Source organism: Brassica napus, chromosome C9 (assembly GCF_020379485.1).
Source record: "Brassica napus cultivar Da-Ae chromosome C9, Da-Ae, whole genome shotgun sequence".
Taxonomy (NCBI): Eukaryota; Viridiplantae; Streptophyta; class Magnoliopsida; order Brassicales; family Brassicaceae; genus Brassica; species Brassica napus.
The window spans coordinates 46996637-47068725 of record NC_063452.1 but is presented as its reverse complement, the minus strand read 5'-3'; the positions used below and the strand labels follow the sequence as shown (position 1 = coordinate 47068725).

Here is a 72089-nt window from a genome sequence, read left to right as displayed (position 1 = left end):
GAGAGAAGAGTAACTAAAATTACCCATGGTGCCAGAAGCATCATCACCTCCATAGAATGTGGCTCGAGCATTGACCCAACCGCTACTATAACCATCCACACTCTTGCACATCACTATGATCATAAGACTCATCAATGATATTATCACTTTTCCAAAAATCTCCATATCTTTGCCTTTTTCTGCTCAAGAAAACTGATAAATAATACACAGCAATAAGGTATAAATATGTTTCGTGTGTCTGCGCCCAGGTGGAGGAGAAGATAAGAGAAGGTTATAGCGTACAATGGCTTGGAGAAAAAAAGGGATCCACAGAAACAATTGTAGTGATGTTGGTTTTTTTTTTTTGAACAATAGGGTAGGTTGTGAGTTCTTAGGAGATGGGATAGTTATATATAGACATTTCTGCGAATAAAAGTGATAATATTAAATGTACATTTACTTTTGATTTTGTACTTGTAATATAACACTTGCAATTAATTATTATCATCAAACTATTTAAACCATATTGTAGCTTTTTATGGATCTAATAAACCCATTTTAACGACGGTGGGATATATAGATTATGATCCAAGTGGACTAAAGTAAAACTATTTGCAGCACAAGCAGAACTAAAATATTGAATTATTAAGTTATATAATAACATCTCCAATGTAATTCCATCTTTTTCTTTAAAATAGAATAAAATGGAATATAGAATAAAAATGCTATATAAGAACATCTCCAATGTAATTCCATCTTTTCTTTTTCTAGTAGATGTAATCTTTCCATTATTATGTATTAGTAGTTTTCCTAATCATATTATATTTAGGTTTTGGATACTTTCCATTTATGTTCATCTTGTAATCTTTATATAAAAGAACCCTCTTGATCATTAATAAGAATACATAAATATTCAGTCTCTAAACACTCTATTTACAACACGTTATTAGCACGATAGACTCCAAAACCCTGAGACAAAACCTAACCTAAAATCGTGTTACAAAAAAAAAAAAAAAAAAACCTAACCTAAAATCCGTCACACATAAACCCTAAATCAGGCGTAACTTAAAATCGATCTATCTCTCAAACCCCGAGGAACCAGACGACGAGCCACATATCAAATTGAAGCTCTTGACGAGACGAATCCATCAGCGCAAACCGTTTGTCAATCTGATCTCAGACGCGCCCACACTCTCAGAAACAATATGCGGCGCCGTCTTGATCTTTTGGAATCCTAATCCCGAAGAACCCTAAATTGTTCTTGCTTACGTTCCGGCTTGCAAACTCCGATCAAGCTCAACTCCGATCAAGCTCAGCTTCAGGCGTTCCCTGTCCGTGATCAACGTCCTCAGCCTCAGCTCAGCTTACGTCCAGCTCAGACCAAATCCCCGACCAGACGCAACCGTCCGCGAGAAGAAACAAGCTCGCGATAGCTCTCGGCAACGCGACCCAATAGGAGCCGTCCCGCGTCCGTTCGTCTCAGCTCGTCTCTGATCTTTGGTGGTCCGGTTCAGACCTGCAAAAAAAACAAAGGTACAGACTTAATCTGAGAACATGAATCGAACCTTGTTGTTTTGTAAAGATTGAAACCCTAAAAGATAATCTCTAAAACTAAAAGCCATAGGTTAAATAGAATAATCCCCTATGAGTAAATCGAAGCTCTATAAGTTCGATCTAAAACATAAAAACGAGATTGATCCATTGATCAATTAAAATCAGAACCTTAAAGGTTTTTGAATCTCAAATCAAATCCCCTTGATCAAAGATCAAAGTTTTTCGAAATCCCCTAAAACCCTAATTTTGGAAAATCGGTTTTAAATTTGATTTGAAACTTGAGTGTTTGATTGATCGCCTAAAGATATGATTAGGATTGTTTTAAAACTTGAATCTGAATCTTGTTTAAACTAAAATCCTAATCTCGAATTTTGAAATTCCTAATGGCCTTGAAACCCTTAATCTTGATTGATATTTCTAAAGGCCTTGAAACCTTAAATCTCTCATTACTTAAAGCTTGAAAGAATGATTTAAAGAATTTACATATTGAATGAGAGTTAGGTTGCTAGATTATTTAATTCTAAAACCTAATAAATATGCCACTAAGAAATAGGATTGAATGCATCTAGATCCCGTTTTGTATATGGCCGTGTGGCCTAATACATTACTCACACTTGCGGCCTTGTGCCCTTGATTGATTAAAAGCCGTGTGGCTTAGTGAATATCAAAGTGACCGTGTGGCCTAGTATCCGGATGGTTATAAACCGGATTGCATCATGATCCGATCCTTAAGATCGTTGTATCACATAATAATCTTGAAGCCTAAACATCACAATGCAAAGCCGTGTGGCTTAAGCATCATAAATAGACTTATGAAATCATGTGCACTGATTATCTAAATTGGTTGCAAGAATTCTAAATCATGAATTGATTGATGATTTCAGATGTCGAGATTTGAGCCTACGGATTATGCTACCCTAAATATCTCTGGAAGATATTATCCAGAATGGGAAATGAACACTTCAATTGCCCTGAAGTCTAGAGGACTCGGGAAATGTATCATTGAAGGAAATGATGAAATTGAAAGTGAAAAGCATAGAGCCATATCTATTATGCGCTATCATCTCACTGAAGAACTGAGAAATAAGTATGAAAATATTGAGGATCCTTATGATCTTTGGATAAAACTAAAATCCATATACTCAATGGAATTATGGCGAAAAGCCATGAATGATTGGAAGATTCTCAAGTTCCAGGATTTTGAATCCGTGGAAGAATATAATTCTGCTCTAATGAAAATCACCTATAGTCTTGAACTATGTGGTGAAGTGGTAACAGATGATGATTTATTATATAAAACATACTCCACATTCCATCCAAAGGATGTACAGTTATAACATAAGGCTAAGGGTTTTACAACCCATAATGACCTATTGTCATACCTATTTGCAATCAAGCAAAGAGAACAGAGACTTAAAAATACTATTAGTCGATTTGAGAAACTTCAGAAAAGATACATTGAGCAACGAGATAGTGAGATGAGACTTCCTGAAGCCAATAAGGCTAGAAATGATAAGGAAGAATCCAAGAAAGCCGCCTGGGAAAATATAGATTGTGAGGCCGGCTTATACATTGACTAAAGAAAGATCTCGACATGATAATTTTATTTTAAGTCTATGATTTTGTGATTTGCTTTTAAACCTACTTGATGTTTCATGATTTTTATATATATATAAAAGAATTGATTTTGAATTCATTATCTTGTCTGATCTTACTTGAACATATGAATGTTTTAAAGAGTTGCCTAAAGGGCATAAAACCAAGTAAAAAATCATGAATGGGTATAGTAAGCATAGTAAAGAAACTATGGCTAAGGCATTGCCTTAAAAGGCATTATACACACCCAAAAGAACATGTGACCCATTGAAGTTATAATGTATGGTTTCCAAGTAGAAACAATGGGTAAGGAAGGAAACAAGTTCCTTTAGATTTTAAGAAGAAAAACGCCTAAGACCTTGAAAGAAAGTGACTATACCTATGATCTCTACTGATTTAAAACTATGCTATAAGATCAGTATGATAAGAGGCAAGAGAAGTGGTGGCTATACTGATATATCCCACGAAATTTTACACTATATGGTATGATAGGATTAGCCATCCTAAAGTCTAAACTTGATGCAAAGATTGAAAAGGCACAGAGTTATCCCGTAAAAGATCTCACGTTGTGAAACATGTACACAAAGGGAAACTCATTAGGCTTAATTGTCCCAAGCACCACAACCTTATAGTATGGTCATGAGGGGGAGAGAGGATAAACCCATGATCAATACTACAAGTTCGTGTATGGTCTACGACCATGTTATATGGCTCGGTCATTACTCGGCCATAAAGGACCATTCCTCGGCCGTAAAGGCCATGATACAAACGGCCAAACCGAAGAGGCCATTACTCGGCCGAAGAGACCATGTTATGGTCGGCTGCAAAGACCATCACCTATACACGGCTTGGCCACGACTTGTATACGCATAGTGCAGGCTTGGCCGCACACAAGCCATTACCTATAAAAGGTTCGGCCATGTAAGCCATTATCTATAAGACTAAGATTTTAAAGTCTATAAGCTTGAAGACATTATGTTTTACATGTATAAAATGATAATATGATCATATGAATCAGGCCATATAAGTGAGCATAGATATTCCCATCTCAGATTGAATACGGGTCATAAAACCAGACATACACCATCTTAAGAGATTTTGAAAAAACCACCACATACATACATGTGCCAACTAAGATGGAACCTCAGAAGAGGATTGGGAATATATAAGAATAAGATCTTCTCCACGAAATAAAAAATGACCGAGAGCCAAAACATAGGTGATCAAATAGTGGCCAGGTACGGATTGCATAAAACAAATGAATCCGAATATTAAAGGAGAAAGATTATAAGTTGGATAAAGAATGTTAAAAGTACGAATGGTTTTAACCATCATTGTCTTGGCAAAGATCCTCGGACTAGAGATTATGATTTAAGACGTCCAAAGAAAGATTATATAAAGCTAGCTAATTGAGAAGCTAATCGAAATGCCAGACTCTGACCCGAGAAATGACTAACCAGCTTAGCACCAAATGAATTTCCTAGAAGAGGCATAATCAAGTTGCTATAGAGTCTATACAAGATAGACCAAGTGTTCCATAAGATAAAAGAATTTCGGATAGAAAAGAATGGTGCATAGAATACAGATCTAAGATTATAAGAGAAACCATACCAGACATTAAGAAAAGGCTGCGCAACTACACATCTAAGGTACCAAACCATGTAGTCTTGGGACGCCAAGCTACTAGGTAATAAAGGTCTTGGATAATAAGATCTCAAATCTATAGATCATGTCTGGAACATAATGGAACCACATGAAAGTGTCGACACACACACACATTTGTATAAAGATACATAAAGTTATAGCACTTGAACATAAAGAGATAAGCGAGGATCATGAACCCACGAATGAGTACTCATACAATCATAAAAGATCATAGAGATTAGAAAAGATAAAACGTGGAGGTTCAAATTATCTAAAAGAGAGATGGACGTATTGGCCATATACATATACAGAAACGCCATCTGATAAACCAGTGAAATAGATGGATCTTGTGAGATAAAGAAACTGTGAGAGAAGACACATGATCACGAGGTCTAAGAGTGTTCATGTCTTCCTACTTAACAGCATTAGATTATAGCTTGTTACACAAGGTACTCACAGAGATCAAAGGAACAGATTATAAGGAGATAAACTCCTATGTGGTGGATGCTGGTACAAATTTTCGAAATTGACAATGGTCTGGTCATAAGAATGAAATTAGATACAAATGATGTAGTAAGCAGCATATGGATCACTGGATAAGATGAAAGAACAGTTTCGTTCCTAAGCTGACTGGATAAGATGAAAGAACAGTTTCGTTCCTAAGCTGATTCATGGACTGAAACATAAAACAGCTGCATATAGTATGTAAAAGAAATTGATCACACATGATCATTGATCTTGGAGTTGTATAAAAGACAATCCAATACAGTCCATATATTTGAAATCCCTTGTGATTATACTAAACCTAAAAGAGGTTAGTAGGCATAGAATAAATCTATGTGGGTGTCCGAACAAAAAGCGTCCGGCCCCGGCCCTTCAAAACTAAAGATGTCCGACTTTATCCGTCTAAGGGCGCCCGACTCTTCAGCAAAGAACGTCTGGCTCTTCTACTAGACGCGTCCGGCTTTTAAGACTAAAAGACGTCTAGCCCTTCTTCTTGATCACGAGCTAGTAGAGACAAAAGATCAACCGGATACAAATGTATTGTAGTCCATAAGCTTGTAAGAGTCGAGATCTATGACCTAATAATATATATTTCAGTGTGTGATATAATCCACAACAACAGAGGTCATGAGACACCATCAAGAGATGGATAAAGGACTACAATGTCCGAGATAGTTATGGTACTGCTTAAGGCAAGAAAGATCGATGTCCACATGTGAGATACATGAGAGTGTTCGGCCGCATAGCCATAATAAGAGATTATAAACTCACAACAATGATCATTGATCTTGAACACTCATGAGACAAGTAGTGGACATGTATAGACGAGGTCTATGACCCAGATATGGATCGGCCAGATCGAGACATAGGTTCATGATAACCATGTCTAGTACATTGTCCATAAGTACTTATTTTGTCCGATCAAAGTAAAGAGTTAACAGTAGACGATCACGTCTAGACTATGGACACATGCAAACACGATTTGTAAAGACCCAATAGTGATCCCCGAGAACAATATGGTTCACATTATTTAGCACACATTATTTAGCACACATGCTTTACCGGGACACTCGATGTCAAGAGACATGAGAAACGACCTAAGAGGTCAAAGTGGTCTAGATACGGCTTAGTAATGAACTTGGCCGATTACTCCCTTCCTACATATACAGGAAAGATCACGCACCAAGATGCGTAGAATGTAGAACCTACGCTGAGGTTCACATCAGGGGGAGTAGTGCGTGTTGTACTCTTTTTCCTTCATCATGGTTTTGTCCCATTGGGTTTTCCTGATAAGGTTTTAATGAGCCAACATGAAGCGTACTACAGATCCTGTATGGTTATGGCATCCAAGGGGGAGTGTTATAAATCATGGAGTGGATTGCCATTAACCAGGCCCGGTCCAAGACCGGCCCAATACCTAGAAGATGGAGAGACGGCCGAAGCCCTAGAGAGAGGAGAAAGAGAGCCGACTTCAGGAGAGAGAGAATGGCGGCTACAAAGCTTAGAAAAAAAGAAAAACCCTTTCATTTTCCTAATAGATGTAATCTTTCCATTATTATGTATTAATAGTTTTTCTAATCCTAGTATGTTTAGGTTTTGGATACTTTCCATTTATCTTCATCTTGTAATCTTTATATAAAAGAACCCTCTTGATCATTAATAAGAATACAGAAATATTCAGTCTCTAAACACTCTATTTACAACAATATTCTATTTTACTCTATTTTTGAATAAAAAATATAGCAGAGTTAGAGATACCCTAAGTATTTTTAATATCATTTTATATGTTCACCATAATGTACTTTCTACATTTGCATACACAATTTAAAAATATAGTTTATATATTATTACATCGTTTCTAAAATAATCTTCTACTATTCACCTCTCTTTTTGCTAGAGTACAATTAATTAATATTATAAAACATAGTATCATCTGCATTTTTGCATTTCAAATAAGGTTCTGTATGAAACGATATTTCAGAATACTAAACGATACTTATATAGTTCAGTCCGCGCGAAAAGCGTATTTACAATTGCCATTTTATGAAATAATTCGTTCTTTATATGTTTGTATATTTTATTATTCAAAGTTGGACAAATGGTACCCTATCAAATGCTTTTAATTAATTGTAAGACACATTTTTGCAATAAAATAATTAATTCAGCATGTGTTCTGCTTGAGTAGTGCTTGGGATGTAATTTGGTGAAAGGGGTAAATTTTTTGTTTTTGTAAGAAGTGAATAAATTTTTTATTTTGTTTTCAAGCTCGAGTTTGGTAATGAGCAAGAAGCATCGAAAGTACCAACTTCCTCGTAACTTTATAGACAGAGACCTCGGATTGTGGGGCTAAGTTGACAATTTGACCTTATATTATATTTTTCCAATTCCAAAGTCCACAGGATGGATTCAACAAAAATAAAATATTCTTTTAACCAGAGATCTTCAGATGGATATCAAACCTATTATGTGGATTTCACAACAGTTAGGTAATATCTTTTTTACGCGGGAAGATAATTTTTTTAAGGGCATCTTTAACTTCGTTCTATTTTTTATTTCAGACTCAACTCTATATCTCACTCCATAGTGGAGTTTATTCCATAAATAAATTAATTTATTTTTAACATGTTCGTTACTCTATTATAGAGTAAGAAATAAAGTAGAATTAGAACAATTTTATTCCATATTCTTTTTTACTCTATTTTGAAAGAAAAAATGAAAATTTACATTGGTGGTGTTCTAAACTTTTTACACACAATAAAAAAGATTTTGTTTTGTTTTACTAGTAAAGTTTTATTATTTATATGTATATTTTTAAATTTTTATTTTATTTTGTAAGAAAATATATTAAACTCAAACGTTAGAAATATTTTTGATTGTGTATTTCTAACAATGCTATTAAGTTTAGTGTATCAAACAACTTCCCTTAATTATATTTTAAAACATGAAATTTTTAAAGAGTGAATTTGTTAGAAAACCAAAACAAAGTGTAACTTTAGGAAAATGCTCAATACAGTGAAACTAATGGATGCACAGTGTACATATCATACTACAAATTACATTTGTTGAACAGTGAATAATAATGTTTTAAGGTATATAGCTAATTATGGGATAATATTGAGGTATGGGATGCAAATACTCATTTTTAAATATAAAAGCATAATTTAAAACATTAATCATTTAAGTACAGAGAAAATGTATTTATGTAGTCACTAAAGGAAGATCGGTCAGTTGTCAAATGCAACTCAGTGAGGACCATCGTTTTTAGAGAATACTCCCCCCGTTTCAGATTACTTGTCGTTGTAGTATAAATTTTTTGTTTTAAAATAAGTATCGTTTTATAATTTCAATGCAAAATTTATTGATTTTATATTTTAATCTACTTTTCAATTGGTTGAAATATAGTTAGATGTACTAATAATGATGTTTTTATCTAGTAAATATACAAAATTAAAAAAAAATTTAATATGTGTGCCGAAATCTAAAACGACAAATAAAATGAAACATAGGGAGTATGTTTTTATCCAACCATTGGATTAATTTCAACAATTAAGTTGAATGTAAGAATGCAATACATTTTAAAAAAAACTGATATCTAATAGGGGTTTTTGCCAAAACTAACCCACAACTTGATTTTAATCCCAAACCTATACCCAAACTTGAATCAAATGCAAAACTAACCTAAAAGCCTAGTGAAATTACAGCTCAACCCCTTGTGACCAAACAAAAAAACAGAAGCCATTTTTACGAATATAGCCCCAGTAAATCGTCTGAGTCGTCTGAGATGTTGGAAGTCGTCTGGACGACTGAAGTGTAAGTCGTCTGGTACCAGTTTATTTTAAAAATAATTTATAAATCTTGTAAAAAAATATTTTGATGCGTGAAAAATAAAAATCAAGTAATTATAAACAGTTTTAAGTGATATAAATTAAGATATGATAAAATTGATTTGTTTTGAAGATAGATGAGTGGAAGTAGTGAATCATGAAATACTTTGGTTTAGGAGTTTGGCAAACATATGTTGTAGTATTGTATGTATTGTTAGGGTTAGATTTTGGAAAACTAAAATATTTTTTTCAAAAATTAGTTTTCACCTATATGCGTTTATTTCTGTGTATAGTAAACACTTTTCAAGTTTGATTTGGTTTTATGAAGTGTTTAATTAGATAAATAAGTTTAGGGGTTATGTTTAGGGTGTGGACGACTTATATTTCAGTCGTCTGTTGAATAATTTACCCGGACGACATATATTTCAGTCGTCCACATCGTACCGAACCTTTAATTTTACCAATGTACGTTTTAACCTAACCGAATCATTTTACTCGGATGACTTACATTTCAGTCTTCTGGTGAAAAAATTAAAACAGACGACTTACATGTAAGTCGTCCAAATATTCCCGCCTAAATTTTTTTTAAAAAATTATTTTCCCGCTTAAATAATTTAAACCAGACGACTTACTTGTAAGTCGTCTGGAAAGTCTTCTATTTTAGTTTCCCGCTAAAAATATTTAATTTCCCACTAAAAATATTAAACTCTTCTGGACGACTTACATGTAAGTCGTCTGTTTTAATTTCTTCAACAGACGACTGAAATGTAAGTCGTCTAGGAAGTCGTCTGAGTCAAAAATATTTAACCTAATTGGATTTTTTGTCTCCCTATATAAAGAAAAATGTACACATTCTCTCTCCTCCTCTCAAATGGCTGCAACAAAAATGTAATGTTCATCATTCTAAAACTCTCCAACCTCTCTCTAATCTCTTTGACTTGAAAACACCAAACTTTATATGAATTTTTCAGTTTTGTCTCATGTATTTCTTACTAATCTATCTCTTTTGCAGGTTTTTAATCAAATGGTACTCATCTTCCACTAATTTAAAGGTAGATCTATTAATTTTAGATATGTATTTTTCTGTGTTCTATAAATGTAGATTTATCTAATTTTCCACTCATTTTCTCTATTTTTAAGTCATTTGAACGTTTTTGGATATGCAGGTTTTTCAGATCTGGATTTGATATGCAGGTTTTTCAGATCTGGAAGACTTCTGGGATGACTTACTTGTTAGTCGTCTGGAAGTCGTCTGGAAGTCGTCTGAAAGTCATCTGGAAGTCGTCTGGAAGTCGTCTGGAAGTCGTCTGAAAGTCGTCTGGACTTCCTAAAAGTCGTCTGGACTTCCTGTAAAGTCGTCTGGAAGTCGTCTGAACTTCCTAAAAGTCTTCTGACAAAGTCGTCTGAACTTCCTGGAAGTCGTCTGGACTTCTTAGAAGTCGTCTGGTCTTGTATACTCAAGTGGAATCCAAGCTTGTCTTTGTAGAGGAATGATCTATAATAGTTTTGTTTGTGGTCTGTTTAGTGAATTGCATGTCTACTCTTTTAGTTGTGAATTTTTTGTAAAATCAGTAATAATGTTTTCCAAGATGTATTAAATGTGCTAACAATGTGTTTGCACATTACAAATCAATGAAATAATAGACTTCAGTAACCTTTTTCTTATCTTTGAATCTCTCATATGCAATAATAAACTCCAATGGCCTTTTCTCATCTTAATAAACAAGAATGTTGGTAGCTTCATATTGATACAACATTTTAAGAAGCATTTAACCCTTCTTCCAACTCATAACAATAGTCATCATTATTGTCTATAAAAATAATACTTAAGAGATGGAAACAAACAATAGTAACTAGTCAAAGCATATCATATTTTTTTATAAGTTTGCGTTGAAAAACTTAGTCAAATTTAGTAAAACTAAGGGAGAGAACATATTTTGTAAATATGAGTTTTACATATCTTGAAGTTACTTATCACTCTTAAAAATACAAGTTATTCAAAAACTAACGTAGAAGACTTAAAAACTAGCGGAGAAGACGCGGACGACTTCAATCTAAGTTGTCCAGACGACTAAACTATACGTCGTCTGGTCAACGCAGAGGTTATTTTTGCAATTGACTTTGAAATCTGTTATTTCGGACGACTGAAAAATAAGTCGTCTACTATTGTTTGGTTAAAAAAAAACTCCAAAAAGCTAGACGACTTACATTTCAGTCGTCATAGGTTAGTTTTGCATTTGACTGGATTATTTCAGAAGTTTGACTTTTCTGGACGACTTACATTTCAGTCGTCTAGTGAAAATTAAAATAATAATATTTTTTTTAAAGTAGACGACTTACAGTTAAGTCGTCATAGGTTAGTTTTGCAATTGAAAAAAAAAACTTCAAAATTTAATTATATACAGAAGACTTATAATTCAGTCGTCCACGAGACGACTGAAATGTAAGTCGTCCAGGATTTACGAGGTTTGACCAAAATCTCGGAAAAAAATCCTCGACGACTTACAAGTAAGTCGTCTGGTGGATGACTGAATTATAAGTCGTCTGTGTATAATTAAATCTTGAAGTTTTTTTTTTCAATTGCAAAACTAACCTATGACTACTTAATTGTAAGTCGTTTACTTTAAAAAAAATATTATTATTTTAATTTTCGACAGACGACTGAAATGTAAGTCGTCTGGGGAAGTCAAACTTCTGTAATTATCCAGTCAAATGCAAAACTAACCTATGACGACTGAAATGTAAGTCGTCTAGGTTCTTTAGAAATTTTTTTGAAACCAAACAATAGTAGACGACTTAACTTTCAGTCGTCTTAGGTTACAGATTTCAAAGTCAATTGCAAAAATAACCTTTGCGTTGACCAGACGACTTCCAGGTAAGTCGTCTACAGCCAGACGACTTCCAGTTAAGTCGTCTACAGCCAGACGACTTCCCAAGTAAGTCGTCTGACGAACAGATCTGGAAAAAAACTCTATGTCATACCTTAAATTGGTGAGATAAGTTCCTTAGCATACATAAGGCTTCTCCAAGCACACAGAATCACAAACGAAAGTCACCCACCCAGAATCGTTAGCTTCTATGACTCTATGAACCATAAAAAATTTAGAATCAAAATCTTGGGTTTTTTTAGCTCATTGTGGAGAGAAAGTGAGAGATATGTTGTGTTTAGTTCACAAGAATGGGAAAAGAAGAAGGGTAAGTCGATTTTGGGAGCATTAAGAGCTTCAAATTGGCTGTTCATGGTGGTTGTGGTATTGATGACAATGGCAATCTTGTAATTACTTGAAGATGATGAGGGTGAGAGAGTAAAGATATCATTTTCGAAAAAAAAAAGAAAAAAAAAATTGATGGCATTTTCGTAAATTATATGAACTTGTGGGGTGAATAGGGCAAAACCAATTTTCAAAAAAAATGAAGGTTAGTTTTGTGTTTGACTTTAAGTTGTAGGTCAATTTTGCAAAAAGCCCTATCTAATAACTCCGATATAGGGTCTCTACAGTTTTCTCAAACCCATGCCACCTATTGCATGCCGACATAAGAAAAAACAATTTAAGTAGAAGATCCATATTTATAGCGATGGACATTGGACTCTGAAATTAGGTCTATTTTTTCAGTAACATCAGTATGAAAGACTGGCATATCTTTCAAAACAATTTTCTTTGATCTTAAGAATGGAGAAATTGTTTGAGAGTGGAGAAATTGTTTGAAATTGAAATTTAACATTTGTAGGGATCGCTAATGACCTCTTACTGTTAGGGCTCGGCATTATAGCTATTAATTTTGGTTTAATTTATTATCCAAAATTTTGATTCGATCAGAAAATTCTGATATCCGTAATTTTTTGGAGCAAAACAAACATTAAAAACTAATATTAGTTAAAAACAGTGTTTTTAAAATCGGACTGACCCGATGGTTGGACCGGGTTCGACCATGAACTGGTTATATAGCCGGGTTGGTCTAGTAATTGGTTCGACCATGAACCGGCCACATAGCCGGATTATATTTCAAAGTTATTAAACCAATAAAAACCATTAAAACTATCAAAAATATATAAATCATCCATATAAATAATAAACTAATTTATATTTATAATATTTTATGTTCAAAATTGATTTATATTTTAACTATGCATCATGTTTACTAATATTACTTTTATATTTACATGCTAAAAAAATATTAAACCATATTATTGAACCAGGTTTGACCCGGTCGAACCATATTGAACCGTTGATGTTAAGAGTTTTCAAGGCTCCTAAGACAAATGTTGTAGTATAAATGATTGTGGAACCAGTTCTGAGGGATATCAAAGCACCGAAAATGCAAGTACTCACTTAATCTAAGTGCAACCAATGATTTAGATGAGTTTTAAACTACTACTAATACTAGAAAGCAATTACAGAATGATATTTTCTTGACTAAGAGAAAAGAGAACTCATGGGCATAGAGATTAGACCTTGGGTGATAAAGTTTCGAACTAAGGATGGCAAATGATCAATCAAACTATCGACCTTAAGCCTAGACACAATTTTAAGCAATCTCTATGTTTTGATAAATGCTCATTTGCTAACATATCTCGAACATCAAATGTCTTTGGTTGAATAATATGAAAGCAATCATTACTAGTAAGTCTATTAGCTATTTTAGCACCTTTAACAACAAATCTCTTTGGCAAAGTATACTAAAAGCCTAGGAGAGTTGTCTCAGGCATTTCATCAAACACCTTTTGGGTGGAAAATGCCTATCGATCAACTTTTGAGTGGCCAACTCGAAAGATGCATTATGAATACTCTACTAGCAAGGAACATGAATGATCTACACTAAAACATCCTAGAACTAACCTAATCACCCTTAATCTCTCTAACCCATGAATTCAAAAGGTGATTACTCACTACTCCTCATGATTCCTCTTAAACCCAATTTGGATTTCAGATTAATCATTTAGAGAAAATACAGATAATAGAATAGAAATCAACAGTAGAACATGTGATCAATGAATCAAAGAGATCCCCTTTCTAAAGGTTTTTGGTGGTTTTTCTTCAGAACAACAGATGATCTGCCTGATGGCTACCAAAGGTACTTAAAACATAGGTTTTGAAAAGTAAAAACGTGCATAATGAAATGACCAAAAAACCCTTGAGAAAACATGAATTCGGCCAAACAAATAGACGCGGAGCGACCTCGACATGTCGCTCCGACAAGTCGCTCTGGGCTTTGGGAGCGACCTCAGTGGGTCGATCTGAGAGGTCGCTCCGGCTCCATTGTGTTGTCGTCACGCGATAGAAACGCGAGCGACCTCGGGGTGTCACTCTGGCCAAGTCGCTCTGGGCTTCGGGAGCGACCTGGAGTGGTCGCTCTGATAGATCGCTCCGGATCAGTTTTCGGCTTCCACCGGGATGAAATGGCGAGCGACTTCTCGGGGTCGCTCCAGCGAGGTCGCTCTGAGAGGTAGTTTGGAGCGACCTCATGGCGTCGCTCCGTGATGTCGCTCCCCTGCTCTGCTCGTCCAATGATCACCCAGATCACCTCTTTTGAGCTCCAAATGCATCCAAATGTCTCCAAGAACTCCATGTGGTACTCCAATACCTAATAAAGACTCATGTATGCAAAATGCAACCTAAACATGGCTAAATCCTAGTCTATATGATCAAAATGCACATGAATAAATGGATAAAACAATGTAAATATACAAGATATCAACCGTGACCCAAAATATTTCCGGTTCAGCTTCCGGTCCGGTTTTAAAAACACTGGTTAAAAACTAAACAAATCACAAATACTAAAAAAAAATAGAGTCAAATATCTGTTCAGCTCTAACTTCTATATCTACAATTAAATATCAATTTTTAAACATATATTTTATGTCATTATTATTTTAACATATAATTTATTAATTTTATTAATAAAATTACTTATGAAATTATTAAAGTAAGAAAGGAATATAAAATCTCTATTAAAGCTATAATTTTTCTAAAGTTCATGTTTTATAAATAAAATAATTAATTTTAAGAGTTTTGAAAAATATAGTTGCACTAACCTTTATTTTTTATTTTATATTATCTAAAATATATTCTTGTAAGAAAATTTTTTATCGTTTTTTCTAGATTTACTTGTACGGAACAAAGTGGATGAAATGTCCGTAAATATATGTAATTTTTTTGGGTATCCAAAAATCGGATATCTATATTTTTTTGAAGTAAAACAAGTCAGAAAATAAAACATCTTTAAATATGAAAAAATCATAAATATTAAAAATTATGGTAGTATTCGATTACCATATTCGATGAGTACCCACTCCTAGTCAATGTGGAGATAAAGGATATGGTATCATTTTGACTGTTGTTATCCATCATGCAAATGGAAAAACTTATTAGTACTTAAAACATTATCATTCTTTATTTTTATGATATGTATCTTACATTCTACTTATTTCACTTGTTTACCAGTTTGCAAATGGAAAAACTTATTAGTACTTAAAACATTATCATTTTGCAAGATGCATCTTCGTTATCACATTTGCATCTAGTTAACTAATACTCTACTTATTTTACAAAAAAACAAGTTTTAGAACTTAATCATATTAAAATATATTAAATTTTGATTATTAATGCATTGTTTTTGTAATTAATTATTTCCAACAACTTTTAGTAAATTTAAATAAATATAATCATCCTTTAAAAGTTTACAACTTATTATTGAATAATGCATTCAAAATGTACAAACTATATTTTTGACTTTTTTAAAAATATGGATCTTTTTAAAGCAGAGAAAATATCAAAATTGTTCAATACAATCAACGTATATATATAAATATAAACATATAATATTCGAATAAATTTGCATGTTGCGAAAGTTGACCAAACCCTAAAGGAAGGTCTTTCTCTAGTAACGAGATTTTTTTGGACATATCAATAACAAGATTTGAGATATTGAGTAGCTGTTTCCATTTTCATACAAGTTATTAACTGAAAACCGGAGAAACAGAACATATGCTTTTTCAACACATTCAACTACTTTTTCCGAAGTAAACAGATAAATAAAGAATAATGCATCCCCTGTATACTAGTCATGGAGCATTTTTTGTAGCCACGTGAATGATTCTTAAAATCCTTAGAAAAATAAGTTGGTTCATATAAATATATATTATATTTTTTCAAACTAATTATCAAATTGATTAGTAGTGTACAAAAAAATATTCTCAATTTTTCTTTTAAAAAAACTACGGAATTACCTAATATGATTAACATATATATATATATGACAATTAATAATTATTAATAATAAATATCCAATAAAACAATTTATATCCTCTCTCTTTTTTGTTTCATTTTATATTATTAAAAAGGTAAACAATCACATTAAGCATATAACAAAAAAAATTAGATTTGTTCTTATATGCTATATTTTGAATTTTGTTAAAACGACTATAAATTATTAAAAATGGTAAAAGTCTCACTTGAAAATTTTGTGATCAATGGTTTAACTTTGTTTTGTTCAAGAAAGATACAAATGAACATAAATAGTATGAAAATAAGGTATCATTAATAGATATTCATATTATATATATATATATATATATATATATATATATATTAATATTATATACTATATAAAAATATAAAAATATGTTAATTTCAAAATTTGCATTGGAAAATTATTGAGATCTTAATATTTTAATTTTGAAATTTGTATTGAAAAAATGCACATTAAAAATTTTGTGATTAAAAATTTAAATTTTTGTTACAGAAAATATACAAAATGTTAATAAAATCATATGAGTAAAAAGTGTCAATAATAAATATTTATATTAAAATATACTCTATATATCGATGTCAATAGCACTAAAGTTTAATTATATATCATATGCAGTAAATAAACTGATTTTTTTTTTATTTTTTTTACAACAACAAAAAGTATTGGTTTTGATTTACGTGCTTACTCTAATGTATATACTTTTATGTATACAAATTATTTTTTAAATATGTGGTTTATAATATGTTATTTGATCCTGACAATGTATCTCAGAAATACATTTCTTCAAATCGAAGTGATTTTTAATATTGTAAGCACTATATATATTATTTCATTCATGTTAAATAATTTTGTTTTGATTTTTATTTCTAGAAAGCTTTTAATGAAATATCATGACAAGATTCTAGTCACATCATTTTCAGTTTGTTCGAAGAATGAGAGATTTGATAATTCATCTAATATTTAATACTTCTTAATATCCTATCTAGCTATTATAATTGTAAGAATAAAAGATTTAAACTATTTATTATAAGCTTTCTGGTTTATCATTTAATATATCAAACAGTTCTTAGTACATACATAGTTTACATATACTAGAAAGGTAAAATAAGTAATTTGTTTTGTTGTTTTAGAATTATATGATTTTTAGACCGAACTGGTGAATATATACTAGACATACATTTATATTTCGAGTCTGCATTTATATTCTATAACATCTTGATATATTAAATTTTAACACTAACCTCTGAATAGAGTTTCACGGTGATTTTCTTCAAAAAAATGATTCTTAGATATGTATCTGGAATGAATTTCATTTTTACATATGTCAATATTTTTAAATTGACACTTATGTAATCCACTGAATTCACAGAAGAAGTTAAAAAAAAAAACTCAGCTCATATTAGTGAAACATAAACGAAAGCAAAATTTTATAGAGGTAGAAAATGAAATTACTTATGGAGAGTCAATAATAAACAAATCGAGAGCAGAAAACTTAATCATGTTTGGTCATTTTACAATTGAGGTTGCATGTGCGCGGGTTATTATCTAGTTTGCATATTATTTAACAAATATTACCTCCGTTCGTAAAAAATATCACAATGACATACTTCACGCAGATTATAAAATATATTAGTTTGCCTTTATTTAATGTAAGATTAACTAAAATAATTATTTAAATAAAAATATAAAAAATATATTTGTTATTCAAAAGGATAAAATGTAGATTTAATGTATAAAATTTCATTAAAAATGTAAAATGACACTTTAAAAAAAAAACTCTTTTTATGAAATAAAAGAAACAATAAAGGGGAAATTGGGAAAATAAACCATAATGAAATGATTTTTGTCTTTTTATACCTTGACATTAATTGGTCAATTTTTGACTTAATTACCCTCATAATAACAAAATTATTATTAAAAATTATATAGAGTTCAGAAAAATATAAAAAAAATCAATACAATCATGAGAATATTCTGGATGTTTTGATATAAATAATTAAATTCCAAAAACAATTAGAATGTTTTGATCTAGATTTGTTAGAATGTGTATTATAACGTTTTTATAAGGATAAAATAGAGTTGCTAACTTATCTTCAACGTTTTATAAAAGTGTGTATTCGTATTGTAAAATTTTCTCTATGATCTATCTAAATATAAAATACATTTGCCCCAGTTCTAACTAGAACGCTTTGTAATTGTAACATACAATATATATTGTAAGCTTTTTTACTTCATTGTGGAAAAATATAGAAAATGATTACCTCTGTTCTATCATATACTCTATCATATATCGTAGAGAAAACAACTAATTCTTACGCTTATGCTATCTTCTAAACACGTGGGAATTTATATTCTAACCTTGCGAGTGTGTTCTATCTTGTTTACAATATGTATGTATCTATCTATCTATTTATATAAATAAATGAGATTTTTGTCTCTTTTTAAGGTTGTCTCTCTTTAAGGTGTCCACATCAGCAAGGACCGAAGGGCAAAAAGATGACACGTGTACTCCTGCTTTTTTAACACATTCTGCCATTAAAAATGTTTATATTGTTGTCCGTTTAAATTAGGTCAATAGCCCATTGCTTAAAAGCTAAAACGTTTTCGAGCTCTCCTCTATGGTCGAAACTCTCCTAGCTACCTCCGCCTTTCTGAAACCGTCGAAATTACTTCAATCATCCACTCCTCTGCGATTAAAGATTTGATGTGGTTGATGGTATTCATTCATAGCAATAAATTCATCCGTCCAGCTTCCAAGCGTTCCTCACCTATCTCATACGCTATATATGAATGATGAACTCTCCTAGGTGTACTTTGTAAGGTCGCTGGTCTAATACCAATATCTCGAGAAGGAGAATGATGATGTGGATATCAAAATTAGCAAAGGCTGTCTGCTTCATGACAGGTATGTAGACATAAACTTTATTTCGTTTCTGATACTAAATTTCTAAAGTTGTAACGCTTTGGATGCACATAACTCAAGGATTGACATGGAAAGGCGGGCACGATGAAGCTGCAGATGGCACGATGTACCTAAAGGACACACTTACTACTGAAGAACAGCAACAACTAACCACCTGTCTTTCCAAAGATAAAGTAAATAATCCTCCTCTTCATGAGATCATAATCTCTCTAAAGTTAATCTTTTAATTGGTCTTTGTATTGTATCTGGTTTCTGAATAGAGGAAAGAATTATAGTGGAAAACACTTACGGTTGGGGAGGTTGGGAAATAAGCCAGAAAATGCAACAAAATAAGTATCAATAAGGAAAAAAGAGTGCTCTGATTTTATGAAACCAGTCAGAAACTACTACTCTTGGTTGTGTTGAAGTTAGCTTCAGTACTCTTGGTTGTGTTGAAGTTAGCTTCTTAATACTGAGAGAAAACAATGTACACAATCTATAGATATATTATATTCGATTTATTATTCCAAAGAAAACCTTAGAAATCAATGGGATGACGTGATCATAGTCCAGATTTGCCCATGTTCTTTGCGTTACATCGGTTCTTCTTCCGGGCTCTTTTTCCTGTACCACGGCTCTTGCTGCCCTTTTTGGAAGGTATGTTTGCTTGCTTCGACCAAACCCATCTCATAGTCACTAAGATTTGATTTTAAGTGTAGGTTTGTTTGCTCATGATTGTTGTTCTCTGTTTCTTGAGACAAATGCAGGGGATTGCAGAAGGTGAAGCAATAGACATGTCTCAAGACGACAGATCAATCTACTTACCGGAAAGAAGAAGAGTGGAAGCTTCGTCAATGACGGTTACCTAAATGGCATTCTATAAGTCACACAAGCTCTAGGCGATTAGGACATCACGAGGGTCACGATCTACACTCATAGCATAGCCAGAGATCAAACATATACGTTAACAGAGGAAGACGAGTTTTTGATAATGAGATGTGACGGGATTTGGGACGTTTTGACAAGTCAAGAAGAAGTGACAGAGCTTGCTTTAGAGGCTTCAAGGCTAAATACATTTGATAACGTATCGGGGGTTTTTTTGTTTGTTTCTTGTCGGCTGATGAAATGGTGACGACGGCTCCTCCGGTGGAGAAGCAATGGTGTTGTAGTTTGACTGCAGAAGCCTTTTAGAGCTTGAGGGTCTTATAGGATGGTTGAATAAAAAGATGATGATGTTCCCTTTAGTGTTCTTGGTTAAGTTTTTTCTTGCTTTTGTATATAACTTTATAAGTTTCTACGTGCTCCATTTTTGTGCTCCCTGTAGTTCCCTCATGAAGTTCATGAGGATTCATTTTTGTATATAAATGAAATAGCGTTATTTTAACGAAATAATTTTGTTCTTTCAATATATATTGTTTAAAAATTGCTATAAGTTTATACAATGGATAGACCACCAAGCATCATCATTAACAAGGAAAAAAAGCAAGTCAATAATTTATTATCGTGTTTATGCAAAAAAGAACATAAACAAAATTTACGATTTCTTTCTTCCTAACATTCATAATGTATCTTTATGAAAAACTAGAATTCAATCACCCTAAAAACAGGTAAGATAATAAACGAAATAATATTAACAGATTTTAATGATTTAGTTCATTTTCAAATCAAAATAACATTAACATTCACATTTTTTTTTCTATAACAACTTTCATTATTTAACATATTCACAAAAAAAAATTCATTATTTGTTCCACTATATAATCAATAGTACATACTGAGATGAGACATGCAAGGAATTTCCAAAGCCCAACCGCTGGAGCTCTGTTGAAAGTAACCGACAGCGAAACTGAAGCTGCCACTGAAACCACCTTCTACATAAACCTAATTCACATTCTTCGCAAAAGACCCACTTTAAACAAGAAGTATGTACTGTGTTACAAAAAAAAAGTGTTACAAAAAAAAAAGAAGTATGTACTACAATGTAATGAAAACTGGTTAACGGTGACAAGTGTTGACAATGTAGAGGAACAATACATAGAAAGGATTATGCAATTTTTCCATTACAACCTAAAATAAGTTTGATGTTTTAATGTTATGTAGAAGGAAAATAGAAGAAAAGAAGAATCAACTATAGAATAAAGGTAATATGAGTTCAAACTTTACACCAAACCCACGGAACATGTTGGTTTCTTCTACACCTAAACCATCACTTCAATGCACATATAGGCAACATTTTCAAATTTAACGATCAAGCAACCAACATAAATTTTCATAGGTTCCACATATTTACTTAAGTGCTTTCAACAACTCCTTCATCACTTTTTTTTTTGTTGAGAAAATCTCATTCATCACTTACGAACTGAAAATATAGCAATACATCTCCACAAATACTATGTACAAAAAACACACCAAAATAAATATCATAAATCTTTTGTTCTCCAACTAGCATCAAAAGCTAAATAAACTTGCAAAATAAATTCTATATATCACGTTCATTACATCACACAGAACTCCCAAATAAATAAAACAGTTTAATGGAACAAGCTGGTGACAAATGAAGACCATGATATTTTACAAATCAAGTTGCACCAAATTTTACAAATATATAAATGTAAAGTAATTAATCTCGCCCGTAGGGCGGGCCAACCTCTAGTTCTATATATATTTGGTTATTTTATGTCTTTAAATCTGAGAAAATCTAGGAAATAATGTTAATTTATTTTATTCAAAATTATCTTTTTCTTGGCGTAAAGTTACATTGAATAACGTTCAGGCCGACTCATGGTTTTAAGGGTCTTTTCTAAAAGTTTTTAAGGGCCTTTGGGCAAAAAGGTTTTAGACCCTTAATAATTATATAAATACATTTAAGCATATTTTTTAAAAATATATATATTTTATAAAATATTAGTAAATTTAGATGTAAAAAAAATATATTGTAAAAATTATTTAAAGTATATATAAATTTTTTTTTATTTCTTCTTATAAACTTTTTTCCAATTTTTTTTGTTGAAAAATTGGACCCCTTATTTCATGTACCCGGGGCGGTTACACTGCTCTCCCGCATAGCTAATCCGGCCATGATGGCGTTGAATTCATCTTTGTTTATTCAACGATCTTCTTCATTTCTTCTTCTTCCCTATCAAATGGTTTATATTTATGTAACATGTGGTGTTTGGCGATGGGATGCGAATAACAAATAAATGTTCATTGTTGATTCGTCTTCGTTGATCTTCGTTTTTTCGTAAGAAATGCAAAGTAAACCAGGAAAACGACACAATTAGACTTTTAGGGTTATTTTATCTTTTTTTACTAAAAAGTTAATAAGAAAATATAAGGAATTCTCTCAAAATACCCTAAATAACAAAAAATAAAAAAGTAATTTTTTTATTTTATATTTTTGAACAATATGTATTGGAATTCGAAAAAATTTCTATATATTTTTTTCAAAAAAAAAATTTAATTTTTTTATTTTGAAATTCGAGTATTCTTGTGAAACTATTTTAATTTTTTTAATTATATATTATTTATGCTCATCCTAGAGAATGTTTCATAATATAATTACTATTTTAAAGTTAAGTAGTTATGTTAAATTATTTGTTTAATTAGAAGGTTAATTTCGTATTTAAGAAAATCAAAGGTATATTTTGACAAGCTTATAGACTCAAAGGTATATGGGGACAAATTATTTGACAAATTATTTCCCAAAATGGTCCAATTAACCAAAATTTTCCAATAATAAAAGTATATACAAAAAGTTCTAAAGAACACCGACCAAGATAATTTTGGTAGGTTTCGTCGTTTCTCGTTTGATTCTGTTTCTTGTACGAGGTATTTTACAAAATCGGATCTCTATCTCACGAATCTTTCATCCAATATGTATATTTACAAGAATCTTATTTACAATAATTAAATATGTACAAACATGAATATCCACTAAATATCATCCTCTAGAAATAATAGTTTAAAACTATGTAATGGACGTTAAGCTATTTAATTAATTAACGAAAGTTAGAATATATTTAAGTAAATTAAATCATAAACTTTGAATGGGTTTACAAAAATACCATTTTCATATTTTTGTCAGAAACTTTGGTCTCTAATATATGTGTACAACAAAAGTAAATAGTTCAGATTTTATAACGAAAATATTTGATTAAACGGATTAGTATTCTGTCCCAAAAAAAGGGGGATTAGTATTCGTCTTAAGAATAGAATGGTCGAGTCCGTAAAGAGATTAATTTGTCTTGTTCGTTATTACCATTCAAGTTTATAGGTTTTGATCGGTGAAACACTGAAACCGATTGAGATTAAATAACTGTTGTAGTCTATATTACGATATATACGATGTATGTTATATCGTATATTCTTCTTATACGTTACAGTATATTTTCCTATTATCTAGTTAGAGATAAGCATAGTTTCCTATTCATCAAAAGGAAAGGTTTATGTTAAACCGTCAATGTCTCTTGTATAAATACTCAGCTTGTAGAGCTTAATAAAATCAAGTCAGAGTGATATCCAATTTTACATGGTATCAGAGCTAAGATCTCTTTAAAAATTTCCACTCAAAATCTCTTTTGTTCTTGTTCAGAGTTTGAACAAGTCACTACAAGAAAACAGGGGGATTCTGATGGCCGAAATCGTCGGAAATTCGTCGGAATCGGTCTATTCCGACGAATTTCCGACGAACCCGTCCGTCGGTATCGTTTCGTCGGAAAAAAAAAATTCGTCAAAATTTCGTCAGAAATTCCGACGACTTTCTGACGAATACCGAGAAACGTCATTCTGACGAACTTCCGACGATATTACGATGCGGCTACACGAGACCAGAGTTCATCGGAAAACTACAATTCCGACGAACGTGGTTCCTCGGTTTATTCCGACGAACTTTGGGCGTCGGAATTTACCGACGGACATCGGTCGTCGGAATATACCGACGAACCACGTTCGTCGGTATATTCCGACGGAAATGAGTTTGTCGGTAAATTCCGACGGATATATGTCCGTCGGTATATTCCGACGACCGTTGTCCGTCGGTATATACCCTTTTTTTTTTACAAATTAATTTTGCATTTTTATATATTTTTTGATATTAATAAATTTAAAAAATTGGAAATTTAAAACTAATAATATTATAAAATTTAAATTCATAAAAACCGAAATAGGAAAAAAACATTCATAAAGTTTAAAATTCATACAAACCGAAATAGAAAAAAAAAACATTCCGAAAGTTTTATAAAGCCGAAATAAACTAAGATGAACTCGAAGACATCAAACGATCTAGCTTCTGCATAATCTCGGTGTTGAACTTCTTCTGGGATGCCAACTCAGCAAGGATAGTGGCATTCTCCGAACGGATAGTGGCATTCTCCGAAAGGATAGTGGTGTTCTGCTCCTCCAATGCCCCAATCCGTTCATCTTTGTCATGTAGCTCCTCGAGAATCATGGGATCGGCATACGGAGCTTGCGAAGAAGATGCCGGATACGAAGAAGCACGACGGGCCAACCCAACTAAACGGCCTCCTTTCCTTTTAGGAACCGCCTACAAAAATATTTAAAGTAAGTAAATATGGACAAGTAAGTAATCGACATTATAAAAAAAATATATTAATAAAAAAAATTACCTTTTCAACCATCTCATTTATTTGCAATAGAGACAGGTTGGTTGAAGCTCCCGTGGAGTCGCCGTCATCAGAGAGAGGCTGAGATTGAGAAACTATTTCAGCTTCCACCAAATCAACTACACCTCTGATCACGGGGTCCTGAATTTGACCCGTCGTCTTGTTAGTGTGAGCCACCTTAATGCGTTGGAGACGATCAACGGGATTACCGTCATTTGCTTCGATCTAAAAAAACCGCCATTATTAGCCAAAAAATATATAAAATATTTATTTAAAAAATATAAAGATAAATAATAATAAAAAACTTACAAGTTCATCCTCCTTAGTAGACATGGAGCAAGCGCCGAGGTTGTGCACATACATACCTTTCCCGCCACGATCGCTCTTCCGGTTCCTGGAGTTCCTAGAAGACGTCTCTGCAGTGTCTTCCCTCTCCCAATGAGCTATCAACTGCTCCCACACCCCCCCGTTGATGAACCGTGGCTTCTTGTTCTTCTGCCAAACTGTCTTCCACGCGTTTATCTGCTTTGTGTAAGAGTCCATGGCCTTTTCGTTGAATTTCTTACGGACTGTTTCCGTAAGATCGGAGTGCCAGTTGAACTCTTGCTACAAAACAAACACAATTTAATAAGTAAATATATGTAAAAAAATGTAAAAACTTAAAAAAAATGAAGGGTTACTATACCGCAAACTGACGAAACCACAACTCTCGTTCGTCGGAAGGGATCACACTCCACTTTGGATATCCAAAACGGAGCATGGAGTACATCATCTGGTTGATGCTCCGGCTAATGCCATTTTTCGACTTGGTGAACCTTTAAAAAAAATACAAGTTAGCAAGTTAATTAAAGCAAAAAATATAACGGTACAAATAAAAAAAATACTAACCAAGTGCTATGGCCTCGTCGTGGGTTGAGTTGGAGAAACGGGAGATGCTCTCGACCTGGTTGTTGAACCAATAGATGAACCGGCATGACCCCCGGATCCTGTTGAGCAGCAGCGTGAGGGGCAGCGTGAGGGGCAGAGGGAGCTGGAGCGGGAATATATGCGGGAACCGAGTCATGAGACGATACCGATGCACGGGAACCGCTCACCGAACTACGTCGAAGACGGGCTGCGGGGCGGGCTTCATCCTCGGCCCTAAAAAAAAAAAATTAACCCATCAAACATATTTTCATTTATATATTTACAAAAGGTTTTATAAACGTTTTAAAAAAAACTATTAAACTTTTTATATATATATATATATATGTATACAAAATTATAAAAAATTTATAAATATAGAAAAATGTTGTTAAAAATTTATAAATGAAGAAAAATGTTGTTAAATATTTATATTTTAAAAAAAAAATGTTGTTAAATATTTATTAGTGGAAACTTAAAAAAAAAAATAAAAAATTTTAAATTTTTTACTATACATGATTTACATATATATATATATATGTATACAAAATTATAAAAAATTTATAAATATAGAAAAATGTTGTTAAAATTTATAAATGAAGAAAAATGGTGTTAAATATTTATATTTTTTTCAAAAAACGTTTTTAAAAATCAAAAAACGTTTTTAAAAATCAAAAAACGTTTTTAAAAATCAAAAAACGTTTTTAAAAATAAAAAAAAACGTTTTAAAAAATCAAAAAACGTTTTTAAAAATCAAAAAATGTTCCAAAAAAAACTAAAACAACAATCCTAACTTATATATCCTAAACTATCCATTCAATCCTAAAATGTTCAATCAAACAACCTAAAATCCGAGATCAACTTCCAAAACCCTAAACAATTGAAAAAAAAAAGGTTTGGGATGATTCTTACATGATTTGGGGTTTGGGGAAGAGATAGGAGAGGATTCGCCGGTGAAGAGAGGCCGGAATCGCCGGAGAGTCGCCGAAATCGCCGAAATCGCCGGAGAGTTTTGAGAGAGAGAGAGGCCGCGGAGATAACGAAGAAGAAAGGAGAAGGGTTTTTATTTCCGTGGATTCCGACGGACACGGGTTCGTCGGTATTCCGTCGGTATATTTAAAATATACCAAATGCCGATTCGCGAAAATTTTCAAGCGGTTTGGTTCTCCCGGGCTAATTGAAATTCCGACGGAACGTGTCCGTCAGTATTTTCCGACGGACACATTCCGTCGGTATATTCCGACGGAATTCCGACGACTTAGTGTTTAGGGTGTTCTTTTCAAGTTTCTAAATGCAAAATCCAAACCTTTGATAATATATATAGTATTTGCATAAAGATTTAACAATAAAAATGTTTTATAACACGATTTTACACAACAATATTTTTTGTAGTGTAAGCTTATATAAATATGATTGTATAAGTACATAATGTTAAGATGAGATGTTATGAAAACAATGATATGCATACATAAATATTTTAATGAGTTGTTATATTTGAACGGTTGCGATCTAATACTATACTAAACACTTATTATGTGTTATTTTCATAGTTTTGGCATCTAAATTTATAGATTTTTATGATTGAAACTTTATAGAAAAACATGTCGTCGGTATTTCGTCGGAAAATACCGACGACATTCCGACGAACTCGACAAGTTCGTCGGAATGTCGTCGGTATTTTCCGACGAAATACCGACGACCTTTCCAATTTTCAATGAAACCCGTTGTCGTCGCTATGTCGTCGGTATATTGCGAGGGATTTCCGACGGACCATTAAAAAAAAAAAAAAAAAAAAAACTAATCAGAATCTTCTGAATCTTCATCAAACTCCCCAACCTCGGCTTCCGGCTCTGAATGTACGACAGCATCATGTCCAAACACAGTCAAATTCTCAACGAGTTGAACATTTTCCAAATCTTCAACTGCCTGGGCGTTGCTGGTAGACTCTGGTTGCAATGGTTCATCATCATCAGAAGTTCCATCCACTCGTCCTCTTGGGTTGATTTGCGTTACAGTAACCCATGGATCGTCTCTGTACGTCACCCGAGGGTAACTGATGTAGCACACCTATACATATCAATTATACAAAGTATTAGTTCAATATATAACATTAATTAATTATATTGGTAAAAAATTATGAATATATTGACATACCTGATCAGCTTGCGAACCAAGAATGAAGGGATCATAATATTGAAGTTTCCGCCGCGAATGAACTGATGTAACACCAAACGCATCAATCTTCACTCCTCTATCTGGGGTGGTGTCATACCAATCACAATAGAATACTACACAACGCAATCCAACCATTCCAGGAAATTGGATTTCCAATATTTCTTTTATGTTGCCGTAGTAGACATCGTCACCAGAAGAAGATGAAACACCAGCATCATATGTTGTCTTAGAATGACCTTTCCTTGTGAATGCATATCCTCGCGTACAAAATTTAGGATATGATTTGACCACATAGTTTGGTCCCTGCACAAATTCGCGTATCCAATCATCGAACACAAGACCTCTGGCCAAACCATCATTCACCTATAAAAAAAAACATATATGATTGCAAAATTAATTAGTTTATATATATTAAATTTAAACTAATCATTTGCATAGGGTAATAGGATATATGACTCACATAACTACGAAGCCACGCAGCAAATCCGTTATCTCTAAGTTGTCGAAGCTCATCTTCTGTTGCATGCCTGTGAGTCATACGCAACTCCGCCATATATACACTATATACAAAAATATTATCAATATGAAATAAATTTATTGAATATTAATCTAACAATAAATGAATAAATATTTTTACCTCTCATATTGTAGAACATCTTCACAGTTGGTGAGCAAATATGTTTGCAAATGAGCGTTCTCAGTGTCCGTAAGTCTCCGCTTCGTGAATTTTCCACTAAGTCGTCCTATTTCCTTGAACATGCTTGGGACAGTAACATGATATGTTGCTCTCTCCCCTCTATCATCATGCCGAGCAGGTCTTCGGTGTTTTGTTTGCACTTCTGGTGGAAAATAATTTTCAGCAAAGATTGCAGTTTCTTCATTGATCACCTGTGCCACTATAGATCCTTCCACCCTGCTTTGATTTTTGACCATCTTCTTCAGATGATGCATATAACGCTCAAAAATATACATCCATCTGTACTGCACAGGACCACCAAGTTCCAATTCTCTTGCGAGATGAATAGCAAGATGTTCCATTACATCAAAGAATGATGGAGGAAATATCTTCTCAAGGTTGCACATGCTGACTGGTGCGTTTGTCTTCAAATTATTAATACCCTCTTCAGTCAATACTCTGCTGCATAAGTCACGGAAAAAAACACTAATCCCTGCAATTGCTTCATGAACATTACGTGGCAATAATGCTGAAAAGGCAAACGGAAGGAGGCGCTGCATAATTACATGACAATCATGACTCTTCAAGCCAGTAAACTTTCCTTCGCTTCTATCAACGCAGTTCCCCAAATTTGATGCATATCCGTCAGGAAATTTCACTTTCTCTGTAATCCAATCAAAGAACTCTTCTTTTCTAGCACCATCTAGCCGATAAATGGGAAAAGGGGCCGTACCGTTCTCATCAACGTGAAGTTCAGAACGATCACAAATATCGACTAAATCCAACCTTGACTTCAAATTATCCTTCGTTTTACCTTGGATGTTAAGGACTGTGTTCATCAGATTATCGAAGAAGTTCTTCTCAATATGCATGACATCTAAATTATGCCGCAATAGATGACTCTCCCAATATGGTAGATCCCAGAAAATACTCTTTTTGTGCCAGTTATGTAGCTCTCCAACCGCATTGACTCGAATGTTTTCATGTCCACCTACATCTGGCGTCCTTTCTGCATCAAAATACCTAAACTGCTTCAACAAATCTTTCCCACTAACTTCCTCAGGTGGACCATCAAACACCTGCTTGTTCTTCGTAAACGAAGTCTTACTCCTGCGGTATGGATGATCAGGTGGTAGAAATCGTCTGTGACAGTCAAACCAACACGTTTTCCTTCCGTTCTTTAGTTGGAAAGCATCTGTGTCATCTTGACAATATGGACATGATAGCTTCCCATGTGTTGTCCATCCAGATAACATACCATATGCTGGAAAGTCACTTATTGTCCACATAAGTACTGCCCGCATCTGAAAGTTTTCTTTGCGCGAAACATCGTATGTCTCAAAACCATGCGCCCATAGTTGTTGCAACTCATATATTAGTGGTTGAAGAAACACATCTAGTGATCTTTTAGGATGATCTGGCCCGGGGACTAGAATTGAGAGAAACAAAAACTCTCGTCGCATGCACAAGCTCGGCCGTAAGTTGTACGGTGTCACAATAACTGGCCATAGAGAATACTGCCTTCCATGCTTTCCAAATGGGCTGAAACCATCAGTAGATAATCCAAGATAAACATTTCTTCTCTCTTCCGCAAATTCTGGATATGTTGACTGGAAATGTTTCCAAGCCTTTGCATCTGAAGGATGTCTAATCTCACCATTTGTGGAATGCTCTGCATGCCATCTCATTGCTTTTGCTGTGCGCTCACACTGATACAACCTCTTCAATCTTTCCGTCAAAGGCAAATACCACATTCTTTTGAATGGGATCGGAACTCTTCCCCTCGTCTCCTGATAACGAGGTTTCCCACAAAATTTGCATACATTCCGTGTCTCATCCGCTCTCCAGTAGATCATGCAGTTGTCAATACATACATCTATCACTTCATACGGTAGTTGAAGACCTGCAACAAGTTTCTGAACCTCGTAGTATGAACCCGGTGCAAGGTTATCCTCAGGTAGAATACCTTTGACAAAATCAGTAATCGCATCCATACATTCTTCAGCCAAATTATAGTCTGTCTTAATACCCATTAATCTAGTTGCAGATGATAAGACTGAATGACCATCTCTACAATTTTGATACAAAGGTTGTTTTCCTGCATCCAACATGTCAAAAAATCTCCTAGACTCGGGGTTTGGTTCTTCCCCTCTATAATGATCATGTACCATCTGCTCAGTACCTACACCATAATCTATATCCGTTCTAGATTCTTCTAACCTAATATCAGGCTGAGGTTCACTAACAGGCTGAGGTTCGCTAGTACTACCATATTCATAACCAGTTTCCCCATGAAGGTACCAAACTTTATAATTACGTGAAAACCCTTTCATATACAAATGAGTCCAAACATCAAATTCTTTTATAACCTTATTATTATTGCAAGAAGAGCAGGGACATCTTAACATACCACTTTTTGCATCCGGTTGCTGTTGAACAAGCCTCATGAATTCTCCAATCCCTTGAACGTATTCTTCCGTAAGCAAATTGGTGTTCGGATCCAAATGAGGTTTATCCATCCACGAACGATAATAAACTTCTGAAGACATGATTTTCACGGAATTGTTATGACTAAAGAGAATGAAGAGAGAATGAAGTGTGAATGAGTTGAATGAGGAGGGGTTGTATTTATAGGAAATTGCTTACGGACCTCCGACGACTTTCCGACGAAATTCCGACGGATATAAAGAAGTCCGTCGGAATTCCGTCGGAATTGTCCAATCCCAAACGGCTATACAACGGTCATATGTATTTGTCGGCAACGGTCACATGGTTCGTCGGAATTCCGTCGGAAAATACCGATGAAATTCCGACGACTTTGCTGTTAATCGGAATGTCGTCGGAATTCCATCGGAATATACCGTCGAACTTCCGACGACTACAACGGTTACATTTTTTATCGGAATGTCGTCGAAAAGTCGTCGGAAAATTCCGACGAACCGTATGTCGTCGGAATTCCGTCGGAAATGGCCGACGGAATTCCGACGACTTCATTTTTTTGGATTTGGTCGGAAATTTGTCAGTATTCCGTCGCAAATGTCCGACGACCTTGGTGTCCGTCGGAAGCTCCGTCGGAATTCGGAGTGTTTTCTTGTGGTGAGTTAGTTCTCGTCTGTGACGATGTCTGATGGAAGTTCCAAAGATACGCAAGAGAAGAATACGAGTGATGCTTCGTCCCTTCCTTCTCCGTATAGGCTGTATGGTTCCGAAAATCTCGGAGCCATGATTACTCCGGTCATGTTGAACGGAGACAACTATAACCAATGGGCCAACGAGATGCTTAATGCATTGCAAGCAAAGCGTAAAGTTGGTTTCATCAATGGTACTCTCAAGAAACCTAACAGTGATGATTCAGACTTCGATAATTGGATAGCAGTCAACTCCATGATTATCGGGTGGATCCGTGCTGCTATAGATCCAAAGGTGAAGTCGTCAGTGACGTTCGTAAACGAGGCAAGTGTGCTGTGGTCCGATTTGAAACAGAGATTCTCGGTTGGGAACAAAGTACGTATCCATCAACTTAAAGCGCAACAAGCAGCATGTCGACAAGAGGGTCAAGGTGTTCTTGAGTACTATGGAAAATTATGTTCCTTGTGGGAAGAACTTGATGTCTATCGACCTTTGCCGATGTGTACATGTGGAGCTGCCAAAGAAATCAGGAAGGAACGAGATGACGACAAGGTTCATCAGTTCATTATGGGCCTTGATGACTCTAGGTTTGGGAGTCTCTGCACGTCTCTCATTGGGTTGGACCCGTTGCCATCAATTGGAGAGGTTTACTCCAAAGTAGTTCAAGAAGAGCAGCGGCTAACCTCGTCACGTAACTGTGAGTTGCAACAAGACGCAGTGGGTTTTGTTGCACGCCATGCTGAAAACGGTTCACACAGTGATAATCAAAATCCAGATTCCTCAATTCTTCGCAACAGACTCTGCTCTCACTGCGGCCGTCGAGGACATGACAAAAAGGATTGTTGGCAGATAGTTGGTTTTCCGGAATGGTGGACTGAACGTGCTGATCGTACTGATCGAGGAGGCTCTGGCCGTGGAAGAGGACGTGGTGGTCGAAACTCCAACTCAGGAGGATGTGGTCGTGGACAAGTTACTGCGGCTCATGCCACTAGTTCAAATTTCTCTGCTTTTCCAGAGTTCACACAAGATCAGTGGAAGGTTCTCACTCAGTTGATCCAAGAGAAATCAGGGTCTGACAAGTTGTCTGGTAAGGAAAAATATGGCAATGTTATTCTAGATACTGGGGCTTCCCATCACATGACCGGGAACCTCTCTCTTTTGCAAAATATTGTCTCTATCCCACCGTGTTCGGTGGGTTTTGCAGATGGTAGTCGAACTTTTGCCATGAGTATGGGCGTTCTTCCTCTGTCTGGAAGGGTTTCACTGACTAATGTCTTATATGTGCCATCTTTAAACTGCACTTTGATCTCGGTTGCAAAGATTGTAAAACAAACGAACTGTTTCGCCACTTTTACTGATACTATTTGTGTTTTACAGGACCGTTTCTCGAGGACTCTGATTGGAACCGGTGAAGAGCGTGATGGGGTTTACTACTTAATGGATGTGGCTACAGCAAAGATACACACAGTCGACACATCTTCTGATCAGTCATTGTGGCATCAGCGTTTAGGGCATCCTAGTTTTTCTGTGCTTTCATCTTTACCTATGTCTTTATCTACCAATAAAAGCTCGCATTCTTGTGATGTTTGTTATAGAGCTAAGCAAACTCGTGAAGTTTTTCCAGAAAGTATTAATAAATCAGATGATTGTTTTTCTTTAATTCATGTCGATGTATGGGGACCATATCGCATTCCTTCGTCTTGTGGAGCTGTATACTTTCTCACAATTGTAGACGATTTTCTCAAGATCTGTTTGGACGTACTTAATGTTGGCAAAGTCAGAAGTTCGAACAATTCTTACAAATTTCATTGCCTATGCAGAAAAACAGTTCGGTAAAGTGGTAAAGATGGTAAGAAGTGATAATGGCACAGAGTTTATATGTCTCTCCGATTTTTTTCGTGCACACGGCATCATTCATCAGACCTCATGTGTCGGGACTCCTCAGCAGAATGGCCGTGTCGAACGTAAGCATCGTCACATTCTGAATGTGTCTCGTGCGCTACTGTTTCAAGCAAGATTACCGATCACGTTTTGGGGAGAAGCTGTCCTAACTGCCGCCTATCTGATTAACCGGACGCCTACGTCGCTTCACAAAGGACGTTCCCCTTATGAAGTTCTTCATGGTTGTAAACCACTCTACACACAGTTGCGTGTTTTTGGCTCGGCTTGTTATACACATCGAGTCACACGGCACAAAGACAAATTTGGTGAGCGAAGTCGTCTTTGTGTGTTTGTTGGATATCCCTTCGGGAAAAAGGGTTATAAAGTATATGATATGGAACGTGATGAGTTTGTCATCTCTTGAGATGTTCTGTTTCGAGAAGACGTGTTTCCATACGCTACGGCATCTGCACCAGCTCCTACAATCATACCGGCAGAGAATATTGATGAGGACTGGAATCTTAATGTTTCACCAGTTCCTATGGACACTTTAAACAGGGGGAGTTCTTCTGTTTTTCCTCCATCTGTTGATACAGCTGCTGTTCCACCTGTGCCAGCTGCTGTTCCACCGGTTCCTTCGATCAGTACTAGTGATGATACCTTACATCCTGACACAACCGTTGACGAGAGTAATGAGGTTCTTGAAGAATTTATCACAGAAGCAGCTGATTTGACCGATGGCGCCAGTGGTTCTGGTTATCAAGTAGTCAACGAAGCTCTTGGTCGAGGAAAACGACCACATGTTCCATCCGTTAATCTTAAAGATTACGTCACGTACAATGCCGCAGCAAGCGAATTAGATACCCATTACGCTCTCACTATCTCCGTTCCTCAGACCTCGTCTTCGGTCCAAGGTACTACACTCTACCCATTGACTAAGTTTGTGTCTGATTCTAAGTTTACTTCCCTGCAACAAGCCTTCTTAGCTGCCATTACAGCCGGTGTTGAACCTAAACACTTCAAAGAAGCTGTTGGGATTGACGTATGGGATGATTCCATGACTGATGAAATCGTTGCTCTCGAAGATCAACATACGTGGGATATATGTGATCTTCCACCTGACAAGGTTGCACTCGGAAGTCAATGGGTTTATAAGATCAAATATAATCCTGATGGTACGATCAGAAGGCATAAGTCTCGCGTTGTAGTTATGGGAAACAACCAAGTAGAAGGGGAAGACTTTAATGAAACTTTCGCCCCTGTTATCAAGATGACTTCAGTTCGTATGTTTCTTCGGTTGGTTGCAGAAAATCAATGGGAAGTTTTTCAAATGGATGTTAACAATGCTTTTCTTCATGGAGACCTTGAAGAAGAAGTCTACATGAAGCTCCCACCTGGATTTCGTCATACTCATCCAAATAAAGTTTGTCGCCTTCGGAAATCTTTGTATGGACTTAAGCAAGCTCCACGTTGCTGGTTTAAAAAGCTCTCTGACGCACTCCTCAAGTTTGGTTTTATTCAGTCTTACGATGACTACTCGTTGTTCTCATACAATCGTAAAGGCATCATGCTCTGTGTGTTGATATACGTTGACGACTTACTTATCAGTGGCAATGACAGTCGTATGGTGCAGAAGTATAAAGATTACTTGAGCAAATGTTTCTCTATGAAGGATATGGGAAAACTCAAATATTTTCTTGGTATTGAAGTAAGCCGTGGTCCAGAAGGAATATTTCTCTCTCAGCGTAAGTACACACTGGACATTATCGCAGAAACGGGAAATCTTGGTTGCAAGCCGGCTGCTACTCCTCTCGAACAGAATCACCAACTCAGCAAGGTGGACAGTCCAGTCTTGACTGATCCGCGCAAATACATGAGGCTTGTTGGTCGGTTGCTGTATCTTCTTCATACCAGGCCCGAGTTAAGTTACTCCGTGCACGTCTTGTCTCAGTTCATGCAGACTCCGAAGGAAGCTCATTGGGAAGCAGCTCAACGAATAGTGCGGTTTTTAAAGGGTTCTCCTGGACAAGGAATTATGTTAAGCTCCTCTCCAGACATGTCTTTAACCACTTATTGTGACTCTGACTGGTCTTCGTGTCCCACAACTCGTCGGTCTCTCAGTGCGTTTGTTGTTTTGCTTGGTGATTCTCCCGTTAGTTGGAAGACAAAGAAGCAAGACACTGTGTCCCATTCCTCAGCCGAAGCCGAGTATCGGGCTATGTCTGATGCGCTCAAAGAAGTAAAGTGGTTACGCAAAATGTTGTATGGATTCGATATCAAACAGGTTCCTACCCGCTTCTTCTGTGACAGTAAAGCAGCTATCCATATTGCTACAAATCCGGTCTTTCATGAGCGTACCAAGCATGTTGAAAATGATTGTCATGCAGTTCGCGATGCTGTTCGGGATGGTCTCATTGTTCTCCATCATATTCGTACCAAAGAGCAGGTCGCCGACATTCTAACCAAAGCACTGGAAAGGGTTCAGTTCAATACTCTATTGTCCAAGTTGGGCGTTTGTGACCTTCACCCTCCAACGTGAGGGGAAGTATTACGATATATACGATGTATGTTATATCGTATATTCTTCTTATACGTTACGGTATATTTTTCTATTCTCTAGTTAGAGATAAGAATAGTTTCCTATTCATCAAAAGGAAAGGTTTATGTTAAACCGTCAATGTCTCTTGTATGAATACTCAGCTTGTAGAGCTTAATAAAATCAAGTAAGTTTGATATCCAATTCAACAGTCTACATAACTTAATTATTGTCCACCCCCAAAATATTGTGGTCCACCAGTTTGCAAAGCAATTAAGCGGTTTTCCGAACATTACCAGTATGCAAAGCAATTCGGCGACTATTCCGAACTGAAAATGATACTAGTAAGTATTTTTTAGTAGTACTACAAAGCAAAATTAATTTTGAAACGAAAATACACATGAAAAAATCGACCACCTCAATTTCAGGATCTACGCTGGCGTTTATGTGACACAAATCGTCCAACTTAAGATTTGCACTCAGCACATATTACTAACCTAACCCTTCACTAACAATTGAATTGTTTCCCACGTTATTCTAATCAGATTAAATACAAACTAGTTTGTGGAATTTTAGAACTAGCAAACTTGTTAACAAGCAATATAACTACTTACTGAACGCACTACAATACCAATAAATATATTCCCTGTGTTTCTGAAAAAAATGTCACTTTAACCTTTTATTTTTGTTACATAAAAGGTGTCATTTTAGATTTTCAATTTAATTTATACTTATTTTCAGTTGAATATTAAATATAAAATGTATTGATCTAAAAAATAAATTGATTGAGCTCAAATACTATTGATTAAATAGATATAATTAATGACAATGTAAATGTATTTTTTGTTTGTTAGCAACGTAAATATACTCTGGTATATGACCTTCCAAACCAAACTGACAATATAAATGTATTTCAATTATTTTTTTGGTGTGAAAGTGTCTAAGTGACACTTTTTATGAAACATAAAGAGTAATTTTTGATTAAGAGATTTCAAATTAAAAATATAAACATTTATAAGATAAACTTTAAAAACCTTATAAAAAGTAAAGCTTGCATGAATACACTTAACGAATAAAAACATCTCATACTTTTTTTTTAAAAAACATCTCATACTTATAAAACTACTACTCTCTCCGTTCCACAAAAATAGACTTTTTAGTATTTTCACACATATTTAAACTACCATAATAAATGTATTGTTTTCTGTAATTTTCAATTTCAATAACTTTTAACAAATAGTAATTCAATAAAGTCAATTATTTTTTTTTATTAATATCTAAAATCGATATATGTGTTATTAATTACGTTGACTTAGATATCATATCATCCAACGGTCACAACCCGATTTTCAACAATCATATTTTTAACCAACAAAAATTAAGTTTCAAGTGACAGTTTAACTTCCAGATTAATATCATTTGGCTCGTTATTGGTGATAACAAATAGTATACATTAATCTTGTAATCAAACAAGTAATAAAAGAGGAATAAGAGCCTCAAATAGACCGTCCACGAGATTTCGCTTCTACAACTGCCTCCCCAGCCGTTGCAAACACTGAGCGAGAACGGTGAAGGGCGCACACACTATGAAAAATCACCCAATGAGAAGGTATGATATTGCCACATCACCATGACTGAAATAGAGTGGATTTTCGTATGGGTTCTTTGAAAATTATCAAATAGGCCCATCCCAACCCATGTAGAGAAAGGACAAAAAAATCTGTATTGTTTCACGCCTCAGTTTCTCCCCCGACTCTTCCACTTCATCTTCTTTGATGTCTGAATTTTCTTTTGTGTAACTTTCTTAATCAATGATGAACTTAAAACCTTTCTTTTGAATGTTTTTTTCCACCTCCCATTGATCCATCTCCTATATAAAGATCTACGTCTAAACCTAAATCACCCTAAATCAAAACCTACTCGAAGCTGCATCAATGGCCATGAACGAGGAGTAAGAGCTGACTGAACTACAATCGCATAGTTTGTTTGCCGAAACCAAAAAGGTAAATGGAACTTAGATTACTCATCTCATATTGGAATCTAATAATATGAAATTGTCCCTTTCATTTAGTTTTTCCCTTTTCAGTTTCATTGTGGAAAGAGGTAGAGATTGAAACAACATTTCGAGAGGTATGTCGTTCTCCTCTCATTTATTCTATGTTTTTGTTTACCACTCACACATCTTTCTAAATCTAAGAGCCACGTGACATAAACCATTCAAACCAATGAGCAGAGCCGCAGGAGAACCCCACTGCTGAAATTGCAAGAGCTAATGACAAGTCTGGAGAATTAACATAGATTTTTTATGTTGAATAATTTGACCCAAAGGAGCCGCATATACTGGTAATTTTTGAACATCACAAAATCCCTGCTGCTTCCTTTTTTATTTGCTTGGCTGATCTTCCTTCCTGGGAAAAATAAAGTTACTGTGTTTCTATATTGTTTTTTATGCTTTGCAAATAGTCAATAAGGAGAAAGAATTTTATACAACAGTTACTAATAAATTGCTTCGATTGAGTTTCATATGTGAAGCCATGGCTCATGGGCAGTGGATGTTTCATAACTAACAGACAAGGATTATATTCCTTGCTGGAACAATTTGTGTATAGTGAGGAAGCATACCAATAATGAGCAAGTAATGTGCTTTTCTACACCTTCGTTTTAGTACTTTTATGAAAGGTACTTTACTTTTACATTTCATAACAAAAACTAAGACAACTAAATCCATATATAACCAAAATAATCTGAAATAGAAAGATGGACATTGAAGTATTGAAGGAATCTTGAGTGTCTGACCTGGTTCCATGAGTTTGTTAGGGGATAAGGCTGCGGAAATTGCTTCCCGAGTCATTCTTTCTGCTAAAAAATGGAGCAAGAAGGCGAGTGATTGTCTTAAGGTTTTGGATTCAGATTCATGGTGGCTAAAGAGTCATTTCGTAGAATATGGAGTTGTTGTTGATTCAAAAGGCAATGTTGTTCACGAGGTAAATATTGGAAAGTTGTCAAATTTTCTTTGACGCTTACACTCTCCTGCTTTGCATGATTATCTCAGTGTTTGGTAATTGAAGTGTGACTTCTTATTAGATTTTAGTCGTGTCCATGTTGTCACCTTGGTCATACATAAGAGTATATGTAATTGAGCTCCAGTGTCACAATAGCAAAGTTTGTTTGTATTGTGTTTTGAGGACATGTGTTGATGTTGGAGCAATATTAGTGGAGCCAGGTCAGAAACTGAAGATTCGTTCAGTAAGTTTTACCTCCATCTTTGTATTACAGATGTCTTGATTATTTGATGTGTTTAAGAGTTTATCGGTGAGCTTTGGCTATAGCCTATAGATTCTGAATCTTCTTTTACATTCTGGCTGGATATGCGGTGCATGTTCCATGAGAGTTTAGACTTCATGTGTGTTTTGAATGGGTGTTTAGACCTTATGCAAGCTGAGAATGTTGAAAAACTTATTTCGGCCAAGTCTTCTTCTCCTGCGGATGCTGCTTTGGAAGGGATTCACGCATCCCTTTGCCCACCTTTTAAAGGATAACTTAAACTTACTCAAGATCCATCTGTATCTCCATCTCGGTATCAATAAATTCTTGCATGCCAGCCTGAGCCAGTGATGCCCACTTTGAAACTTCCTCAAGAAGAATCATCCGAGAATTTTAACACTCTATGGCTACGTAAAAGTTCAATTGGAAGGTCTCCATTCTTTTTGAAGATTGTATCTACATTTTATTCTATTTTACAAACAATAATTGTCGATCTTTTTCTTTTGTAAATATTCCGATATATGACATTCAAAACAGTCCTCCTTGATTATATTTTCTAATGTTATAATCGAAATGGCCACTGTCCAGGTATATTTAAAAAGGTGACTATACAAAACGGTTACTTCTATGTTACCAGATTTCTTCTATGTCAATCTAGGAAGAACTTGAGAAAACTGACATGCACTGGAGAGAAGTAGCAGCAGATTCGCGTTGCAACACTGACTGGCATTAATATGTGGACACTGACTTATCGAAAGAGCCCGAAGGGTAATCAATCCATCTGTAATCCTTTTTTAGTTTATGTGCACCTAAGTTCTTTTTAAAAATCGCATAATGAACTCCAAATAGGGGGTTTTGGCTAACAATGATTCAAACCATTTAATTTCTACTTCCTCTGTTTTTTATGACAAATAATTTTATTTTAATATAGAAGAATTAAATACATATTTACAACATATTTAATAGTCTGAAACAGTTTAAATTATTCTTATTTAATTTAAATGAATCTTAGAATTTTCCTGAAACCCTAAATAAATAAATAAAGAATATTTGAATTGTAAATAAGGCTCACTTATTATTTATAGTTTTCTCAATACAAAAAGTTAAATTTGATTAATGATTTATATTTTATAATCAGTCAAAGCATATATAACATATATATTCAAATACCAAATTATAATGATTTAATTTAAATTATGACATAAAGAAGAAAACCCGGGCATAGCCCGGAACAAGCCCTAGTCTTCTATATAATAATAGGAGAGTTTATCTCCCTCTAAAAGTGTCCACGTGGTTATCTAACAATACTAAAAGGAAGATATCAAGACTTCTAAGCGCGTCCACGTCACCAAAAAAAATCAGCCAATAATATTGCAACAATCATCCATGTCATCCGTCATCTTCGATTTATTTTGTTTTGGGCTTCGTTTGTTTTGGCCTGTTTGTTCTGTATCTTATAGCCCACTTCGTACTGCAACTGATTACATCGTAACTCTAACTTCGTTCTTCTTTTACCTTTCGACTTCCACATCTTCTATTACTCTTCTCTCCAAACCGTTTCAACGAGTAACTTCACATTTCTCTAATCAAACCTTTGATGTTGATTTAGAAACCACTTCCTGATTCCAACACACGAAGGAGGTGGTTCAGCCCTTCAGCTATCAACACGTGTTTACTGCTCTCCACCGTTGAGATTCTTGAAATCACGGCTACAACCTTCTCCTTCATGCTCAAACTACACGAATCGAGCAACCGAACCTGAACGAGAACAACACCTTGAACTATGGATATCATCACGTTCTTATCATCTTCCCGAAGCAAAGATTCAATCGCCGAGTTCTTCGACTTCGGTTCACCGATCTGTAATCGGATAACTAGATTCCTCGCCGCAGCTTCCTTCTTTGACGAAATCGAAACGATTTCGTTGAGAAGACTGCTTTTTCGATTTCGTTGAGAAGACTGCTTTTGATCAGAACATCAGCGTCCTTCACGTGGCGATCGAGTCGAGCCATGACCGAGTCGACGTCGCTCTGCGTATTGAGATTTCTCTCAGATAAACTCGGACCCTCGCACCTAGCCGCGACGGAGGAGGCGTTGTGGAGCGTCTCTCGAGCGGAGAGGAGGAGATCCAGAGCTAGCTGGTTGGAAGAAGAAGAGGCGGGAATATCAGAGAGGTGAGTGTTGAGATCGGCGAGTTTGACGCGGATCGAGGACCATTTGGATTTGAAGCTGAGAAGGTTTGGGATGCGGTCGAGGATAGAGGAGATGAGCTCCGTTAAGCTACAGTCACCATCGTTATCCAACGGCATTGGAGAGAGAGAGAGAGAGAGAGAGCTGAATTTGGCCTGACAGGTAAAAGTAAAACCAACATCATGCCTTTTATGTTTTTTCTCTTTACAGATTCTGAATTTTGTTTGTGTATGTTTCCATTTACAGTTTATGTTCTCTCTTCGGGTTTCATTTGCCATAATGGCGACTCATTGATTTCTCTTGCTAGAAACATCAAGGGAAAGCCCTTTTAGATTCTTATGTTCATATCATACTTACCTCTCTTTCTCAGATATCATCAGCAAAATATTAGAGACATTGGACTACTTGGACAACCTCAGCAAAAGGGAGCTTCTGACAGGACAAGGTGACACAACAACCTTTGAATCTGAGTTGAGGATCATGCAAACATTGATGGTGAAGAACAAGTATTGTCGGTTAATTCATATAAAAATGTTACTTTTGATTTCAGATGGACCAGACTTACCTTGGAAGTAGTTCTTAACGATGGACAACAAAAAACATATGTTATTGGAAAAGAAGGACTTCCAGATACGGTAAAGAATCATACAACGTTTTGTTTCTTTTCATTAGTAAGATATAAGTTTGTTTGATAATACAATTGTTTCTTATTAATTTCGAACCTGGTTGGTTGGTTACAAGCGATTAGTTTTGTATATATGTGTTTGGTTGAGGTTCCATTGTTTATTTTGATGGAGAGCTTTTGGCAAAGTTTGTATTTTTAATTCATGAATTTGTTTTTAGTTTATGATCTTATTTATGGTTGATACAGACTACGGGTTTCTTTCTTTTTGGTAAAACAGCTTCCCAGACTTGAGATCAATGTATTGTTTTACTATATCCATGTATGTATTTTGGAGATTTCCTTTAGATCATTCACTATGGTTTTAAACTGTGTTTACATGTTATTTTTTTGGATCAGAAAGAATTTGCTCAAAGGTTTGAGAGAGTAAGGTCTCTGGATCTACATCATACAGAACCATGGTAATTTAAGCATTTCACTTTTCTCTCATGCAGCTTAGTTGTAGTGACTGAAAGAAAAAAATATGACCATTTGGTATCCTTAATTTTGTGGAGTAGCACCACTTTCATTGTTTTATAACTTTACCTTTAGTTTCTGCTACTCAGGATGGAAACTGCTATCACATTATTTTGCAGGTTTCTAACTAGCAAGTTTCTTCTGGAATTTTGTGTATTTGGAACTACGGACATATGTGGGTGAATAATTTTATTTTGTTTATCTGTTTTCATATGCACATGGTAACCAAACGTGCAATTGAAAGATTATTTTCTTTATGTATTCTATGAGGTTCACAGACTTCTCATAGATTTGTAGGATGCTTTTTATGTTTTATGGACCTTAGTATAATTTGGATCTTGCTTGATAATCCTCAGGTGATTGCTAAGTCTTTTGAGGTGGCCGAATTACTAAGTATCTGATCTTTCTTTCTTCTGTTTTAGTAAAAATGTTTTAGTTTTATTACCTTTTTGCTGTATGTTTTATTTTTTCATTAATATCACATGCTAATAGAGTTTCAACATACAGAAGTAATGGCCACATTTTCAAATTTTGTAGGAATCTGATAAATAGTAAATTATTAACGATACAAGATTTTGTTTGTGTCACTGTGATACTTCTTTTGTCTGAACCAACGACATGAAAATGGCTTCAAGAACAAAAAAAACACCAGCCAAAAGGTGTTAATTGTCCAACCAATAAAAAACAGAAAATCAGTTAAGTTAATGGTAAAACAAGTGGATATTTGTTGCTACCGTTTAGGATATTTCTCAATCCCAACTACATACCACAAAAGAATCATTCCCAAAAACCTAAGATGAAGACGTGATTTAGTCATCGATGGTTCTAAAGTGTTACTCGGTGCAAGATGATTTAAGATATCTAATATTCTTAAGATTTATATGTTCATATAAATCTATCTCACTTCCTTTTTGTCCTCAGAAACCGTGCTCTAAGAACCCGTTCGAATATTTTTACATATCGGGTCAAATTATGGTATTTTTTATTTTAGTTTTGTTATTTTGGAATGGGTTCAGATATTTAGAATTAGACAAAAAAAATTAAATTCTTCATTCCTCAAATTTTTGTACTAAAATTTTTACCATTAACTTAACTGATTTGCTGTTTTTTATTGGTTGGACAATTAACAGATTTGGAGATAAAATTTTAAAATTGAAAAATGCTTGACATGCATTTCAAGTGAGAAATAAATCATTTTGTCCGTAATTATATTCATATTATCTTTTTTTTTGTCAACTTTTTTTTTGTCAACAATATTCATATTATCTAATTTCTGAACCATATACAACATAAATATAAATATTTTGAATAATATAAGAGAACTAAATTAGAAGGGTTAAGTATACATAATCTTCGAATATCTATTCGGGTTTGAATATTATCTATTCAGATACGGATATCCAGTCTCTCCTAACTTAATATCCATTTGGGTATTTTGCCACTTCAGTCGGATTTTCGGTTTGAATTTTTCGAATCAGATTCAGGTATGAATTCAGATATTAGATAAAATGTCCATGCCTAATCCGCGCGTAGCGCGGAAAAACGATCTAGTGTTTTTAAAATGTGTGGGCCCCACATTTTGGTTGGTTTAATCATTAGTTGTCTGTTTGATTTGATTATTTAGACGCTGTGATCTTGGTTCTCCATGATTATTTACTATGTTCGGTTATAAAGGAATGTTTGGTTATTAAACTAAACTCATCGTTTTGTATTTGAGTAGATTATGGCTTCATTCTTATCGTTCTCCGACTCTGAGCCAACTTTTCCCATGCCCCTAGATGTGATAGAGTAATTTTCTACCGGCTGCTCAAATCTCCTATACCCTCATTGCTTTAATGAAATATAGAAATCCGATTTTGCCCTTTTTATTTTCGAAATTATTATTTTCTAATAATAATTTTCAAAATTTTCAAAAGTTTGAATTTTTTAAAAATTCAAATTTCGGATATTACATTGTATCGTATAATTTTACTTAGTTGTACTTTGTTCTACGTTGGTAATACTGATGTTAGTTATACTGAATTATACTTGGTTATACCGAGTTATACTAAGTACTACTGAGGTGTAGTTTTTCCGAGTTCTACTAAGTTATACTGATTATACTGAGTACTACTGAGTTATAGTTTTACCGTGTTCTACTAAGTTATACTGAGTTATACTAGTTATACTTGTAATACTGTGTACTACTAGTGAGTTAGATATACCGAGTTATACTAGTTACTAGTATCTCTCCCGTGCTATGCACATGCATTATTATTTGTAAATATATATTTTTTAATAAATATGTAAAATTTCCTACAATATGTATTATTTTATTTTTTTAACTCTAAAGAAACTTTATTAATAGAAACATGGTTATTATTATAAGGGTTATTATTGATAAAGTTAAAGAAATAAATAGTCTATTGTTTATATTTTACAGCACTTCAATATAGACCCAACATATCAAGATAAAAGATTGATTTCACTTTTTCAAAACCAACAAAATATTAGTATTAGAGATAAAATTCAGGAAAACCATAGCTCTCGTAAAAAACAGTTAGATATAAACAATATTTTTGTAGAATATTGACGTTATCTCTTGTAGTTTTTTAGTTCTTCTCGATGTGTCATTGCAAGTTGTATATTTACGGGACTCTACAGAATTAGGTAACACTATATAAGAAAAAATAAAATCAAATGTGTATATTACTCCTAATTCCTAAAGTAAACAAAAATATTATCTCTATACAATTATAAAAACATGTATAAAATAAGGAAAATCAACCTGAGATTAGGCCTTGATCTAGAAAGTAGACATGAGATTCCTTTTTGTTTCCTCTACCACTTTGAGTTTCTTAAGCCCAGTTTGTTTTTGCTTCTAGTTATCACCACATTTTTCTTTTCTTCATCTTGTGGTGCTTCTCAAGTTTATTAGTGAGCTTGTTACTTTCCTCTCTGAAATCATCACCATCACAACAAATAAAAAATTTCAAGCATATCGAGAATTAATCTAGTCAATTTAAAAAACGGCAGTGACCTAATTTGTGTAGTTTACCTTTTTTTTATCATGATATCTGCATTAAAAATATGTAGCTTTTACCAATATCCAAAAGAGAAAAAGGAAAAAAAAATCATAAGTAGGTTATAAAAGAAAAAAGGTTCATGAAAAAAATCAACATGACATAAATTATGATTTAAGTATTGAAGAGTTTGAGCGTATGTAATTAGTTTCACTAACCTGAATTTTAACTTCATCTGCCAACTTCCCAAGATGTTCTTTTAAGAATATTGCTGCCACTGTTTTGATCAAAAAAAAAAGTATTGCTGCCACTGTTTGGCCGGAGACATGTCGACCAGGACATAGAATTGTAGTCCTGATGACAATGTTGATACAATAATTAGAAGTCATCGATCTGTCTTGTTAGAGATTGAAATTATAGAAAAAGTCAGTGGAGCAATTGCAGACTGAGAAGAACTGATAGCATCATGAGTCAAATCTTGTAAAGAGAAAGTCTTAACGGTTTCAAATTTTGAGATCATGAAGTAGTCGGAGAGATATTATTGATTTTTATTTTATCTTGATTTACATGTAAAAATAATAGAAATCAGTTATTTTAATAAATAACGGTTCTGTTACAAAAAGCATTTTGTGAATTTGTATATTTAATTCAAAATTTTAAATATATACCATGTGTCAGAATTTTATTGGCCATGTGATTTGTGCTTTACTATATAAAAGATGAGAAAAATAAGAAAATTGTTAGTTTATATTTAGACTCCATAAAAATAAGAGATGCAAAGAAAAATTCATAAAAGAAAAATTCATAAAAATTGCTTTACCAATAATCGTAAAAGGTTGGTTATTTGTCTTTTTTTCAAAATTCCATATTTTGTTTTGATAACGTGTTTTACTTTTTTGTATTTTTCAATTTTTTTTTTAAATAGATTTTCCACATGTCAGCTTTAGATTGGTGATGCGACTTGCGCTTTAATATATAAGGGATATTGAGTTTTACTAGTTATACTGAGTCATATTTGTAATACTGCGTAATACTAATGTGTTAAGTATACATCATATACAGTATTATACTAGTTATACTGAGTACTACTAAAATCAGATCCGAAGATGAAATAAATAAAAAACACGAAAAATGCCTTAAAGAAGGAGAACAAGAACATGGAGAACCCTAAATCATAAAAATCCCAGAATCTTCTTTAACAACCCTAAATCGGAAACATACATAACAAAAAAAATAGAATCCAATCACTTATGGAGCGCATAGGTTGTAAGCCATTGATGAACTCATACAAAACCCATAATCTTACAATAACACTATATATATAAAAAAATACAGATCTGGAGCGCATAGGTTGAGCCATCGCTGTTTTGAACAGACCATAGCACGAGAAGAAGAAGGATTGCCATTGATGTTGTTTCCATAACCTTCGACAGTTGTTTCATCACTTACAGCAGATCTGATTTGATTGTAGAGAAAAAGAGAAAGAAGAGATGAAGCACGAGAAAAGTCGCAGAGAAAAGAGAGAGAGAAAGAAGAAAATGAAAAAAAAAACTTGTCGGCGGTTAGGTCTATTAGATTAGGTTAGAGAACACATGGGTAAATAAATAAATTTCTTCATTTACGAATTAAAAATAAATAAATTTATAAAGAAAATTAGACTGGATCCTCTAGAGATTGTCTCTAAACATACATGGGTAATAGAGGTGATGCCTCCCGCCGACTCTTCAAGCTCGCCCTCTCCGCTAATCTTCGACTGCAAACACAATGATTTCTACTTTCAACTCTTAACCTCCCCTAATGTTCAATATACTCCTCTTAATTTCGCCAATAAATACTATACTCTCATTAAACCCAATAAAGATGGCGACCTCTCCCCTTTCCTTCATGTCCGACCTATAAATTGGAGAGGGTTGAGAGTGGGATGAATCTTCACAACTACTCACTGTTTATCTTCTTTATCAAGCGTAGAAAGATTTCTCGAAAATATCTTCTTTCGATGCTGTTGTTTGGAAATCAGCTTTCGACGCTTCTCCGTTTTCGGGACTCGAAGAACATAAAAAATCACAGTGAATTCATGGGACTCACTCTAATTCTCCTCGATGAGAAGGTATTGTATTCCCAATTGTTTTTTTATCTTCCGTGAAACTCGTATATATAGCGAGTTACATAGAGCTTTATCATGTTTTCGTAAATTATTCTAAGATACTGTATAGTTAATTGGTGATGAAAAACTTTCTCATGAATCTTTTTACAAACGTTTCATGTTCTCTGTCAATATCGACATATATAGTGAAGCAAGCTAATTATTCGACGGTTCTTCCCTTTGCAGCTAAAATCATCGCAAGTTCAATACTTTACAGCTTCAGTATCACAATTTGATGACAACATCCAATACACGATCATTTTTAATATTCAACAACCAAACAAAAAATGAGAGAATTTTTTATTTCCACGATCGTAGTAGTCGTAATGGTTTACTGAATACTCCCTCCATTTTATTTTAAGTGTTGTTTTGGGTTCGTGCATACAGATTAAGGAAACAATTGATTTTGCATATTTTCAATATAAAAACATTGTTATCTATACAACTAACCATATTTCAACTAACAGAAAAATATATTATTGAATAAAATTATTAAATTTTGCATTGAAAGTCGAAAAAACACTTATTTTGTAATGAAATTTTTTTTATACAACGACACTTAATATGAAACGGACGGAGTAATATTTACTGTTTTTTTGGTTCTATATCATTGTCTTGATAAAGAAGCTAGAAAAGTTGCTTATAGTCCCACACGCTTGTAACGTTTGTTGTTTATCATGAGCTATTGCAAAAAGTAATAACCTGAAAAACTCGTTACTTATACTTTGAAATATGGCATGAGTGTGCTCTTATATACGCTACTAGGTTCAGGGCCGGGCCTGAATAGAGGCAGGTAAAGCATCTGTTTTAGGGCCGGACTATAATTATTAATTTTAGGGGCCAAAAGATACATAAGGTGGTCTTTGGTCTAGCGGAAATGATTCATTATATTATCTAATGGGGGCCGGGTTCGAACCTCCTCTTTACACTTTTCAGTGTTTTTCATGTTTTTTTAAAAAAGTAAGGGGCCAAAAAAATATTTTGCTTCTGGGCCGGTAATTCTCAGGCCAACCCTGACTAAGTTATATATATATATATTTTTGGTCAAACAACTAGTGATTTCATTAGAAAATAGAACATTACACTCCAGTGGAGGAGGGATTGTCTGCTAGAGCAAGGACTGACTATGCCAAGAGTCAGCCTCAAAGTTTTCAAAGCGATGAACAAACACAAAAGAGATAGACTCAAAAACAGAACTGAAATGATAGATCATAGATGTCAAACTATTTACCGATAATAATAATAATGAGGATGCGATGAATATTGCAATCTTGAGAAATTAGTGAACATATATATCGTCATCAAGTAGATGTAGTAGTCCGTAATAGCAACACAACAGTCTAACATCTATCACACATTTATCTATAGATAATTGCATATCATGGATACTATACTGTATTTAACATGTCATAGTTTACGTATCTTAAATAACAGGGCTGACTATTTGAAATTTAATAGAATAAACAAAGGTAAGAGAAAACACGATGAAGAGTATCCTATATAATCTTGGTGAATCAACTCGTTTTGTACGATCAAATATTTTGCTGGATTTAAAATGTAATGCAATGCATTATTTTCTTGAGTGCGTTGAAGATTTGATAACCCTGTATGCTTTTGTTTGCTGGGAAGCTCATGATTTCTTGCCAATATGCAATAATAAGAATTACTAGATTCACCGCCTAGGGTGAACTTCTATGTTCACCAACCAATAGAATTTTATTATTTCAAATTCAATATCTTTTAGAAAAAAGACAAAATATTATCAAGTTATATTATTTAAAAAAAAAAAGTAAAAAAAAAGAAAAAAATAGTATTTACAGAAAAAGGAATTAAAAAAAATATTTTTAACGTCGTCAGCAAAACACTAAACCCTAAATCCTAATCCCTAAACCCTAAATCCTTAGGTAAACCCTAAACCCTAAACCCTTGGATAAATCTTAAATTCTAAATCAAAACACTAAACACTAAAACCTTAAACCCTAATTCCTAAACCATAAACCCTAAGCCATAAACCCTTGAGTGTTTTAGTGTTTAGTGTTTTTGATTTAGAGTTTATGATTTATCCAAGGGTTTAAAGTTTATCCAAGGGTTTAGGACTTAGGGTTTAGGGATTAGGATTTAGGGTTTAGTGTTTTGCTGGCGATGTTAAAAATATTTTTTTGTAATTACTTCTATTTTTTTATTTTTTATTTTTTACTTTTATTTAAAAAAGATAATATAACTTGACAATATTTTATTTCTTTTTTAAAAAAATATCGAGTATGAAATAACACAATCATATCGGTTGGTGAACCTAGAGGTTTACCCCTGGGGGTGAACCCAAGAATCTCTTATATATTAATTGAGGATCTTTTAAAAAGTTATAACCTGAATTTTCTAAAAATTAAAAAAAAGCCCATCCTATGTAACACTTGTGTATGCATTCTAAATCCTAGTTCAACGAATTCTAGAGCACCTTGTATAAACTATAGCATAAAAAATATACTCTCTAGTAAATTAATATTTCACATGCTATAGTTGATCGCATATATCAAATCTTTATTGTTTCACGGGCTTTCTTTAAATAAAACCTATGGAATTACCTAATGTGATTAATATATATATATATAGCAATTAATGATTTTAAACAATAAATATTTGATAACAATGTGTATACTTTTTATCGTTTTGTTTATTTCTTTATTATTAAAATAAATTACATAATTACATTGATCATATAATAAAAATCTAGATTTTTTTTATATGTTGTATTTTTAATTTTTCAAAACGAGTATAAATTATTAAAACTGTTAAAAGTCTCACATAAACTTTTATGATCAAAGTTTAATTTTTTTCTATATTAAGATACAATGATTATAAGACCATACGAAGAAATAATTTTATTTTAAAAGGTTTTTATGTTAATATATATACATATATATCATGTCGTTTAAATTAAACTATACATCGTATGAAAATGTATACTTATATTTTGATATTTGCATTGAACATATATTGAAAAGTTAATATTTTAATTTTGAAATCTTCATTGTTTTAAATGATTATAAATTATTGAAATTATCCCACATTAAAAACAAATTCGTTAGTGTAAATTTTTGTTACAAAAATATGCAAATAATCATAAAATCATATGAGTAGAAACTTCATTTAATAAATATCCATATTAAAAGTGTGCTATATATATATATGTTAATATCATTTAAATATAATTATATATCATATACAATAGATAAAATTGATTGTTTTGATTTATTTACCCTAAAATGATTGCGAATAAACTAGAGTGATAGTTTGATTTATATGCACACGCCAATTAATTACATAATAGTAATTGATTTCTTATTTATTTAATATATATACTTATTATTTTATTATTTCATAATATACAGAAAAACATAAAATAAATATAAAATATTTATTCTGCAAAAGGTGCAGATCTTAACGTAAGTATGTATCTATTTAATTATTTTAAATCATAAGCATTTTCTAAATCTCAGGTCAAAACAAACAAACGAAATGAGAATAAACTTCAAAAGCAATATTTATATCGAACAATAACCAAAATGAAAAAGATAAAAATATTGAAGATATATAGGATTGGCATGTGAACGTAAACTTCTCATAACCATAATTAATTTTTAAATTACTAAATCATGATATAATACCGAGTTGACATAGTTTCATTGTAATCAAATAGACCCGAGATTTTTCGACCTAAACGTTAGGTTCTTATGCGGTAAGTGATTTTTTACCTATTTTTTCTTAAATGGGATCAGCTCATCAGTAAATAAATTATGTAATTAACAAAAAGTTAAAAAATTGTTTAAAGACCAAAATATTAATTCAATCAAAAATATAAATATATTTTTTCGTATAATATTTTTTAAATAAATTTTACATAAATTTCTCCTAGTAAGTCTAATAATAAAGCCAATCTTTGATGTGCACCAAGCTGGGAACCCGCACCGAGCTCTAGACATGTGAGCACTTAGGCCATCATTATCCTTGGAACACTTTTTGGGTTTCTTAATTTTTTTTTTTTTTTTTTGCTGATTTAAAAAAAAAAAAAAATTAAAAAAGAAACCAATTGCGGGCCGCCACGTTTCAGCGGGGCCCGCAAACAGTTTAAGGAACACACCAAGATCGGTCACTAATCCATTACTCTTGTGACCGGTTTTTTGTTTTTTTGTGGGGTCCACATTATATTTTATTTGTTTTTTTGTTAAGGACTCTTGTTATACTCCCCCGATAATTGTGGTCTTATCGTTCCCCGGGCTCCGCATGTCTCTGCCCTTCTTAAGCATTTTTTTCGCCAAGAAAAAATGTTTATATATAATATTTCAATTTTTTTTTTTGAGTTAAATCTGAGGTCTGGACATTAAATGTGCTTAAGTTTGGGCAAACACACCCATTACCTTAAATGACCCGTAGATTTCGGATCAATAACTTTATTGCAGAACATGAATGATTTTTCTCTTATTTACTTATATATAACCAATGTTTTAGAACCCGACTGGACCACTCAACCACACGACTTACCGGTTACTGAGTCACTGGGTCGACCGCGGATGAACCGCAGGTTAATAAATAAATTAATTTTATTATATAATAATATATCAGTTATGTAAATAAAAGTATAGAAATTAAAGTTTAATATTTTCTAAATATTTTTTATAACATAAAATTATAATTTGGATATGTATATATTTTATGTTTAAAAACAATTAGAAAATACGTAACTTTAGTTTTTATATTTTCATTTTCATTTGACATACAAAATATCAAAAAATAGTTTAGACCATTTAAAATTTTCTCTAACGAAGTAAGAGTTATGATATATAAAAAAAATCAAGACATAAAATTTATAAATATTTAAATGTCTAATGTGAAAAATAAATTAAACTTCAAATACAAAATAAACCGAAAGTAAAAAATCATTGAAATAATTGTCAATAACAGAAATAAACTAACATCAAATCACATCAACTAATTTTGGTTCTCTCTACCATCGTTCATTTCATTTTCTTCAGGTGGCATAATGAAATCTTCATCAAAATCTAAAAGTCACAATTATAAAACTGAAAAGGGAAAACCTAACTTTTTTTTGTCATCACCTAACTTCTTAATTGAAAAATTAAAATATAAAACATAATCTAAAAAAATAATTAAAAACTAAAAAAAGAAGAAGTAAAATTTATTTATTGGTTCAACCGGTGGTTCAACCAGTATCGGATTCTGGGTTTTACTTGGTTTTTACGAAGTTTTGTTGGTTTCTAAGTATTGAGTTTTTCACAAAACTCAAACCAGATTTTTTTCTGGGTCACTGGATTTAGCGGTTCAACCACGGGTCCGAGTCGGATTTCAAAACACTGTATATAACCATTATAAGAAACTAAATAAGCATCTTAATTATTTTTTTAAAAAATTGATTACTGAAAAGTAAAGTCAGAGACGCAGATATGCGTGATGAATTAACTAGACTAAACAAAATAGAGTTTTAGTTTCAAATAGGGGTGTCCAATCCGGATATCGGTTCGGTTTCGGTTCAGTTTTTTTGGTTTTTCGGTATTTCGGTTAGTAAAATATAACTACCATTCTAAATTCATATTTACTTCGGTTCGGTTCGGTTTATATACCGTCGGTTTTCGGTTTATTCGGTTTTATACCAAAAAACAAAATTCTTTATTTTAGGATCATATTATATGAATTTAGAGTCTTGTTGTCAACACATTCATTTATTAAAAAAATATTATAAGTTTAAATAAAAGAACAAAAATAAAAAATGTTTCTATCATCTAATAAAATAATCAAATCTATAATTAAAATCAAAGCTCAAAATTTTGATAATAAAAATAAAAAACAAAAAATAAAACAGAAGCACGAAGCACAAAAAATAAGTTATTATATTCTTTCATATTTAACGTTCATCAAAGTCATGTTTCTTCTATTAAACACGAAACTCTATTCGTTTATAGATAAAAAAAAATTGTGAAGAATTTCCAATAATTGTTATCATCAAATTTATAATCTTTATTTCAATTTAGTCAATGCTAAATTAAAGCAAAAAGATCAAAAGAAGACTAAGAAAATAAGAAGCATGTTTGCGATGAATTGTTATTTAATTATATTTCAAGTGTTTTACAAATCAGGACTATTTTATTACTGTAAAAAATATGGTAATAGTTATTAGCAAAAAAATTAACTTATGATTTTCATACGTTGTTATAAAATATATACATATTTACATGTTTCTATTTTTTGATCGGTTTTATTCGGTTTATTCGGTTTTATCGGTTATATACCGAACCATATCCAAATCCTACGGTTTTTTAAAAATCATATCCATTCGGTTTGTATGGTATATACCAAATCCAAACCATATTATCTATTTCGGTTCGGTTCGGTTCGGTACGGTTCGGTTTTACCATATTGAACAGCCCTAGTTTCAAAAACTCATTAAACCTAATGGGCTTCACACTTTGGTTCTAATTTATCTATTTCGTTTGGTGTGTGGTAGGTTATTTTGCCAGTTGGACCTTAATGGTTTTGTTACTTTTGTATCATTTTATTTTTCATTAGAATTTTTTTTCTCAAAAGAAAATAGAGCTTCGTGCCAACGTGTGTTGGATACGGCAGTGTGTGCTGGTGATGGCGGTGCGTGTTACAGACTAGATTCATGTTTCCTGGCTCTTCTTTAGAGTGTTTGCTCAAGTCAACTGGTGTGTGGCCTTTGTCGTGTTCATGGTGCCCCATGTCTCTAGCTCTATCAAATAAGGTAAGAAGTGTATGAATCTAAGCTTGTTGGGTAGTGTGGATTTTGCTCTTTTGTTATGGTTGGACATTCAAGTAGCTCCTTCTTCTGCGGTGTGTTTCTGGAGGATTATCCGTTCTACGGTCCGCTCTTTTTATATAGAAATTCAGTTCAATGGATGTAAACGGTTACGGCAGATAGGACTGGAGGTGGCAACCTTCGGTTCGATTCTGCGTTAAACGGCATCGTCGATGGATGGTTCTCTCTCGTGCCATCAAAGGTCTTTTCTATCGGGTGTTTGGAGTTTGCTTGTGCTTAGATTCTTGGTCCGGGTCAAGTTAGGAGGAGTGATCTAGAGCTGTAGGAGTCGTGGATTCAAGGTTTGAGGGCGTTTTTCTCTCGGTTTTTGTTGGTTCAAGCCTGTTTCGTTGCTCAGCTGATTTTAGGCCTTGTTCCACTGTTTTCAGGTTTGGTTCGTTGTTGTATTTGGTTTGGTGTCTAGTCTAATTTTTTTTGCATTCCGGTCCTAGTTTATTAAATTCTGTAATAATTTTAAAATTTTGATATAAAATTTAACATTTTACCAAAAATAAAATAAAATAAAATAGTCGATATTATTTAACACAAGAAACTAAATTACAATTGTTTTTGTACGGGCAAAGCCTAAAACCAAACTAAAAATTCTCCAAAGGTTTGGCTGTTACTAACAACATCACAGCCGTTACTCTACGCCCGATAGTGCGATCTCTTTATCACAATGAACATGTGAGAAGCAAAAAGAGAAATTGAGAAAAATCCACATATTGCAGCGTTAGCTTCAAAAGGCATGCTTCTAGAAACTTCTTCCGCTTCGTTGAGTTTACCTGCAGGTCCTAGCAAATCAATCATTCATCTGTAATAATGAAACTAGTTGAATACTATGAACTGAGATAAACAAAGGTTTTCCAAGATCAACCAAACCGATATTGTAATATCCTGATTTTTGTTATACGATAAAAAGTTTAAGAAAATTGATTTAGCTATCTTTGTCATCAAAATATATTTATTTTTTTGGCCACACATTATTTTAGAACTCCCGAATTAATCATACTTGCTGGAATAGTGGAAGAATGATATATCGGGAAATGATTGGCAATATCATGCGAGTGAAGCCAAAACATGGAGAAAGGTCATACGGTGATTGTAGGACCAACACTACAAGAAAACACATGCATAACGACTAAACATTACGATTACAGAGTTGTCGTCGTTATTTTACGTTGACATTACGTCGACTTTATAATCGTCGTAAGGTAGACGTAAATTTATGACGAAATACTTTCGTCGTCAAGTGGATATACAATTACGTCCCACTAACGACGACAGGTACATGTCGTCGTAATGTTGCTGTTAAATTACGACTAAAAAAAATTAAAATGTTTGCATCTAATTAATGACTAAATTACGAGAAATTAAGAAGGTTGGTGAGCAAAACGTGATAAATGTTTGTATGTATAGTAGTTAATTGGTAGTAAACTTTATGTAGTTGTAAATGCGTTACAACATTCGCACCTACCACATTCAAAAATTTCTTATAAATATGTTATACTCTCTCATTCTAAAGAAGCACAAAAAAAAAACCAAAAACAGAGAAAAAAATGTCTCATGGTGGCCATATCTATGAGATCCGGAGTTAGATGTATGCACATAAAAAACTCTGCAGGAGTGGTGACAGACAAATTTTTCAACGGGGCAGATATATTCATGTAACAGGCCAGAAAAACATCTCTCACACAAGAAACAAGTAAAATATTATGTCTCTGTCGTAAGTGCAAGAATACCAAGTTTGCTCGTAGTGAAACGGTTTGGAAACATATAGTAAATAGAAGATTTACCCCACACTACTACATTTGGTTTCACCATGGAGAGGGTGATAGTATGAATGAAGCTAGTAGTAGTACTCATTTTGAAGATGGTGGTAATAGGGAAGAACCGAGTCATTTGCATCCTGGAAGTAGTCACCCTCATGAGGATCATGTTGTAGATCATGATAGGATGCATGATATGGTTACAGATGCATTCCGTGAAACAACCTCAGTAGTTGATGTAGAAGTAGAAAATGTAGATGAACCTAACTTGGAGGCAAAAAGGTTCTATGAAATGCTAGACGCAGCTAATCAGCCAATTTATGAAGGTTGTAGAGAAGGTCTTTCTAAATGATCATTGGCAGCTAGGATGATGAATATCAAAACAGATCATAACTTACATGAAGTTTGTATGGATGCATGGACTTAGTTGTTTAAAGAGTATTTGCCTGAAGATAATCAGTCTGCTGAATCTTATTATGAGATTCAGAAACTGGTTCATAGTCTTGGTTTACCTTCGGAGATGATAGATGTGTGTATAGACAACTGTATGATCTACTGGAAGAAATATGTGGATTTGTTGGAGTGTCGATTTTGCAAGAAGCCACGATTTAAGCCGCATGGACCAGGACGGAATAGAGTACCGTACTAGCGGATGTGGTACTTACCTATTGCCGTTAGGTTGAAGAGATTATATCAATCAAAAGACTTCAGCAGCGATGAGATAGCATGCAGAACATATTCAGAAGGAAGGCGAGATCAATCATCCCTCAGATGCAAAAGCTTGGAAACACTTGAATTCGGCACACAAGGATTTTGCAAGCAACCCCCACAATGTTTATCTGGGGCTGTGCATAGACGGCTTTAGTCCTTTTGGAATGTCTGGAAGACAATACTCGCTTTGGCCAGTCATCCTGACGCCTTACAATCTTCCACCAGAGATGTGTATGGAAAGATAATTCCTTTTCATGAGTATATTGATACCTGGGCCTAAGCATCCAAAGCGTTCCCTCGATGTTTTTCTACAGCCTTTGATAGAAGAATTGAAGGAATTATGGTCAACAGGGGTGCAGACATATGATTGCTTAACGAGAAGGAACTTTACAATGCGAGAAGTTCTTTTGTGGACCATCAGTGACTTTTCTACATATGGAATGTGATCAGGTTGGACGACGCATGGGAGGCTAGCTTTTATGTATTGTATGGGAAGCACATACGCATTTTAGCTAAGAATGGTAGGAAAACATCTTGGTTTGATTGTCATCGGAGATTTCTTCCCATTAACCATCCGTACAGGAGGAACAAGACATTGTTTCGATCCAAAAAGGTTGTTCGGGACACCGCTCCACCATATCTATCTGGTCGAGAAGGATATTGATTACTATGGTGCACTAGCAACAGTCAGCAAAGGGGATAATTGGAATACTCCATCAAATATGGCTGATGGTTACGAGACACAGCATAATTGGCACATGAATAGTATATTTTGGGAACTTCCATACTAGAAGGATCTACTTCTGCGACACAATCTTGATGTGATGCATATAGAGAAGAACTTCTTTGACAACATCATCAATACATTACTGAACGTCTCCGGTAAGACAAAGGTAACAAGAACTCAAGCTTGGACATGCCTACAATATGTACTAGGAGTGAGCTTCATATTAAAAACAATGGGAAAAATCTTTGTTCCCATTTTCAGATTGTCAGGAGAAGCGAAGGCGGTGTTGTTCAAGTGGGTGGCATCAGATGTGAAGTTTTCTGATGGGTACGTTTCAAATCTGTCGAGATGTGTTGAACATGGGAAAAAGTTTTTAGGGATGAAGAGTCATGACTGTCATGTGTTTATGCAACGCCTACTACCATTTGCATTTGCGGAGTTGCTACCAAAAAATATTCACGAAGCACTTGCAGGTAACAAATTAAGTAATTACTTCTTGTTGAAGAAAACTTATCAAATAATGTACGTTACTTGTACAATATTTTCAGGCATTGGAGTATTTTTCAGAGATCTTAGTGCACGTACCTTAACTGAAGATGGAATCGGACAACTTGATGAGAATATTTCCATTTTAATGTGCAATTTGGAAAAAATATTCCCTCCGTCATGTTTTGACATGATGGAACATTTCGTTGTCCACCTCCTGTATGAGTCATTGCTTCGTGGACCTGTTCATAACGGATAGATGTATCCCTATGAGAGATCAATGAAACATTTGAAAGAAAAAGCCAAAAATCTTCCAAGAGTGGAAAGTTCAATAGTTGCTGGAAAGTTCAATAATGAAACACCTCACTTCACGCGTACTACTTTGGGTCATAAGTCCGGATACGGAAAAGGGCACCAAGCAGATATGATGATGGTGGTGTTATGCCGACATATGTTGTACCAGCTGTTCCAGACATATTTTGTCAGATTGGAGTCTAGCTGGGAAATTGAAAAATATTGGGTGGTCGAGTACAGAAGACGCTCACAGTGCCCACACATATATACTTTTTAACTGTGATGAGATGTAATCCTTTGAGAGGTAATTAAATAATTTCCGGTATGAAATTTAACAATTTATATAATTATTTAAAAACCGACTTAATGATCTTCTCAAAAACAGCGAGTTTGTTGCCCAGGTTGAAGAAGCTATACCGGAAATATCAACAAATGATCTTAACAAACGGAAAGAGCAACACTTCGTGAAGTGGCTAAAAACGCAGGTATATATATATAATCAATTAATTATGTTAGATATTTTGAATTTAAATAAAATATTAATGAATTGTTATATATATATATATATATAATTACATGTTGATTACGATGATCCATTCTATCATCTGTGGTTTCACGAATTGATACAAGGTCCGGTCGCTAAGGTCACCACATCACACCACATCATCTATGTATTTCACACGAGGCTACACTTTTCACACTTACGAGTATGGAAGTCGGCGAGCAACAACGAACTATGAAATATGTGTGAAAGGTGAAGCTGATTTCTATTGAATCTTACAAGAGATTACGTCCACAGAACAATGTTCTTACGTCAAACATTTTACATCAAAAGTATAACGACAAATATTTACAACGAATTTACGACTACAATTGTGGACGTAAGGTTACGTCTACGTTACAACGATTCGTATTACGATGAATTACAGTCTACCTTGTTTCGTCGTAATTGTACGACGATGTTACGATGATTGCCCGTTACGATGATAGTCAAATCGTCCTTAAGTCATCGTAATTGGCGTATAACGATGATACGTACAGTCGTTATGCCGTTGTTTTCTTGTAGTGCAATAAACAAGACTTTCGAACCTCCGAAAAATTAAGCATCGCCCATAGCACAGGTCCACATGCCGAGTTTTAGTTTGTTTCCATAGGCTTATGTTCCATGCAATAATTCGTTGCCACAATCTCATATTGTTGGAAAATAATGTGGAAAATCGAGTTTTACTTTTCACTATTTAATTTCATGAACTACCATTTTATAATAAGTTACTTAAATAAAATTGATGAATCTAACACAAATTGAAAAAAAAAATAGACGTCATATCAAAAATTAACGAAATAATATGGTTATTTTTATTATTTTCTTACAGAAATAATATGTACCAATATGACTTGATTAGACATAAAAAAAATTTAATTATTCGATATGGCTTTGATTACAACCCTAAACTTGGCTTGGTTCGGTTTCGGCGGTACAAAAATAAAAGTATTTTTTTAACGTCTAATTAGTTATGTTATTAGTATGCTGAGAAATCTTACATAGACGATTATACAGCCGACAATTCTACCACCATATGAGAATACACATCTGGCTGTATCACTCCGAGCCGCCCTATGAGATCCATGTTTGATGAAACGCCATGCACCATGCTGAAGACATTTTGTAACTTTTTTTTCCATAATCTGTATAATTTGCATTTCTGGGGTTTGAACCCAAGACCTCCTAATGTAGAAGCATTAATGAACTCTTAGTAAAACTACTGGACTAAGTGGACTTCCACAAATAAAGTACTTATGCGGGTCATATATATATGTTTCGGTCAATAATTCCCAACCCTACATGTTCCGGTCTCCGGGAAGTAAACGCAACACACAATAATCTACGAATTATTCTTGGGTTCTCCCCTTAGGGTGAACCTCTAGGTTCACCAACCAATATAATTTTGTTATTTCATATTCGATATCTTATAGAAAAAGAAACAAAATATTGTCAAGTTATATTATATTTTTTAAATAAAAAGGTAAAAAGTAAATTAAAAATAATAGTATTTACAAAAAAGGAATTAAAAAAATATATTTTTAAGGTAGTCAGCAAAACATTAAATCCTAAACCCTAAATCCTACCCCCTTGGGTAGACCCTAACTCCTTGGGTAGACCTTAACCTCTTGTGTAGACCCTAAACTCTTGGATAAATCCTAAAACCTAAATAAAAAAACTAAACACTAAAATACTAAATCATAAACCCTAAATTCTAAACCCTAAATCCTTGAGTGTTTAGTGTTTTTGATTTAGAGTTTAAGATTTCTCCAAGGGTTTAGGGTTTACCCAAGGGTTTAGGGTTTAGGATTTAGGGTTTAGGGATTATGATTTAGGGTTTAGGATTAAGTTTTTGCGACGTTAAAAATATATTTAGAATTTTTTTGTAATTACTAATATTTTTTATTTATTTATAAAACTTTTTATTTTTAAAACATAATATAATTTGACAATATATATATTCTTTTTCTAAAATGATATCGAATATGAAATAACACAATTTTATTGGTTGGTGATCATAGAAGTTTACTCTCAGTGGTGAACCCGAAAATAGAACACCCATAAACATTAGATACATATACGACGATAAGAACAAAACACACTTCATATATCATATAACACAATCATCATTAAATTCGGATGGCAGAAAAAGCGACGACTCCATAGGAACTAGTGATATGGAGAAATTCACGGGTTGTAGAAACCCGGTTTTCATATCGTTTGAAGAGCTCATCACACAAGTCTGGTCCAAGATACGCCTCGACCATAGGACGAATAGCAGCTTGAACCAAGTTGGTCCCGGCTCGTCCGTACGAAACGGGATCTTTCTTCCACTCCTCAATCCTCATGTTTCTCATCAGAGTATTCAACTAGTTTCCTGTATTCCATTTTCTCTATCTTGAAACCACCGATACGGTCAACTCCCGCAGCTACTTCCTCCGGACTTCTCATGTACGCCGGAATGTTGAATCCGTCTCTTGTCCCTTCATCTATCAAACCCTTTTACACAAACAAATCATAAAAGCGTTTAGTTTGAGTGGCATTAGCCCGCATAATATTTAAGTTATCATTAGCAACAACAACAAAATTTAGCTCATTTGTGAAAATAGCTACTATATAAAAGGGGCTAAATTGGAGCTTCCTAAGCACTGCCACATGGACAAAAATATTCAGAACCAACCAATCTGCCATGTCATCCCGGACTGGGCTTGAAATTAAAAAAAATTAGTCACCTTCGCAGCCTATTTGACCCATCTCGCAGCCCAATCCCGAGCCTCTCTTGATACCGTATTGGTTGCAGACCATTAAACCCATCTCACAGCCCAATCCAGAGCTTTTGATACGGTCGAGTTATATCGCCGTCTCGATCCCCTTTCTCTGAAATCTCAAAATCACTCATCCTCCCTAACCCTAAGCGCCGTCTCGATCTCTTTGTCGATTCTCTTCCTCTCTCCCAACTCATCACGCATAACGCCTCCGATGAGAGTGCTGGTACTTCAATGTGCTCTCATAAATACTCCATTCAAGATCCCTGCGGACCCTCCACATCCCCCCTCCGGCTAGATGATATCTAGATCCCTATTTATACCCTTATCACTCTTACCTTAGATCTTAAAATCCATACCCTTATCTTGGCAAAAAAGACTGCAATCCTTACCGGCGAAGCTTCTTTTCTTCTCCTCTTCCGACATGTTTCACCAGAACCAGGAGATTCCACCTTGCAGTTTAGGCTTATTCATTTCTGGGAAGCTCGCAAGAATGTGAAAGGAGGACCAGGCATCATTCTTGGGATCGATGCGGAGGTTTGTGTTCCTGTCTCATTGTGCATGTGTTGTTAACTTCTGAAATACACTAACGGAAAATTATGTTAGTGTATCATGGAAAAAACACTTGATTTATTGGGTTGAGATGAAATTAGATTAGTGTATCTTGAAAAAAAAAACTTGATTGATTGGTTTGAAATTATATTAGCGTATCTTTTATTGGTCTTCCTGTCTCATTATTCATGTATCTATTATATTAGCGTGTCTTGATCAGAACTATTTAAACTGTTATATCATTGCAGTTTTGTTGTTTTGCTAATCACTGCATCTATCTTGGAAAAAAAAACTTGATTCATTGGTTTGAAATTATATTAGCTTATCTTTGATTGGTCTTCCTATCTATTATATTAGTGTGGGTTGATCAGAAATATTTAAACTGTTATATCATTGGAGTTTTGTTGATTTGCTAAAACCACATATCTGTTAAGCTTTCGTATTGTTTACTTGAGAGTGCTGTGATAGAGTAATACCATAACTGAAAATTGTTTTGCTTGCCTTAAACGCTTAGAATTTTAAAGACTCTAATTTTAGATATTCATCTGATTCGATATTGTCTCCCTGTTCTGTAGGGTACTGTGGCTCAGGGGTTCATCAGTCAGAACCGTCGCAACCAATATGAAAAACAGCTCCGGCGTGGGAGCATCTACACACTGACAAACTTCTATGCATCCAACAGCAAGGTGATGTATCATGTTGCTGATCAGAGGCTGGTGATTTGCATCTCACACGCCTCTGACCTGTCGAAGGTTGAAGAAAACATTGAAGGCATTTTGACAAAGCGCTTCAGAATCCATTCCTTTTCAGATTTTGAAGCCAACTGCGATCCCAGAGGGGATCTCCACGGTAATGTTTAGATAATTTCTTATCATGTTTAAGCTATTAAGTAACTATGTGTGTGACTGTGTGTTGTAGATGTTGTTGGCCACCTTAATCTGGTTGATGGCCAGCCTCTCCATCAGCGTCCGGTTTTGTGCACCAAGGATGGCTCAACTTCTCGGAAAGTTTTGGTTCATTTGCAGTTTAAAGAGTAAGCTGTTGTAGTTTTCTAATTTATGATCCTTATTTAAACATCTACTCTTTTTTAAACATCTAATTTATGATCCTTATTTAACCATATACTCTTTTTTAAAACCGCAGTGGTCCAGTGATTAACGTCTATATATGGGACGAGGCTGCAGAAAATTTCCGCCTAAAGTTTGACGCATGTGCAGCCACTCCAACGGTTCTATTGGTCACAACGGTCAATCCTAAAAGACTCGGAGGTAATCTCTCTCTGACTCCATATAAGACCTCCTAATCACTCACACTCAGATACATAAACCTAACACTAACTGCTTCTGTATTGGCAGGGAAATTGTGCCTAAGTTCAATGTCGTCATCAAGAGTGTTTTTGGACGAAGAGGTTGACCCCACCAAGGAATACATGACATGGTTAGTATTTTAGTTTTCAAAATTTAACAACCTTGATGATGGCCTGATTTTAAATTCTTTTCTAGGTTGACCACGAACCCTTCTGCAACTGCTACGGTCAACCCTGTTGAGGTGGTTAAATCTGAGACGCTCACAATAAGTGAGATTGCTGCTTTCATCAAGCGTCAGCCTGCTAAGGTAATCCCATTTGGTTATTAAAATGAAACACTTTTCTGAATTTAGTTGCTGACAAACCTTGGCATGTGATTTCAGATTGCCTACTTTGACTGCATTGCCACAATTGATGATGTCAAGCTTGGCACTGAGTGGTATTACATTGCTTGCAAGGATTGCCAGACAAAGTTAAACCGTGGGCCGACAACAATGCTTTGTCTAAAATACGGCAATGAAAATGCTACTGCAGTAGCCAAGCAAGATTCTCCATTCAAACATGTTTTCATCCTAAAATTTATATACTAATTACTTGCGTTTGAAACAGCTACCGCGTGGAAATGTCTGTCTATGATAATGAGGAGCAGTGCACTTTCATCATTCTCGTAGATGCTGGGAAAGAGCTCACTGGCAGAAAAGCAACAGAGTTGATCGACACTTATGTTGAGGTAAGTGTTATTCTGGTTAAAAAAATGATAATCTTGACACTTATTTTAGTCCTAAAGTGCTACCAATTTGATAAATGATTCTGTTATAATAGGAAAATGGTGGAGATGGGGCTGAGCTTGAGGTTCCACTGCCACAATGTTTTATCGCCACAATCGGACATACAAAGAAATTCAGGATCAAGGTGGCACACTACAATTTCACATCTACCCACCTATCCTTGACAGCTACCAAAATTGTGTCATCAGCAGTTTTGCCACCAAAGAAGCCTCCACTCAAGATGCCACCAGGAACTGAAGTGGAAACCTCAGAGGTAACTGAGAGCAGTGGTGGTGGTACTTCAGCCACTGACGACCAGAAGAAAGCAAAGTGTACCAAGCGTAGTGGCTAGATCACATGCAGTATAGTCACTCCATCAGTGGCTGGTACAGACTACCCAGTCAGCATGCTTCTCTAATAACAGTCTACTTATCTCTCTTTAATCAGTTTGTTTTTGCTTCTTGCTAAGACAGTTTATTATTGGAAAAATCTTATGGTTTTTGTTTTCTTATTAAAGTTGTTTGGTTTGTCATTCTTATCTTGGTTATGAATCTATAATATTTTATGTCTACCTGTTCATTATCACTACTATATAAAACTAAGAACAATTAAACCCAAAAAAATGCATGCAGTAGAATAAGGACTACGTACTTAAGAAGTCACATTATAATAAAACCAATGCATGCATGGATTGGTTATGTCCAGCCGTTAATGCTAAAAGATATTCATGCCAAAAATTGAATAAAATGTCGCAAACTTAAGGATTTAGAACTAGAACTGTAAGTTTCTGTATATTATTAATGAATAAGTGTTCCCTTTATATAAGGGTTACAAGAGAGATAAATGGAAATACAATAATAGGAAAGATTACAAATCATAAACATAAACAAATTAGAAAATAGGCAAGTTGTAGCCGCCTCTCTCTCCTCTCCAAGTCTCGCGGCCGCCTCTTTCTCTCTAGGGTTGGGCCGTCTCTTTCTCTAAGTGTATGGGCATAACCGGGCCGGTTATCCACATCCACCAATTGATTTATAACACTCCCTCTCGGATGCCATAACCATACAAGGATTGTAATACACTTAATGTTGCCTCATTAAAACCTTATTAGGAAAACCTAGTGGGACAAAACCATGATGAAGGAAAAATAGTACAACACGTACTACTCCCCCTGATGTGAACCTCAGTGGAGGTCCTTCAGCCTACGCATCCCAATCTGATGCGTGAGCTTCTTGAACGTGCAGGTAGGAAGTGCCTTGGTGAATAGGTCAGCTGAATTGTCACTGGATCGTACTTGGACGACCTGGACCTCACCGGCTTTCTGAAGATCGTGAGTAAAGAAGAACTTAGGCAATATGTGCTTCGTCCTATCACCTTATATGTAACCGTCCTTGAGCTGAACAATGCACGCAGCATTGTCCTCATACATCACAGTTGGCTTTTTGCACTCGGCCATCCCGCAATCAGCTTGGACGGGTTGGTTCATCGACCTCAACCAAACACACTCGCGGCTGGGCTCATGTATGGCCAAGATTTCTGAGTGATTAGATGAAGTGGCCGCGATGGTTTGTTTCATGGAACACCATGATATGGCCGTACCTCCATGTGTAAAGACATATCCTGTCTGTGATCGAACTTGATGTGGATCTGATAAATAACCAGCATCGGCAAAGCCAACTAAACCATCTTTGTTATGGTTAGTATAATATAGACCCAAGTCTTTCGTTCCTTGCAGGTAACGAAGAACATGTTTGATCCCATTCCAATGCCTCTGGGTTGGACATGAGCTAAACCTAGATAGTAGGTTCACGGCAAAGCTTATACCAGGCCGTGTGTGAGTTGCCAAGTACATTAAAGCTCCTATGGCACTGAGAGACCTCACGACCATGGGACTGGTCAGAGAATGGCAATCGGCCATATTGAATCTCTTGAGTACCTTTTCAGTGTATGTCATCTGATGCACAAGGATCCCATCATTTATGTACTCAAGTTGTAATCCCAAACAGAATTTTATTTTCCCGAAATCTTTCATCTCGAATTCTTTCTTAAGGTATTCAACCGTTTGGGAAATTGTATCCAGAGGTTCCTAGGATATTCAGATCATATATTTCGATGATTATCAATATTGTTCTCGAGAACTTGCTGTACATTCAGCTCAATACCCTCTAGTACTTTCATTATCCAGTGGACCATATAAATATGCAGTCACGTCAGTTTGCTGCAAGTCTAATTTTCTCTCTTATATAGCCAGACTTATGAGACATCTTAAAAGTAGTTGCATCCACCACATGGGAGTATATCTCCTTATAATCTATTACTGGTCTTTGTGAGAATCCTTGTGCAACATTAGCTTTATATCTCACGATTTCTATTCCTCACAAGACCCATTTATATCCACTGGTTTTAACATCATATGGCGTTTTAATCATATGGCCAAATACGCCTTTCTTCTTTAAACTATTTAACCCCACGTTTCCATTCAATCTGTTCTACGAGTGCACACTTTTATATTGACGTGGGTGATCCTCGCTTATATTCATAAATTCAAGTGCTACCTTGTATCGTCTTATGTCGACATTCCTTATTGTGTTCCATTATGTTCCAGACATGATATAATCGATTGAGATTCATTATTATCAGGACCTTTAATACTTTGCAGCTTGGCGTCCCAAGCTACATTGTTTGGTACCTGTACCTTTGAGCCGGCCGGCCTTATCTCTATGTCTGGGATGGTTTCCTTGACCTAGGATTTGTTTTATCATTCTATGCACCTTTTTCTTTTGTTTCTGAGGATTCTTATCTTTGGAACTTAATGGTCTATCTTGTATAGATTCTGTAGCAACTTGACTATGTCTCTCTTAGACATCAATTTAGTTGGTGCTTTACAAGCTGGTTTATATATGACTTAGTCATTCTTTTTCGGGTCAGCAAATGTGTCTTGCATTTGATTAGCTAGCTTTGTAAATGTATAATCTTTGGACGTTTATTTCACATTCTTTAGTCCGAGGATCTTGCCAAGACAATGATTGTCGATGACATTATGTTCCTCTTACCAGCTTATTATTTTCTCCCTCTAATGTTGGATAGTCGGATCCATTAAACTTTGCAATCCGTGTTCTTGGCCACTAAATAGATCACCCATATTTGGCTCAAGGTACTTCATTATTTGTGGGAGATTCATATCCAACATATATCCCCATCCTCATCCTCTTCTAAGGATCCATCTTAGATGGCACATATATTTGTGGTGGCTTATCCAAATATCTCAAGATGTTATATGTCTGGCTCATGACCCGTAATAAATTTGAGATGAGAATATCTATGCTCACTTAATGGTCTGATGCTTATTAGTTAACATGCATGTAAATTCGTGTGTCCCCAAGCCTTGGACTAAGAGTTTGGACCTATGGGTAATGGCCAATACAAATTTATAAAAGGATTCAGCCAAGCTATATATAGTATGGACATGTGCAGATTTGTCCTCACTACCCCCTCATGGACATACTATAATCTTTAAGTGCTTTGGGACATCATGGCCTAATGAGTTTCCCTTGTGTTCATGCTACACACGTGAGATTCTATGGAATAACTCTTTGTGCCCTTTTCAATTTCAATTTCGCATCATGTTTTGGACCAGGATGTCCAATCCGGTCATACCATAAAGTGTATAATTTCGTGGGTAAACCATTCTGGTTACCATGACTATTGTCTCTATCATACTGATTTTGGCATAGTCTAGATCAATAGAGAATTCATGTATAGTTTTTTTTTTTTTTTTTTTTGACAATTGAAGTTTCATAATCCATAGGATCGTCCTTCTCATGATTGAAGTCATTATCATCATCTTGGTAAGTCATATGGGCTTCAGGATTCTTCCCTTTCAAACTCTCTTGATAGAGGTCAACAAGATGCTTGGGAGTCCTACAAGTATTAGCCCAATGATTGCTCATTCCACATCTATGGCACACATATTTCTCTGATTTAGCCGAGTGTTGTGGTTTGAAAGAAGATCCACGGCCACGACCATGGCCTCGTCCAAATGAGCCACGGTCCCGTCCATGGTCTCGACCATTTCCTCGCCTGCGGCCAAAGGATCTTCGACCGCGGCCACGTCTGATCGATTTGTCTCGACCACGGCCATGCTGGCCGTTTCCTTGGACGTGATTGGACTCTTTATTGTACTCTGTAGCGTGTGCATCAGGTAGTGGAGCTGATCCAAGTGGTCTCATCTGACTGTTTCTCATTAGTAATTCATTGTTCTGCTCAGCGAGCAAGAGACAAGAAATAAGATTAGCATAGGTTTTGAAACATTTCTCTCGGTACTGTTGTTGTAACATCACATTGCTTGCATGGAAAGTGGAAAAGGTTTTCTCAAGCATATCCTGGTCCGTTATACTTTCACCACACAATTTCATTTTAGAAACAATCTTAAACAGTGCAGAGTTATATTCGTCCACCGACTTATAGTCTTGGATCCTCAGATTCGTCCAATCAAACCGAGCTTTTGGTAAGATCACCATTCTCTGGTGATCATATCTCGATTTCAATTCAGTCCAAAGATCTAGTGGATTCTCAATGGTTAGATATTGATCCTTGAGACTCTCAGCTAGATGATGACGAATGATTAAGATGGCTCTGTAACGATCATTTTCATTGGCATTATTGTTCTTGGTGATACATTCACCGAGACCCTTGGATTTCAAGATGATCTTAGCAACGAGCGCCCACTGAAGGTAATTGTCTCCAGATAGATTTAGGACAGCGAAATCAAAGTTGTTGATTTTCGACATTTGAAGTTATAGATTAATATTTTTAGATCTTTTAGGAACAGTTTTTTAATGTTTAAACGATTAGGGTTTTATGTTCAAACAATCAAACAAGCCTTCACAGCCAAGATCTATGCCTCACGGCCAATGAGAAAGCCGCACGGCCATGGATGCAAACTAGTTTGTTTTTATGCATTTAGTTTGTCGTGCAATTGCAATCCTAACATGGTTTGTTTCTATCAGTTCATGATGCAATCAAAACAAGCAAACCTATCGGCCAAGCAAAGATCAAACCACACGGCTATTTGATTCAATTCAACATCATTCCTAGAATAAGTTCTAATTGTAATTGCAATCAATCAATGTGATTAAGTTATGGTATGAATGCAACAAGGCCACACGGCCACGAGTATGATCAAAGTCTAGAACAATTTAACCTAATATGTAGTTTCAGATTTCGATTTTAAAATAATATAAACTAGGTCATTAGGGTTTTAGTTTAAACAAGCCAAACAATCAGATTCGAGTTTGAACAATCCTAACAATAGTTCTAGGTGATCAAATCAACCAATCAATGTTCAATTTCAAACAATCAAAATCGATTTTCAGAATTAAGGTTTTAGAGTTTCGATTTTATTAACAAGCAATTTCAATTTCAGGATGATCAAATTCAATCTCAATCAATCAATCAATCAGTTTTAATTAATCAATATATTTCGAATTAGGGTTTAGGGATTTCGAAAATTTGATCTTAGATCAAAGGGATTTGATTTGAGATTCAAAACCTTTAAGGTTCTGATTTTAATTGATCAATGGACCAATCTCGATTTTTAGGGTTTGGAGATCGAACTTATAAAGCTTCAATTTACTCGCTTAGGGATTGATCTATTATCCTATGGCTTCCATCTTAGAGATTATATTTTAGGGTTTCATTCTTTACAATCAACCAAATTCGATTCATTCTGTTCTTAGAATTCAAAATACCTTTAGTTTAGTTGTTTGTAGAAAACGGACCACCAAGAATGAACCTCGAGCTTAGACATGATCGGGACGCGAGCTGGCTGGGACGCGAGCTGTTTCTATCGGATCGCGAGCGGCTCTGATGCGAACGGGAGCTGTTGCTGTCGGATCGCGAGCTGTCCTTGATGTAGGATGAAGCTGAGTTCGTCTAGGATCAGGAACGCCTTGGGGCTGGAGCTGATCAGGTGGACACGAGCTGGAACGGAGTCGCGAACGAATTAGGGTTCGTCGGTATCGTCGGGTTCGGATTAGGGTTCCAAAGCAAATCGGCGCGCATTGTATCTGTACGTGAGGGCGCGTCGGTGGTCAGATCGACAAACGGTTTACACTGACTGATTCGTCTCGGCCAGGGCTTCGATTTGATATATTGATCGTTTTCTAGGTCCTCACGGTTTGGGAGAACGGCCTCTTCGAAGTTCTGAGCCAGATTCCTTTTCATTTAGGGTTTTAGGGTTTTAGCGATTTGGTTTTAGGCTCAGGGTGTTAGAGGCTATCGTGCTGATAACGTGTTGTAAACTTAAGGATTTAGAACTGTAAGTTTCTGTATATTATTAATAAATAAGTGTTCCCTTTATATAGGGGTTACAAGAGAGATAAATAGAAATACAATAATAAGAAAGATTACAAATCATAAACATAAACGAATTAGGAAATAGGCAAGTTGTAGCCGCCTCTCTCTCCTCTCCAAGTCTCGAGGCCGCCTCTCTCTCTCTAGGGTTGGGCCGTCTCTCTCTAAGTGTATGGGCCGGTTATGGACCGGACCGGTTATGGACCGGACCGGTTATGGACCGGACCGGTTATGGACCGGACCGGTTATAGACATCCACCAATTGATTTATAACATAAAATATATTCTAGCATTAATACAAATAACAAAAGATATGGAAACAAAGCAATTATGTTTTTCAAAAGATATTCGGGCTCTAACTCTAAAGAAACGGCATATCCATTACCGCACTGCAGTCTCCACCGCGATTCTCCTTCTATCCTCCCAGCTAGGTCTTCGACGCCTGAAGAGGAAACCTGCTAACGTCCCATCAGGTAAGAAATCGTATAACATCGACCGGCTCTGCCCTTTGTCACAGAAGCCAATTAGGTTCACTAGGTTTTTGGGGTGGATCTGACCATGGTCAAACCAATCTACAAACACCACTTGCTTGCATCAATATCATCCATTTATTTGTCGCAGTTTGGTTCATCATATCTTGGTTTTTGCTCTTTTGTGGGTATATATCCGTTTGTTTAAGGAACGGCTGTCCCTCAACACCATGGTGAAACCAACTTCCAAAATCCTCCGCTTCTAGGAGGTATTTTGAATTTACAAGTTCTTTTTTTATCAAAACATTATTAGTATTGATATATTAATTTAATACTTTAATCCAAAACTCTAATAAAACAAATATAAAAGTTCATCACCATAATTGTTTGCAAAATGTAGGTTTTCCTTTTATATAGTAGTTATGTTTTTTATTTTAAAATACAAATTATGAACCGTTTGACCATGTTTATCATAAATTTTGTTTTAATATATTTTTAATTATTTACATCTTATTTAATATGATTTGTTTATAATATGTTTCTAAACCATACAACAAAGTAATTTTTTTTTGATAAATAAGAAAAGTTTAAACTTAGTTTATATTTTAA

The 72089-nt window shown here is 34.6% G+C and overlaps 3 protein-coding genes across 7 annotated transcripts; 2 read left to right on the top strand and 1 right to left on the bottom strand.

The window, feature by feature from the left end:
- The first annotated feature begins 17050 nt into the window (after window positions 1-17050).
- LOC106345218 lies at window positions 17051-20660 on the top strand. 5 transcript variants are annotated; one of them, XM_048768757.1, is made up of 5 exons: window positions 18823-19068; window positions 19160-19257; window positions 19336-19448; window positions 19828-19911; window positions 20022-20660. In XM_048768757.1, the coding sequence occupies exons 2-5, from the start codon at window positions 19209-19211 to the stop codon at window positions 20121-20123; spliced, it is 348 nt and encodes a 115-aa protein (XP_048624714.1). In that variant the 5' UTR covers window positions 18823-19068; window positions 19160-19208; the 3' UTR covers window positions 20124-20660. The 5 variants fall into 5 exon arrangements, 2 of the variants coding, with proteins under 2 accessions (XP_013639900.1, XP_048624714.1); XR_007328844.1 differs by having other exon boundaries at window positions 17051-19257; window positions 20012-20660; XM_013784446.3 differs by having other exon boundaries at window positions 18815-19257.
- A 20384-nt stretch (window positions 20661-41044) lies between these two features.
- On the bottom strand, window positions 41045-41748 carry LOC106453911. The gene is made up of 2 exons (XM_013896106.1): window positions 41416-41748; window positions 41045-41335 (listed from the first exon to the last, which is right to left on the bottom strand). Exons 1-2 carry the CDS (start codon window positions 41746-41748, stop codon window positions 41045-41047), a joined length of 624 nt encoding a protein of 207 aa, XP_013751560.1.
- A 20500-nt stretch (window positions 41749-62248) lies between these two features.
- Window positions 62249-65011, top strand: LOC125592688. The gene is made up of 10 exons (XM_048768047.1): window positions 62249-62260; window positions 62413-62571; window positions 63162-63435; window positions 63505-63619; window positions 63730-63854; window positions 63942-64023; window positions 64089-64200; window positions 64276-64331; window positions 64502-64622; window positions 64715-65011. The coding sequence occupies exons 1-10, from the start codon at window positions 62249-62251 to the stop codon at window positions 65009-65011; spliced, it is 1353 nt and encodes a 450-aa protein (XP_048624004.1).
- The last annotated feature ends 7078 nt before the right edge of the window (window positions 65012-72089 follow it).

What these genes read in the sequence shown, in the direction of transcription:
- LOC106453911 (XM_013896106.1), bottom strand. Translation starts at nt 41,748, where the DNA reads ATGCCGTTGGATAACGATGGTGACTGTAGCTTAACGGAGCTCATCTCC. An exon ending in GCCACGTGAAGGACGCTGAT is followed by an intron (nt 41,336 to 41,415) that starts GTTCTGATCAAA and finishes TCGTCAAAGAAG; the next exon opens with GAAGCTGCGGCGAGGAATCT.
- LOC106345218 (XM_013784446.3), top strand. Translation starts at nt 19,209, where the DNA reads ATGATGATGTGGATATCAAAATTAGCAAAGGCTGTCTGCTTCATGACA. An exon ending in GGCTGTCTGCTTCATGACAG is followed by an intron (nt 19,258 to 19,335) that starts GTATGTAGACAT and finishes ACATAACTCAAG; the next exon opens with GATTGACATGGAAAGGCGGG. An exon ending in CTTGCTGCCCTTTTTGGAAG is followed by an intron (nt 19,912 to 20,021) that starts GTATGTTTGCTT and finishes AGACAAATGCAG; the next exon opens with GGGATTGCAGAAGGTGAAGC.
- LOC125592688 (XM_048768047.1), top strand. An exon ending in GTTCATTTGCAGTTTAAAGA is followed by an intron (nt 63,620 to 63,729) that starts GTAAGCTGTTGT and finishes TTAAAACCGCAG; the next exon opens with TGGTCCAGTGATTAACGTCT. An exon ending in CAATCCTAAAAGACTCGGAG is followed by an intron (nt 63,855 to 63,941) that starts GTAATCTCTCTC and finishes CTGTATTGGCAG; the next exon opens with GGAAATTGTGCCTAAGTTCA.